Below are 72,089 nucleotides of genomic sequence, written 5' to 3' on the forward strand. Positions count from 1 at the left end.
GTCTTTGGCCCATTTATATAACAGATTCAAAGTGGCTTTTCCAAGATGACACAGCAAGGGAAAGATAAAACTGGAACGTGAACCTGGATTAACATTTGTCATTCCATCAGACAATGGTATCTATACCGTGCCTTACAATAGTCCATTTTCCTGGCATACCAATTTTGCATTTTCAAGTAGTAAAGGGACAACTTTATCTCCAAAGTGCCATAAAGGAAGACAGTAAAACCAGTTTTCAAAGAGGAGTTACTCACCTTGCTCTCTGAAACGTCATTGTTAAAACTCTGTATTGATGCAGGAAGAGAGAGAGAAAAAAGGGCTAAGGAAGCAGGGAGGATGGGAATAGCCAGAGGGGGAGAGAAGAAAAAAGACATGAAGAAGGGGTGGAAAAAGAGCGGAAGGAGAAAAAGAAAAGAGACCTATGAGATTCACCAATCTGAAAAGGTATGCCAGTGGAAGTCAGATATGTTTTGAAATGAAATTTTAAAATAATTTTGAAAAAGACCTCATTCTATTCTATAAGATGCATCCACTTTGCTTACCCACACATTCAATTTATCCCTCTTCCTTTTGTATTTAACCTTTAATTTGAGCTTCACTTGTGCATGAAGATAGCAGAAAATAAAAGTCTAGTTTTCTTCTCTCCCAGAACAATGTGAGAAAATTCATCTGGTTGGTAATTTGCAAAGGAAGAAGGTAAGCACTTAGCTCTGCTTAGTGGAGATGGATTCTTAAAATTAAGGTTGTCATTAGCTGGTGAATTAGCCAGCGATCATCATACTTTGACCTCACATACCCTATTTTCTTCATTTCAGTGCCTGAATTTTTCTTCTTGTTCTCTCCCACACAGGATGCAAGACTGTTCACCTCTCATAGGAGGTTACTCTTTTGAGAAAACAGCAAAATATGTCACCTATATCAGCAGTAAAGAGTCTGCCTGAAATGCAAGAGACACAGGAGACATGGGTTTGATCCCTGGGTCAGGAAGATCCCCTGGAGAAGGAAATGGCAACCCACTCCAGTATCTTGCTTGGGAAATCTCGTGGACAGAGGAGCCTGGTGGGCTACAGTCCATGGGGTCACAATGAGTCAGACAAAACTGAGCAACTGATCACCTATTATTATCTGCTAGTTTGAGGGTGTAACTACAAAAAAGAGATCTTGAAAAAAAATTAATTGGAATTGGAATCAATAGCAGATTTTTCCTTCACCCATACTCCCAGTTGTATGACATCTAATGGACACCATTGCTTCACTTAGTTCTCTCATCATAAACTATGGAAGGGAAAAAGCCTCATTAGTATTTAAGTACCTAAAATGTGCCAAGAATGTAAAATATACCCATAGTATTTAAACATTATGATAACCTTTGAGGATGAGGAAAACAAATAAAGCTCATAAAGGAAAAGTGTCATCGTGTTACGGTCATGGCTAGAATGCAAGTGGCAAAATTCTGCCTTAAATGTTCATACAACTGATTCAAATCCTGTAGTCTATAATACCCCACAAGTTATTGAGCTGACTAAAAGTTTGTTCAGGTTTTTCTATAAGAAAAACAAGCTTTTTGGCCAACCTAATAAGTTTCTTGTCTATTAACCAACAACAGAAATAGTTCTAGTGTGAGTGAGGTGAGTTGAGTGAAAGTTTCTTAGTCATGTCTGACTCTTTGTGACTCCATGGACTGTATCCTGCCAGGCTCCTCTGTCCATGGAATTCTCCGGGCCAGAATACTGGAGAGGGTAGCCATTCTCTTCTCTAGGAGATCTTGCCAACCCAGGCATCGAACCCAGGTCTCCTGCAATGCAGGCAGATTCTTTACCATTTGAGCCACTAGGGAAGCCCAAGAATACTGGAGTGGGTAGCCTAAACCTTCTCCAAGGGGTAGTTCTAACGAGCAGGTCAACTCTTACAAGTCTAAAACAAAACTCTAGATTCTCCTCTCCAACACTTGCCCCAGAATTTCCCATCTATTCAACTGGCACCAGCATAACCCAGCTGCTGCTGCTGCTGCTAAGTCGTTTCAGTCGTGTCTGACTCTGTGCGACCCATAGACGGCAGCCCACCAGGCTCCCCCGTCCCTGGGATTTTCCAGGCAAGAACATTGGAGTGGGTTGCCATTTCCTTCTCCTATGCATGAAAGTGAAAAGTGAAAGTGAAACATAACCCTACTTAATTTTAATTCTGGAAAACATATCTGCTTCTTTTCCCTTGTCATTTTCACCCCCTGTTTACTCCGTTAGCTGGTCCTCTGGATTCAAGCCTCATAACAGTGTCTACATCACCATTTCCTCTGTTCCTCCCTGCATGAAGTCACACTTTAACCTGACAAGTAACTTCCCACTGCTCTTTGGCAATGCCCCTTCAGCCTTTGACAATAATCACAGGGATCTTTTAAAAAGTTATAACAATCCACATCATCTCCCTCTTTGGAATTCTTCACTGGCCTCCAATTGTACCTTCAGTTAAATCCAAAACCCTTATAAACTCCCAGAGCTTTACATGGTACAGGTTGCTTTCCTTCCAATTACTTTGCCCATCACTTCCTCTCATTGCTTTAGACAAATTGACAAATTGGCTTTCTTTCTTTTTTTAAACACTACACTCAAAGGTTACTTTATCCTTTGTGCCAACTTTCTTCTCTTCTTGAGATAATTTTGCCTATTTTTTTTATTATTCCACAGAGTACTTATATATTATTATTACAAATACTTAGACTTGTGTTACAAATACCTTCCTCCGTTTTGATTTGCCCTGTCATCCTTTCATTCTTTATGAATTTATGTGTATCACCTTTTGCTTAGTGATTAGTTTGGTTTAAGAAATCTTTTTTTTTTTTTTTTTGCCCCAAAGTCATCAAGATATTCTTCATCTGTACTGTCTTATAAAGTAATTAATTTAACAGCACTTGAGCTTTCTGAATGTTGTGAGATAGAAATCCAAATTCACATTTTCCTGTATGGATACTGTGAACAAAGACAAACAAAGGAGCATTGTTCACCACTCAGTTCTACAAAGGTTAAGGCATAACCCAATGTAGTTGCCCACCAACTGTGCAACTTGAGAATTCAGGATTAAAATAAATAAACAAAAACAGGAAGAAGGGCTCTAGCTGGGAAATAACTGGCTTGCATGTGTGCTAAGTCTCTTCAGTCATGTCCCACTCATTGTGACCCTATTGTCTATACCCTGAAAGGCTCCTCTGTCCATGGGATTCCCCAAGAAAGCATGTTAGAGTGCTTTCTTGGGGATCTTACTGACCAGGAACCAAACCCGCATTTCTTATGTCTCCTGCATTGACAGAGGGGTTCTTTATCCCTACCACCACCTAGGAAGCCCTAAACAGGCCTTAAATGGATGCATATCTCAGGAAGAATATCAGAGAATCCAGATTCTTGCATATTCCCCATAGGAAAGCACTAATATCATTAGCTGATAATATCTATTTATGATTAGTAGTAATCCTTTACAAAGATACATGGAAAAGCAGAGACATTACTTTGCCAACAAAGGTCCATCTAGTCAGGGCTATGGTTTTTCCAGTGGTCTTGTATGGAAATGACAGTTGGACTATAAAGAAAGCTGAGCATTGAAGAACCGATGCTTTTGAACTGTGGTGTTGGAGAAGACTCTTGAGAGTCCCTTGGACTGCAAGGAGATCCAACCAGTCCATCCTAAAGGAAATCAGTCCTGAATCTTCATTGGAAGGACTGATGTTGAAGCTGAAACTCCAATACTTTGGTCACCTGATGAGAAGAGCTGACTCATTTGAAAAGACCCTGATGCTGGGAAAGATTGAGGGCCGGAGGAGAAGGGGACGATGGAGGATGAGATGGTTGGATGGCGTCACCGACTCAATGGACATGGGTTTGGGTGGACTCTGGGATTTGGTGATGGACTGGGAGCCCTAGCATGCTGCGGTTCATGTGGTCGCAAAGAGTTGGAGACGACCGAGTGACTGAACTGAACTGAACTGATGCTTCACTGCGTATATATACTAGCCCCAAAAAAAGACATACATATTCTGGCTTTTTATATTAAAAAACATATTTAGCCATTTCAATAAAATTTTTTAATTTCTTCTTTTAAAACTTGCAAAATATTTATTTTTTATTTTAATTTTTTGTTTATTCATTTTTTTATTTTTTATTTTTTTTACTTTATTTTTCTTTACAATACTGTATTGATTTTGCCATACATCAGCATGAATCCACCACAGGTGTACATGAGTTCCCAATCCTGAACCCTCCTCCCACTTCTCTCCCCATGCCATCTCTCTGGGTCATCCCAGTGCACCAGCCCCAAGCATCCTGTATACTGCATCGAACCTAGACTGGAGATTCATTTCTTACATGATGTTATACATGTTTCAATGCCATTCTCCCAAATCATCCCACCCTCTCCCTCTCCCACAGAGTCCAAAAGTCTGTTCTATATATCTGTGTCTCTTTTGCTGTCTTGTGTACAGGGTTATTGTTACCATCTTTCTAAACTCCATATATATGTGTTAGTATACTGTATTGGTGTTTTTTTTTCTGGCTTACTTCACTCTGTATAATCGGCTCCAGTTTCATCCACCTCATTAGAACTGATTCAAATGTATTCTTTTTAATGGCTGAGTAATACTCCATTGTGTATATGTACCACAGCTTTCTTATCCATTTCTTATTCTAGGCACTTTTTTTTCTTTCTATTATACACAGTTTCTTTTTTATTACATTTTTAGCTGGTTGTTTTATGTGTAGAGAAACACACTTGAAACCTGTATAGTGATTTTATAGCAGTCAGTTCAGTTCAGTCCAGTCGCTCATTCATGTCTGACTGTGATCCCATGGACTGCAGCATGCCAGGCTTCCCTGTCTATCACCAACTCCTAGAGCTTGTTCAAACTCATGTGCAAGTTTATGCCAGTGACTCCAATAAATTCCATATTTATGGTTATTTTTTCATAGATAACCTAGTATCTGAAAATAATGGCAGTTTTAATTTCTATTCCAGTGCCTCTGTCTTTTGCTTCTATTTCTGGACTTACTGCCTTACCTAGGATTTTGAATACAATATTGAATAGATATATTCTCAGCTTTAAAAATAAAATCTTGATTTTTTTCCCCACCTTAAAAATGAATTACATTTGCTATTAAATTTTACAGTTTTTAAAAGATATTACTTCTCAGGCATGAAAATTCCTTTTTACCCTTAATTGACTAAAATACTTTATGTTTTTTAGTTCATGAGTGGATGGTGTGTTGAATCTAACACTTTTTTTTTTTTAATTCAGTAAGGTATACTGATTGATGTTTTAGTGTGAGGTCAATCTTGCATTCCTGAAATAAACCAACTTTTTCATTAGTTTTTGTCTATTTTTGCATTTGCTTTTACTAATGAGATTAGCTTTTCTGGTTTCATGCTTAAACATATGTTAGCACCACGAAACTATTAAAAGAGTATTATTTCTCAGTTCTCTGAGCTTGTATAGTTTTAACTGATTTATTCTTTGGCTGTCTGATAAAACCACCCATAAATTGTCTAGATATTAATTCTTTTCTTTTTGGGCACACTGCATGTCATGAAGGAACTTAGTTCCCTGACCAGGGATCAGACTCGCACCCCTTCTTTGGGAGGTGGAGTCTTAACCACCAGACCACTGGGAAAGTCCCCAGATCTTTAGACATTATTGTCATGGAAAGTCAATGTCTATATTTTACTTCTCCAAATACTTATTAATTTTTCTCATCCTTCCTTCTAGCAACTCAGACCTTCTCTTTAGAATCATATTCTTTCTATTAAAGTACAACTGTTACTGTATTGTTGGTGAATTCCTGTTGGTGGTAAATTCTCAGTTATTCTTTGGTTAAAATATCTTTATTTCACTTATAATTAAGAAAGATCTTTGCTCAGGATAGAGCTGAAGTTGAATACTAAACTCTTTGAGCAGTCTGGGTGTTCATTGTCATGTCCTTTAACTGCTGGTCTATAGACATGATGCTAAGTCAATTATTACACTCCCACTTTCTGAAGGTGATATTTAAAGTCTTCTCATTTTAGATAGTTTTCTCTAGCCTTAATATAATGTTCCTGAGGATCAATTTATGTTCATTTACTTTGTTTGAGTTATTTAGGATCTGGGATCTAAAATTCATGTTTCAACAATCCTTGAGTGTCTTCAGCTTTTGTCTCATGAAAATTGTCTTGAATCTATTATCTCCTTCTGATGCTGATTAGAATATTCTAGATATTCATACTTTGTTCTCCCTTTTGTATCTTTCTTTGGCTTCTTGTGCTGAATTTGCAATTTTTCTTTTATTTTATTTGCATTTTATCATCCAGTTCATTAACTTGTTCTCTGGCTTTTATTAAATCTTTTGCTTAACATGTTTATTTTGCTTATAAATTTTAATTACTGTACTGCTAAGTTATCTCAGTTGTGTTTGACTCTTTGCAACCCCTCGGACTGCAGCCCAGCAGGCTCCTCTGTCCATGGGATTCTCCAGGCAACAATACTGGAGTGGGCTGCCATTTCCTACTGATTACTAAAAGTTCTATTTAAATGACTTGAAGGTCTACTTTGTCACGATTATAGTCTCTTGCTCCTGATTTATATTTTCAAACACTTCTTTCATTTCTTATTTAGTAAAACATATTTTAAAATTCTGCATTTCATAATTCTGAAAACTAAAATCTTTGTGCTTTTGCTTATCTTATTTTTTTATTCTCACTGTTTCTCATGCTGTTTTGTTATGAAGGAGTTTGCTTGTTTGGCTGGCTTTTTATGATATGTGCATATGTATATGAGAGAGAGACAGATAAGGAGGGAGACATGGAGATAGAGAGAATGATGGAGAGTGTGTTTTGGGGGTCTTTAGTCTCTTTGGAGACTCTGCACTGCTTCACTAAGATTTCAAATTAGTCTAAGTTAGCCATCTGGGGGACATCAATGATAGGTCCTTTTGAATGAAAAGAGAAGTTTGTTTTGTTTTTTTTTTTCATGACAGACAGTTAAATATCTAACCAAATTCCATATAAAGTAGGTTTATAACCATGAATTCTTAAAGAGAATTTTTCCCTCTTCCTGTTCAAGGTTAAGGGAAACATGCCTTCAGTGTGGGATTTAACATTCATCTTTCCACTGAGGGTTTAGTTCTTTGGGATCTCATCTTTATGAAGGTCTCCTATTAGAATTCCCAGGTTGGGGAGGTTTTAGGCTATATTTCCTTTCTCCTTGGCAAGCATCAGACTTCAAGTTCAAGGTCACCAGAGGACTTCAGACATGCTCATGGGGCAATTGACTTTGGCACTCCTACACCCTCTGATGGTTTGAGGTCTCTGGATAATTATTCAAACCATGAAACTCAGCACCATTTTCACCAAATTAGCTTCTTTTTAAAATACCTCTTAAAAAAATTACATGAAAAGTTTTGCATTACAGTTGTCTCCTGTTAATAAGAAAATGAGACAGGAAGAGGAGAGAGAGGGAAGAATAAAAAACACTCATTTACTATTGGTAGGAAAGTAAATTGGTTCAACTGCTATGAAGAACACTGTGGAAGTTTCTTCAAAAACTAAAAATTGAGTTACCATATGATCCAGCAATCACACTGCAAGGCATATATCCAGAGGAAACCCTAATTCAACAGGATGCACATACCCCAATATTCACAGTAACACTCCTTACAATAGCCCAGACATGGAAGCAGCCTAAATGTACATTGACAAATGAATGGATAAATAAGATGTGGTATATGTATACAATGAAATATTACTCAAAAAAGAAGAAGAAGAATGAAATAATGCCATTTGCAGCAACATGGGTGAACACAGATGTTATTATAGAGTGAAATAAGTCAGAGGAAGAAAAATATCATATGATATCGCTTATATGTGAAATTTAAAAAATGGTACAAATGAACTTATTTACAAACAAAAATAGATTCACAGACATAGAAAACAAAATTTGGGGGCTTCCCTGATAGCTCAGTTGGTAAAGAATCAGCCTACATGGAGGAGACCCCTGGTTCAGTTCCTGGTTGGGAAGATCTCCTGGAGAAGGGGAAGACTACCCACTCCAGTATCGTGGCCTGGAGAATTCCATGGACTGTATAGTCCGTGGGGTCACGACTGAGTGACTTTCACTTCACTTCACTCAAAGGGGAAAAGATGGGGAGAGGGATAAACCAGAAATTTGGATTAACAAATATACACTACTGTATATAAAATAGTTAAACAACAAAGTCCTACTGTATAGCTCAGAGACATATATTGTGATATTTTGTAATAACCCACAATGGAAAAGAATTTGAAAAAGAATACACAGACGCTTTAACCTCTGAGTCACCAGGGAAGCCCACACATATATATATGTATAAGTAAATCACTTTGCTATACACTTTAAAGATGGTAAATCAACTATACTTCAATTAAAAAATAATAAAAGATTTAAAAAGCTGATTTGGGACGGAGGAGCTTGACGGACTGCAGTCCATGGGGTTGCTAAGAGTTGGACACGACTGAGCGACATCACTTCCACTTTTTACTTTCATGCATTGGAGAAGGAAATGGCAACCCATTCCAGTGTTCTTGCCTGGAGAATCCCAGGGACGTGGGAGCCTGGTGGGCTGCCATCTATGGGGTTGCACAGAGTCGGACACGACTGAAGCAACTTAGCAGCAGCAGCAGGCACTTATATTCTGAATTTTTAAATTAAAATATTAATCTAAGCATTTCTGTCTTTAAACACAATTTTATGAGCATCTTGGTCAATGACTCAATAGTCTTTGACTTTAAGACAGGCATGTTGCATGTGGTCATTTAATTGCCCAATATTTGAGTTATTTCCATTTTTCTAATATTGTAAATATTTCATGGTCATATTTCTTTCCAGAAAACATGCATCTAATTATTAAGACTACATTGTTAATAATGTATTAAAATTACTGCTGTTTTTGCAGAAAACACACATGTCTAATTATTAAGACTACATTGTTAATAATGTATTAAAATTACTGCTATTTTGTAATTGTACCTACTGTTGACTTTGGCACTCCTACACCCTCTGATGGTTTGAGGTCTCTGGATAATTATTCAACCCATGAAACTCAGCACCATTTTCACCAAATTAGCTTCTTTTTAAAATACCTCTTAAAAAAATTACATGAAAATAAATTACATTGATAATAAATACATTGATTCAATGGAGAAATATTAAAAGTTGAGCCCCTATGAATGGGTGAATTGATCATCAAGTTGATAAAGATCATGATATACCCAAATGCATATGTATTGTTAATATGCACAAAATATTTGATCAATAGCATAATGGTATCATGTGAGGGAAGTGTGACTGTGCACATCTATGTGTGAGTATGTAAGAGTGTGAGTGTGTGTAGGTAGAAATATTTAGGGCTATATGGTGGTGAATGTAAGTGTGAGTGATTGCATGCATGAGTGTCTTTATGTGGGTCAAAATAAGAAAGTGTTCAAGCTAAGAATTTTCCATAGCTGGAGACACAGACTTAGATGGGAGGAGTATTTGTATAGCCAACTGTGAAAAATGCATATTATTTTCTCTCCTAGATGTGAGGAAATGAAAAATCACTTTTTTTAAAAAACTACAGCTTCTCTCTAAGCCTTCTTACCAGAAATTCGGATGTTGTACCACTGGTTTGGAACTTGGCTGTTGTTCAGCTGCTAAGTTGTGTCCAACTCTTTGTGACCCCATGGACTGCAGCTTACCAGGCTTCCCTGTCCTCCACTATCTCTGCAGTTTGCTCAAATTCATGTCTACTAAGTTGGTGATGTTATCTAACCAACTCATCCTCTGTTGCCCCCTTCTTCTCCTGCCCTCAACCCTTCCTAGTATCAGGGTCTTTTCCAATGAGTAGAGTCTTGCCTGGAGAATCCCAGGGATGGGGGAGCCTGATGGGCTGCCATCTATGGGGTCGCACAGAGTTGGACACAACTGAAGCAACTTAGCAGCAGCAGTAGAGTCTTCACATTGAGTGGCCAGAGTATTGGGGCTTCAGCTTTAGCATCAATCCTTCCAAAGAATATTCAGGGTTTATTTTGAAGAACTCTTCAGGTGACTTGGAGGATGATAGATTGGTGATAGGCTGAATTATTTCAAATATCTTTTTATATCCATCAAGATGTACTCAGAAAATAACAAGTGATAGATTCTGGATTGGAACTCAGTTTCCTGCCCTATGGAGCAGTATTAGAAACCACAATTACATCCAAACTTTAGAATTTATGCTTTTTCTATATAGTCAGTCTATTCATTGTTCATCAGACAGAAAATAGGTTTTGAACAGTGTCTTGCTACATGGACCAAAAATGGCAAAAAGAAGCCTGATGAATGTCCCAAGTCTTATGAAACAATAAAAAATACATATGAAAGGGGACTTAGGGGGCGGTCCTAAGATGGCGGAGGAATAGGAAGGGAAGACCACTTTCTCCCTCACAAATTCCTCAAAAGATCATTTCAGTGTGGAGCAAACTCCACAAAACCACCTCTGAATGCAGGCAGAGGACATCAGGCAATCAGAAAAGCAGATCATTGTCTTCAAAAACAGTGAACCTCTCTGGGTGCCCCTCAATGTGGAGAAACCTTTCATCTTTAGCCTAGATGCTATATCATTGGTGCTGTATAGATGGAGAAGTCTAGAGACCACCGTAAAAATAAAACCGAAAACCAGAAGCAGGAGGCTTAAGTCCAAAGCTTGAGAACATCAGAGAACTCCTGAATTCAGGGAACATTAAGCAATAGGAGCTCATCAAATGCCTCCAAACCTACACTGAAACAAAGCTCCACCCAAGGGCCAACAAGTTCCAGAGCAAGACATATCACACAAATTCTCCAGCAACACAGGAACACACCCCTGAGCTTCAATATACAGGCAGTTCAAAGTTACTCCAAAACTTTAGACGTCTCATAACCCATTACTGGTCACTCCACTGCACTCCAGAGAGAAGAAACCCAGCTCCACCCACCAGATCTCCAACACAAGCCTCCCTAACCAGGAAACCTTGACAAGCCACTGATACAACCCCACCCACAGTGAGGAAGCTCCACAATAAAGAGAACTCCACAAATTACCAGAATATAAAAAGGCCATTCCAAACGCAGCAATATAACCAAGATGAAGAGACAGAGGAATACCCAACAGGTAAAGGAGCAGGAGAAATGCCCACCAAACCAGACAAAAGAGGAAGAGATAGGGAATCTACCTGAGAAAGAATTCCGAATATTGATAGTGAAAATGATCCAAAATCTTGAAGTCAAAATGGAATCACAGATAAATACCCTAGAGACAAGGATTGAGAAGATGCAAGAAAGGTTCAACAAGGACCTAGAAGAAATAAAAAAGAGTCAATATACAATGAATAACGCAATAAATGAGATCAGAAACACTCTGGAGGCAACAAAGAATAACGGAGGCAGAAGATAGGATTAGTGAAATAGAAGATAGAATGGTAGAAATAAATGAATCAGAGAGGAAAAAAGAAAAACGAATTAAAAGAAATGAGGACAATCTCAGAGACCTCCAGGACAATATGAAACGCTCCAACATTCGAATTATAGGAGTCCCAGAAGAAGAAGACAAAAAGAAAGACCATGAGAAAATCCTTGAGGAGATAATAGTTGAAAACTTCCCTAAAATGGGGAAGGAAATAATCACCCAAGTCGAAGAAACACAGAGAGTCCCAAATAGGATAAACCCAAGGCGAAACACCCCAAGACACATATTAATCAAATTAACAAAGATCAAACACAAAGAACAACTATTAAAAGCAGCAAGGGAAAAACAACAAATAACACACAAGGTGATTCCCATAAGGATAACAGCTGATCTCTCAATAGAAACTCTTCAGGCCAGGAGGGAATGGCAAGACATACTTAAAGTGATGAAAGAAAATAACCTACAGCCCAGATTACTATACCCAGCAAGGATCTCATTCAAATACGAAGGAGAAATCAAAAGCTTTACAGACAAGCAAAAGCTGAGAGAATTCAGCACCACCAAACCAGCTCTCCAACAAATTCTAAAGGATATTCTCTAGACAGGAAACACAAAAACGGAGTATAAACCCGAACCCAAAATAATAAAACAAATGGCAACGGGATCATACTTATCAATAATTACCTTAAACGTAAATGGATTGAATGCCCCAACCAAAAGGCAAAGACTGGCCGATTGGATACAAAAACAAGAACCCTCTATATGCTGCTTACAAGAGACCCACCTCAAAACAAGGGACACATACAGACTGAAAGTGAAGGGTTGGAAAAAGATATTCCATGCAAATAGAGACCAAAAGAAAGCAGGAGTGGTAATACTCATATCCGATAAAATAGACTTTAAAACAAAGGCTGTGAAAAGAGACAAAGAAGGCCACTACATAATGATCAAAGGATCAATCCAAGAAGAAGATATAACAATTATAAATATATATGCACCCAATATAAGAGCACCGCAATATGTAGGACAAATGCTAACAAGTATGAAAGGGGAAATTAACAACAACACAATAATAGTGGGAGACTTTAATACCCCACTCACACATATGGACAGATCAACTAAACAGAAAATTAACAAAGAAACACAAACTTTAAATGATACATTAGACCAGTTAGACCTAATTGATATCTATAGGACATTTCACCCCAAAACAATGAATTTCACCTTTTTCTCAAGTGCTCATGGAACCTTCTCCAGGATAGATCACATCCTGGGCCATAAATATAACCTTGATAAATTCAAAAAAATCGAAATCATTCCAAGCATCTTTTCTGACCATAATGCACTAAGATTAGATCTCAATTACAGGAGGAAACCTATTAAAAATTCCAACATATGGAGGCTGAACAACACGCTTCTGAATAACCAACAAATCACAGAAGAAATCAAAAAAAGAAATCAAAATATGCATAGAAACTAATGAAAATGAAAACACAACAACCCAAAACCTGTGGGACACTATAAAAGCAGTGCTAAGAGGAAAGTTCATAGCAATACAGGCATACCTCAAGAAACAAGAAAAAAGTCAAATAAATAACCTAACTCTACACCTAAAGCAACTAGAAAAGGAAGAATTAGAGAACCCCAGAGTTAGCAGAAGGAAAGAAATCTTAAAAATTAGGGCAGAAATAAATGCAAAAGAAACAAAAGAGACCATAGCAAAAATCAACAAAGCCAAAAGCTGGTTCTTTGAAAGGATAAATAAAATTGACAGACCATTAGCCAGACTCATCAAGAAGCAAAGAGAGAAAAATCAAATCAATAAAATTAGAAATGAAAATGGAGAGATCACAACAGACAACACAGAAATACAAAGGATCATAAGCGACTACTATCAGCAATTATATGCCAATAAAATGGACAACCTGGAAGAAATGGACAAATTCTTAGAAAAATACAATTTTCCAAAACTAAACCAGGAAGAAATAGACAATCTTAACAGACCCATCACAAGCACGGAAATTGAAACTGTAATCAGAAATCTTCCAGCAAACAAAAGCCCAGGTCCAGACAGCTTCACAGCTGAATTCTACCAAAAATTTTGAGAAGAGTTAACACCTATCCTACTCAAACTCTTCCAGAAAATTGCAGAGGAAGGGAAACTTCCAAACTCATTCTATGAGGCCACCATCACCCTAATACCAAAACCTGACAAAGATACTACAAAAAAAGAAAACTACAGGCCAATATCACTGATGAACATAGATGCAAAAATCCTCAACAAAATCCTAGCAATCAGAATCCAACAACACATTAAAAAGATCGTACACCATGACCAAGTGGGCTTTATCCCAGGGATGCAAGGATTCTTCAACATCCGCAAATCAATCAATGTAATTTACCACATTAACAAATTGAAAAATAAAAACCATATGATTATCTCAATAGATGCAGAGAAGGCCTTTGACAAAATTCAACATCCATTTATGATAAAAATTCTCCAGAAAGCAGGAATAGAAGGAACATACCTCAATATAATAAAAGCTATATATGACAAACCCACAGCAAACATTATCCTCAATGGTGAAAAATTGAAAGCATTTCCCCTTAAGTCAGGAACAAGACAAGGGTGCCCACTTTCACCACTACTATTCAACATAGTTCTGGAAGTTTTAGCCACAGCAATCAGAGCAGAAAAAGAAATAAAAGGAATCCAAATTGGAAAAGAAGAAATAAAGCTCTCACTGTTTGCAGATGACATGATCCTCTACATAGAAAACACTAAAGACTCTACCAGAAAATTACTAGAGCTAATTAATGAGTATAGTAAAGTTGCAGGATATAAAATCAACACACAGAAATCCCTTGCATTCCTATACAGTAATAATGAGAAAGTAGAAGAAGAAATTAAGGAAACAATACCATTCACCATTGCAACAAAAAGAATAAAATACTTAGGAATATATCTACCTAAAGAAACTAAAGACCTATATACAGAAAACTATAAAACACTGATGAAAGAAATCAAAGAGGACACTAATAGATGGAGAAATATACCATGCTCATGGATCAGAAGAATCAATATAGTGAAAATGAGTATACTACCCAAAGCAATTTACAAATTCAATGCAATCCCTATCAAGATACCGGCGATATTTTTCACAGAACTAGAACAAATAATTTCAAGGTTTGTATGGAAATACAAAAAACCACGAATAGCCAAAGCAATCTTGAGAAAGAAGAATGGAACTGGAGGAATCAATTTGCCTGACTTCAGGCTCTACTACAAAGCCACAGTCATCAAGACAGTATGGTATTGGCACAAAGACAGACATATAGATCAATGGAACAAAATAGAAAGCCCAGAGATAAATCCACATACATATGGACACCTTATCTTTGACAAAGGAGGCAAGAATATACAATGGAGTAAAGACAATCTCTTTAACAAGTGGTGCTGGGAAAACTGGTCAACCACTTGTAAAAGAATGAAAGTAGATCACTTTCTAACACCGCACACAAAGATAAACTCAAAATGGATTAAAGATCTAAATGTAAGACCAGAAACTATAAAACTCTTAGAGGAGAACATAGGCAAAACACTCTCCGACATAAACCACAGAAGGATCCTCTATGATCCACCTCCCAGAATTCTGGAAATAAAAGCAAAAATAAACAAATGGGATCTAATTAAAATTAAAAGCTTCTGCACAACAAAGGAAAACATAAGCAAAGTGAAAAGACAGCCTTCCGAATGGGAGAAAATAATAGCAAATGAAGCAACTGACAAACAACTAATCTCAAAAATATACAAGCAACTCCTGCAGCTCAAATCCAGAAAAATAAACGACCCAATCAAAAAATGGGCCAAAGAACTAAATAGACATTTCTCCAAAGAAGACATACGGATGGCTAACAAACACATGAAAAGATGCTCAACATCACTCATTATTAGAGAAATGCAAATCAAAACCACAATGAGGTACCACTTCACACCAGTCAGAATGTCTGCGATCCAAAAATCTGCAAGCAATAAATGCTGGAGAGGGTGTGGAGAGAAGGGAATCCTCCTACACTGTTGGTGGGAATGCAAACTAGTACAGCCACTATGGAGAACAGTGTGGAGATTCCTCAAAAAATTGCAAATAGAAATGCCTTATGACCCAGCAATCCCACTGTTGGGCATACACACAGAGGAAACCAGAATTGAAAGAGACACATGTACCCCAATATTCATTGCAGCACTGTTTATAATAGCCAGGACATGGAAACAACCTAGATGTCCATCAGTAGATGAATGTATAAGAAAGCTGTGGTACATATACACAATGGAGTATTACTCAGCCATTAAAAAGAATACATTTGGATCAGTTCTGATGAGATGGATGAAACTGGAGCTGATTATACAGAGTGAAGTGAGCCAGAAAGAAAAACACCAATACAGTATACTAACACATATATATGGAATTTAGGAAGATGGCAATGATGACCCTGTATGCAGGACAGCAAAAAAGACACAGATGTGTATAGCGGACTTTTGGACTCAGAGGGAGAGGGAGAGGGTGTGATGATTTGGGAGAATGGCATTGAAACATGTATAATATCATGTAAGAATCGAAATGCCAGTCTATGTCTGATGCAGGATATGACACGCTTGGGGCTGACGCGTGGGGATGACCCAGAGAGATGTTGTGGGGAGGGGGGTGGGAGGGGGGTTCATGTTTGGGAACACTTGTACACCTGTGGTGGATTCATGTCAATCTATGCCAAAACCAATACAGAATTGTAAAGTAAAAATTAAAAATAAATAAATAAATAAATTTAAAAAAAAAAAAGAAAGGGGACTTAATTTTCCATTCTCTTAAACACAAGGCCTCTATCCTCCACCCCAGAGAAAAAAATAATTTCCATTTAAAAGGTGTTTTGATACTGATTAGTTGAGACTAAAGTCTCATGTAACTCAACTGCTTGAAAATAAAGTCATAGCTAATGGCTCTTCCTGCATTCAGCCAAAGAACTGGTGAGCAGTGACTAAAGAAACATCTGTCTTTTCATATGTATGAACAGTTCTTATTATAAGTCCTATAGGATTCATGAGATTCATTATGAAAGAAAATCTATATGATCATTTTAAAGACCATCTGCTTGGGGCTTAAGATCATCACCTAGCTGGGCTTCCTGGAACACTGTGTCCAAAAGGAAATAACAAACACACTGTGAAAATTCATACAGTGCTGCTTTTCCCCCCATGGTTAATAATGTAGATACCTTCTTTTCCCTCAGTTGAAGTGTGGTTCAGAAAAAGCTGAAGTTTTCCCACTTCATTTGGATGATTTTCATCTCTTTGAAGTAATGCTACCTTGTAGCTATGAACAATTTTTAGAGATCTAAAGCTCTGGCCATCAACAGTGGGAAATTTATTTTTATCAGCTCTTCCCCCCTTCCATTTGATATATTATTGGACTCTTGAAAATATCAGTTGAACACCACGCAAAGGAATATTTGTCAAGTTGTCAGCACCTTGTGATTAATACGAATGTAGATCAGTTATATATATAAAAAAAATAAAAGTCTAGGAAATCCAGTTGATGTTATTTGAGTTTTGAAACCACAGGGACATCAAAGTCCTTCTTGATGTAGCTGCAAAATGTTACCAAAGCAATTACATTTTACACTCTCTTCTAAGAACATCATCTCATGGAAAACTTTGCAACTTTACAAGGTACAAAGATGCCACTGAAGAAACTGATTGAAAACTCAGAAAGCATTTTTCTAATAGAGTTGAAGTGAATTCTTTATCTATATTAAAAAAACATCACATGAAGTAAACTAGGGAAAATCTATTTTTCTCTACATTCTAGTTAAGATGTTTCCAATTGATCTGCCAGTGCTACATATTTGCCATTCTCCTGCCAAATGCCTACAGGCATTGCAACACCATTTTTTTTTTTTCCCAGGTGAGAGCTGAGACACGGAAATTTCCTCCTGCTCACATGCACACACACAAATCACTCTCATCCGGTGCCCTCTATTTTTCCTTTCTGTTTTCTTCTCTGAGCCAACACTCCCATTCCTCCAAGATATAAACAAAGCTAGGGTAATAAGGGTATATTATTACTGCAATAAAAAAAAACAAAAAAAATTTTTTTGAAAAGATCCAAATAGTCAAAGCCGTGGTTTTTCCGGTAGCCATGTGTGGATGTGAGAGTTGGACCACACTACACATAGCGATAGAACTGTGGGCTCAGTCTGTCATCAATTGGCCAGAAGATTGGGACTTGGTCAGTGACTGCCAGTTTCTCTCATCTGGGCCCCTATTTCCAACTCAGGACCAACCAGAGGAAGGCAAATACATATGCTCCCAAAACCAATCACATAGATCTTCTGCCAGGAAAGCTACAAATCAGTTTCCCTAATCTCCAATCAGGGTGCCTCTGAAGCTTTGTCTTTTTCCTCTATAAAGCTTTTCTACTCTTCTGACTGCCTTTGAATCTCTGTCAAACCCAAGTGATGGTGGCGGATGTGCTTGCAAAGGCTAAATTAATAACCACTGCCAGTTCTCATCTGGGGTATCTTTATTAATTTCTCCACCAGGTATTGCCTCCAACAGATCCTCATCAACAAACAAATGAAAAACCAACAACTACATTTTAGTCTCTCATCTCACCTTCACTTCCTTCCTGTCCATTAATTTCTGCAAAAGAACTGACATTGATGCCAAAATATATTTAATTATATTATATCCTTTCCTTTTAATACTGAACAAGAATTAGTCATAAGTGCTCTAAATACAGTGTGTGTGTCTGTTAGTCACTCAGTTGTGTCCAACTCTTTGAGACCCCATGGACTATAGCCTGCCAGACTCCTCTGTCCATGGAATTCTCTGGGCAAGAATACTGGAGTCGGTTGCCATTCCTTTCTCCAGGGGATCTTCTTGACCCAGGGATAGAAATTGAATCTCCCACATTGCAGGCAGATTCTTTGTTGTCCAGGCCATAAATACAGCATATCAACAGGCAAAGTCACACAGATTTAAGAAAAACAAAAACATTTAAGTAAATATGTAAGTAGAGATAAGTGAATATGGCTACAGGCACACAGACACACACCCACATACATACGATGAAGTGGACCTATTCAAAAATAAGAACCTATGGAAAATATGGACTTATGGAAAATAAGAAATGATAGGTTCATTTTTGCTTTGTTATTAGATTGAATTTAGATTTTAAAAGCAATATGTGGATTGCTTTTAAAATTCTTGTCACAATACTCTTTGTGAATTTGTTTTTTAAAAAGGAGAAATTTTTACCTAAAAAGATCCAACTACTCCCCCAGTTTTGTTCTCTGATACAAACCTTTGTATCCTTTTCTCTTTTAATGGTCAACAATCATTACCCTCTGTAAACCACTACAATGCTTATCCTACAAGAGTATTTTTAATATCATCATCCCGATTTGTATGAAGTGTGCTGATTTTTTAAATTTAACACTTGTCTGTTTGTCATAGTGTAGCTGATGCTGCCTCTTCTGCTGACAAAGATAGTGCAAAACAGAGCAACAGAATAAAGCTGAGCTGAGGGTCCATTGTTCTGATGGAAACAAATTACATTGAGATGGAGCTTATAAATGACTAGTAAACTAGCCAATCTGCCTACAAAATAGAATATATTTTATACATGCAATTAAACCTTGTGTGTGTGTGCGTGTCTCACTGGGTAAGACAGGATTTAAGATGTGATGATTTCAGACAAGACTTTCAGCTGTGGTGTCTATTCCAGTAAAACTCTAGACACTAAGCTGGACTGCATATTATTTTTATCTGGCCTTGTAGAACACATCATTAATCCTCAATTGCACTGCTATATTGGTAAGAGAGAAGAAACATCAGATCAGAGGGGAAAAAGAATCTAAGAATGTTAGGAGCTAGGAAGAAAAAAAAAAGCTAATTTGTCTGTTACAGTTCATTTCACATGTAGAGGGAGTTAAGATGGGAAAAGTATATCTCAGAAGGTAATTACATTTTGTCTGCAATCAATAGAACACACTGGGGAGAGAAAAACTACTTGTATTACACTTAGAATTAGGGGCTTCACAATGTAGCTTGAATTATCCTCAGTCACAGCAGCCAGAGCAAGGCTGACAAAGTCTTATCTTATTCCAAAGTTTTCAACTCAATCTCTGTCTTCTCTTCAAACCTCTACACCCTGAGAGTAGAAAGCATCAGGTCATGACTACAATTTCGGTCTTTTTCAAACACTGTGATCAGTCATGAAGTATGGAATCATACATGAAGTCAGGAATCATTTTGTTACTATTAATATTTAATTAGCTCATGGTAGCAATCAACTCATTTGAAATTTATAAATCAGTGAGGTTGTTGTCAATAATGCCATCTGCTTGCATGATGAAATGCTTCTTGAGTGAGCAAGGCTATGGTAGAATTAGTGTTGGTGGATTCTACTGCCATTGTCTGAGTTGAGGTTCTCATCTGGTTGTTTACCATTGATGCTTGGTTATAATTGATGTTTTTGAGTTGTGATACTGGAGAAGACTCTTGAGAGTCCTTTGGACAGCAAGGAGATCAAGCTGGCCAACTCTAAAGGAAATAAACCCTAAATGCTCATTGGAAAGACTGATGCTGAAGTTCCAATACTTTCGGCACCTGCTGTGAAGAGCTGACTCATTGGAAAAGATGTTGATGCTGAAGGGATTGAGGGCAGGAGAAGTGGGTGACAGAGGATGATATGGTTAGATAGCATCACTGACTCAGTAAATATAAATCTGAGCAAACTCCTAGGAGATAGTAAAAATCAGAGGAGCCTGGCATGCTGCAGTACATGGTGTCACAAACAGTTGGACACAACAAGTAACTGAACAATAACAACAACAACAACAATTAACTGGTCCCCTTGCATCCTTTCAAGATCTCTTGTAACTCCAACATGTCTTTTCACAGCGGTTGACTCCTCTCTATGTGCGTCATCCTTGACACATATTCATCTATTCATGTCCCTTGATGTCTAACATGTTTGCATAGACTGTTTAGAGCGTTTCCCCTCATTCACACTTGAAAACTACTGATTACATTTTAACAAAGTTGGCTGTAAGACTGTATGCAGCTCCGCATGTTTTGTAATAACCTTAAAACTTTGCCACAACAGGATAAATCTAAACCCTTTCTTCTAGAATCTGGGTGGGCTTTGGACTAATATATAACTAACAAATGGAGAGGGAAGTGCCAACACACTCCAATATTCTTGCCTGGGAAATTCCATAGACAGAGGAGCCTGACGTGCTACAGTCCATGTGATCGCAAAGAGTCAGACATGTTCAGTTCAGACCCAGATAATCATGATGATGTGATCACTAATCTAGAGCCAGACATCTTGGAATGTGAAGTCAAGTGGGCCTTAGAGAGCATCACGGACTCGATGGACATGAGTCTGAGAGAACTCCGGGAGATGGTGATGGACAGGGAGGCCTGGCATGCTGAGATTCATGGGGTCTCAAAGAGTCAGACACGACTGAGCTACTGAACTGAATTGAACTGAAGTCTCTCAGTCATGTCTGACTCTTTGCGACCCCATGAACCACAGCACGCCAGGCCTCCCTGTCCATCATCAACTCCCAGAGTCCATCCAAACCCTTGTCCATCGAGTTGGTGATGCCATCCAACCAACTCATCCTATGTCGTCCCCTTCTTCTGCTGCTCTAAATCTTTCCCAGCATCAGGGTCTTTTCAAATGAGTCAGCTCTTCGCATCAGGTGACCAAAGTATTGGAGTTTCAGCTTCAACATCAGTCCTTCCAATGAACGCCCAGGACTGATCTCCTTTAGGATGGACTGGCTGGATCTCTTTGCAGTCCAAGGGACTCGCAAGAGTTTTCTCCAACACCACAGTTCAATAGCATCAATTCTTCGGTGCTCAGCTTTCTTTATAGTACAAGTTTCACATCCATACATGACCACTGGAAAAACCATAGCCTTGACAAGATGGACTTTTGTTGGCAAAGTAATGTCTCTGCTTTTTAATATGCTCTCTAGGTTGGTCATAACTTTCCTTCCAAGGAGTAAGCGTCTTTTAATTTCATGGCTGCAGTCACCATCTGCAGTGATTTTGGAGCCCATAAAAATAAATTCACCCACGGTTTCCACTATTTCCCCATCTATTTCCCCTGAAGTGATGGGACCGGATGCCATGATCTTAGTTTTCTGAATGTTGAGCTTTAAGCCAACTTTTCCACTCTCCTCTTTCACTTTCATCAAGAGGCTCTTTAGCTCTTCTTCACTTTCTGCCATAAGGGTGGTGTCATCTGCATATCTGAGGTGATTGATATTTCTCCTGGCAATCTTGATTCTATCTTGTGCTTCCTCCAGCCCAGCGTTTCTTATGATGTACTCTGCATATAAGTTAAATATGCAGGGTGACAATATACAGCCTTGATGTACACCTTTTCCTATTTGGAACTAGTCTGTTGTTCCATCTCCAGTTCTAACTGTTGCTTCCTGACCTGGATACAGATTTCTCAAGAGGCAGGTCAGGTGGTCTGGTATTCCCATCTCTTTCAGAATTTTCCACAGTTTATTGTGATCCACACAGTCAAAAGCTTTGGCATAGTTAATAAAGCAGAAATAATTTTTTTTTTCTGGAACTCTCTTGCTTTTTCCATGATCCATTGGATGTTGGCAATTTGATCTCTGGTTCCTCTGCCTTTTCTAAAACCAAGCTTGAGTGTCTGGAAGTTCACAGTTCACATATTGCTGAAGCTTGGCTTGGAGAATTTTAAGCATTACTTTACTAGAGTGTGAGATGAATGCAATTGTGCAGTAGTTTGCACATTCTTTGGTATTGCCTTTCTTTGGGATTGGAATGAAACCTGACCTTTTCCAGTCCTGTGGCCACTGCTGAGTTTTCCATGTTTGCTGGCATATTGATTGCAGCACTTTCACAGAGTCATCTTTCAGGTTTTAAATAGCTAACCTGGAATTCCATCACCTCCACTAGCTTTGTTCATACTGATGCTTCCTAAGGCTCACTTGACTTTGCATTCTAGGATGTCTGGCTCTAGGTGAGTGATCACACCATCATGATTATCTGGATCATGAAGGTCTTTTTTGTACAGTTCTTCTCTATATTCTTGCCACATCTTGTTTATATCTTCTGCCTCTGTTAGGTCCATACCATTTCTTTCTTTTTTTGAGCCCATCTTTGCATGAAATATTCCCCTGGTATCTCTAATTTTCTTGAAGAAATCACTAGTCTTTCCCATTTTGTTTTCCTCTATTTCTTTGCATTGATCACTAAGAAACCCTTTCTTTATCTCTCCTTGCTCTTCTCACGGGAACTCGGCATTCAAATGGGTATATCATTTTTTTTTTCTCCTTTGCTTTTTACTTCTCTTCTTTTCACAGATATTTGTAAAGCCTCCTCAGACAACCATTTTGCTTTATTGCATTTCTTTTTCTTGGGAATGGTCTTGATTCCTTTCTCCTCTACAATGTCATGAACCTCTGTCCATAGTTCATCAGGCAATCTGTCTGTCAGATCTAGTCCCTTAAATCTATTTCTCACTTTCACTGTATAATCATAAGGGATTTGATTTAGGTCATACCTGAATTGTCTAGTGGTTTCCTCCACTTTTTTCAATTTCAGTCTGAATTTGACAATAAGAAGTTCATGATTTGAGCCACAGTCAGCTCCTGGTCTTGTTTTTACTGACTGTATAGAGCTTCTCCATCTTTGGCTGCAAAGAATATAATCAATCCTATTTCGATGTTGACCATCTGGTGATGTTCATGTGTAGAGTTTTCTCTTGTGTTGTTGGAACAGGGTGTTTGCTATGATCGGTGCATTCTCTTGGCAAAACTCTATTAGCGTTTACCCTGCTTCATTCTGTACTCCAAGGCCAAATTTGCCTGTTAGTCCAGGTGTTTCTTGACTTCCTACATTTGCATTCCATTCCCCTATAATGAAAAGGACATTTTTGGGGGTGTTAGTTCTAGAAGGTCTTGTAGTCTTCATAGAATTGTTCAAATTCAGCTTCTTCAGCATTACTGGTCAGGGCATAGACTTGAATTACCGTGATATTGAATGGTTTGCCTTGGAAATGAACAGAGATTATTCTGTCATTTTTTAGATTGGATCCAAGTACTGCATTTCGGACTCTTTCATTGACCATGATGGCTACTCCTTTTCTTCTAAGGGATTCCTGCCCACAGTAGTAGATATAATAGTCATCTGAGTTAAATTCACCCATTCCAGTCCATTTTAGTTCTCTGATTCCTAAAATGTCAACATTCACTCTTGCCATCTCCTGTTTGCCTTGATTCATGGACCTGACATTCTAGGTTCCTATGCAATATTGCTCTTTACAGCATCGGACCTTGCTTCTATCACCAGTCCCATTCACAACTGAATGTTGTTTTTGCTTTGGCTCCATCCTTTCATTCTTTCTGGAGTTATTTCTCCACTGATCTCCAGTAGCATACTGGGCACCTACCAACTTGGGGAGTTCATCTTTCATTGTCCTATCTTTTTGCCTTTCCATACTGTTCATGGGGTTCTCAAGACAAGAATACTAAGTGGTTTGCCATTCCCTTCTCCAGTGGACCACATTCTGTCAGACCTCTCCACCATGACCTGTTTGTCTTGGGTGGCCCCATACGGCATGGCTTAGTTTCATTTAGTTAGACAAGGTTGTGGTCCATATGATCAGATTGACTAATTGTCTGTGACTGTAGTTTAAGTCTGTCTGCCCCCTGATCCCCTCTCTCTGTGCCTACCATCTTACGTGGGTTTCTCTTACTTTGGACGTGGGGTCTCTCTTCACGGCTGCTCCAGCAAAGCGCAGCTGCTGCTCCTTACCTCTCCTTAGTAGGAAATGACTTAGCCACTAAACCACCACCACCATGACTAACAGAATAGGCAGAAGAGATACCCTGAAACTTCTGAGTCCAGGTTATAAAAAACAATGCAAGTTCTATCCAGTAAGCTGAGACATTTGCCTTCATGGCCTTGAGCTGCCTTTGTAAGAAATTTGACTACTCTGAGGCTGCCATGCTGTGAGGAAGCTAAGGCTACACAGATAGGCTTTGTGTAGGTATTCCAGCAGTTAGCCCACATCAACTGCCAGCTACATGAAGAAAGATCCCTCCAGACAATTCTAAGACCAAGGCATGACATTATACCAACATTCAAAGCTTCCCAGATGGGGCTCCAGACCTTGAGGGACTGAGACAAATCTTTCGACCATGAGACAACCAATTTCCTAACCCACAGAATCTATAAACAGAAGAAAATATTTGTTCTACTCTACCAAGTTTTGCGATGATTTTTTATGCAACAATTTAATCTAGAGTCCTATTCTTAGCATTCTCTTCCTTTGCATGCTTAGAAAGATGGTCATTTATTTTTCTTCCAATCCACCTATGTTGTTTCTTTATGAATGTCAATGTCCTGCACTCTGCTATGAGCTCCATGAGGTCAAAGATCATGTCCTATTCACATCTGCTGTCCTAACAACTGGCACATGGTAAATAAGTGCTTATCTGTGAAGGAATAAATCAATGAATGAATAACATAACAAGTGACATATCTATAAGGTACTGAGAACATGGTACATGGGCATCTAAGAAGGGATAAAATACAAAAAGCTGGGAAAATGTCAATAGCATCAAAAATATCAATAGCAAATATTAGAAATAAATCTGAAGTTCTGGGATTTGAAAACCAGGGACTAGAACTATGGATCAGGAAAACATCAGGACTTAGACTCAGGAAAGTAGTGAACAGATATGGAAGGCAAGTGGGATTTTAACTTGGGGGGAAGCAGAGCAGAACTTGAGGTGCAAGATAAGAGTTTTATATGCAAAGAGAGATTTTGAGAACAGAGTCAATATGGGGTACCAGTCAGGCTGCTTCATGATTAAGCCAGGAATTTCTTATCTTTAAGCCCCATTCATCCTGGAAATTGGGCTGAAGTTAAACCTACACATGGTGGTCCATTGGTTCCACTGGGCTGAGAGAATAAACCTTAAAAGGTGGGAAACAAGGATGGTCAGCTTATGTGTCCATCTTTATCACAATGATTAATGGATTTCCTGTCTCCAAAGGAATTTTGCCTATTTTTCTTTTCTACTTTATTCACTGGTCCAGGGCCCGGGGAAATCACAAAGTCTCTTTTATAGCTATACTTTTTTCATTTATTTTTTTCAGGAAAACCAGGGGTTATGTCCATCCAGGCAATGGTTACAACAGTAATAATGTATAAAGGGTGGGGATGGCTACTCCACTTACTACACCTGAGCTTCCTGTGTCTTGACAGGGATAGAGTCTAAAGTTCAAAAGTGAAGACAAGATGAAAGGAAACATCTGTGGTTCCATCAACATAAGGGATCAATATCCATTGATCACAAAGAGTTACCATGTATTTGCTTCCCTGGCATTAATTATTAAAATTAATTAAGAAATCTTCCAAGAGACCATTTAGTTTTCTACCATATTTGGCTTCTAATGACTGTTCAGTGCAGATGGTATGTCCATCACTGACATAGTGCTCTGCCTCTTGATTAAAATTCTATTCCCAAGGTTAGAGAATCAACTCAGATTCCTCTCAAATCAATGCACTTCTCTTACATGCTCTACTGCTTCTTCTCACCAAGCATATACTCCAGTTACTTTCCTTTGGAATGTTTTCCATCCTCCTATCTTGTTGTTAATACTCATCTTCCACACTGACACCTGGCTAAATATTTGTCATCATTCTAGATTTATGGGATACGTCTTCCAGGAAATCTTTTCAAACTGAGTTAGGAAGCATCTTCAGTTCAATTCAGTTCAGTTCAGTTCAGTCGCTCAGTCGTGTCTGACTCTTTGTGACTCCATGAATTGCAGCACTCCAGGCCTTCCTGTCCATCACCAACTCACAGAGATCATTCAAACTCACGTCCATCCAGCTGGTAATGCCATCCAGCCATCTCATCCTCTGTCATCCCCTTCTCCTCCTGCCCCCAATCCCTCCCAGCATCAGAGTTCTTTCCAATGAGTCAACTCTTCCCATGAGGTGGCCAAAGTATTGGAGTTTCAGCTTCAGCATCAGTCCTTCCAATGAACACCCAGGACTGATCTCCTTTAGAATGGACTGGTTGGATCTCCTTGCAGTCCAAGGGACTCTTAAGAGTCTTCTCCAACACCACAGTTCAAAAGCATCAATTCTTTGGCACTCAGCTTTCTTCACAGTCCAACTCTCACATCCATACACTACCACAGGAAAAACCATAGCCTTGACTAGACGGACCTTTTTGGCAAAGTAATGTCTTCTGCTTTTGAATATGTTATCTAGGTTGGTCATAACTTTCCTTCCAAGGAGTAAGCATCTTTTAATTTCATGGTTGCAATCACCGTCTGCAGTGATTTTGGAGCACCACCCCCCCGAAAAAAATCTGACACTGTTTCCACTGTTTCCCCATCTATTTCCCATGAAGTGATGGGACCAGATGCAATGATCTTCATTTTCTGAATGTTGAGCTTTAAATATCTTTATCTAAGACTGTTAGTGCCCTTGGCAATTCATTAAGGTAAAGTGATAATTTCCCTGTTCTGGCAACTTCCCAGGAGCTACTCAGGGAAGTGGAGCTGAATATTCTTAGGTGTTGTGTATCTATGATATATCAGATGTACTAGGATCATGTTAATATTCACTCAGCTGAGAAAATCCTACCACCTTCCCATTCTTTTCAAGTACGGTGTCTTGTTTAACACTTCATAACCACTCTGTAAGATGCCGTGGAGCAAGCTGAGAGGATTTATGTGATAAATTAAAACCTGTAATTCCTCCTGAAACCACGTGATCTTCCAGAAACAAAAAGGAGCAGGAGCCTAATGGAGTCATGATTTTGGTTTATATGGAAAAACATGGTTATAGTCAGCTTTTCCCTTTTCAGTCCTTTTTGTTTCTTTGGCAACCACTGACTGACACTTTCAACCAACACAAAAACTTCTATGATGCTCTTCACCTAATGTACCAGTTGGTAACGTATTGCTTGCCCACCCAGTAAATTTAAATTATCTAATTAATTAAATAAATGTTAAACCAAGGTGCCCCCTGGTTGGTATATGTAGAAATTAACTCTCTTTCCATGATACTCAAGTGTCAAGTTTTTTAAAAGAGCTGAAAAATGGACTTCCATAGTGATGCAGCTGTTAGCATTAGCATTTTGACTGGGTCATTGCCACAGTCTCATCTTGTTATACTCAATAGCAAGTATCACTTATTAAGGGTTGATTCTGTGCTATACACAGAATTGAGCATCATGCAAACATTTCATCACTTGGTTCTCAGTGGGGAGAATATAATTTATGCCCATTTTTAAGAGGAGAAAACCAATTCTTAGAGCAGTTCAATAAAACACTGAGAATGGGTCTGTGAGTGTTAAAGTTAGGGTTTTCATAAAAATCTTTCAATTGCTAGCAGCTACATTCAAAACTAGTAAGTTCCTCGAATTTAATTCAAACTTAAATATTTTAATATAATTCTCTAAATATTTTTAAATTATGCTTTTATTGTTTCCTAAACACTGTTACATTCATTGTTCCAGTGGATTTTCATCTCAGTTCCTGAACTGGGCAGTTCAAGAAAGGGCTAAGATAGAAGAGGGTCATTCAGTGACTCAGAGACAGAGCCAGCATTGGAAGCTGGGTTTCCTGACTCATCCTGTGGCTCATTCACTTAAGAGGATCATTGTAACCTAAAAGCTTTATCACCCTGGTGGTCTTTTCAAATGAATGCTTCTTCATCCTCCAACAAATTCCTTCTCTATCTTCTCTCTCTTATTTTATTGAGAAAGAATATCTCCTTTTAATGCCCATTTTCCACTGCATTAAGGATGAGACGTAGCTTTACTGTGAAAAGAAAAATAAAATAGTTACTTTTGTACAGCAAGGATGCCATCAACAAAATAAAAAGGCAAACCAATGAACTGGAAAATATTTTTAAGTCATATATCTGATAAGGGCTAAGTATCCAAAATATGCAAATAATACAAACAACTCAATATCAAAAAGAAAAAAAAAAGTTGATTTTTAAAAATGGGTAGAAAACCTGATAGATTTTTTTTTTTTTTCAAAGACGTAATCATGGAGTGGGTAGCCTTTCCCTTCTTCAGGGTATTTTTTCAACCCAGGGATCGAATCCAGGTCTCCTGCATTACAGGCAAATTCTTTACCAACTGAGATATCAGGGAATCCCTAAGCATGGCCAATGGATACATGTAAAGATGCTCACCAACACCAGTCATCATAGAAAGATGCAAATTAAAACCACCTGGAGACATCGCTCCATACCTGTTAGAATGGCTGTCATCAAAAAAGACAAAAAAAAAAAAAACAAAAAAAAAACAAAAAACAGGATTTGGTAAGGATATGGAGAAAAGAAAATCCTTGTACAGTGTTGGTGGGAATTTGAATTGGTACAACTGTGGAAATAGTATGAAGGTTCCTCAAAAAATTGAAAATAGAACTACATTTTCTGAAGAAAATGAAAACAATAACTTGAAAAGATGTCTATACCCCCATGTGCATTGCAGCCTTATTTGCAATAGTTAACATATGAGAATGATCTAAGTGCCCATCAATGGATGAATGGGTAAAGAAATTGTGGTATTTATACATAATGGAATATTATTCAGCCTTAAAAAATAATCAAATCTTGCCATTTGTGACAACATAGATGAACTGCAAGGTTACTGTGCTAATTGAAATAATTCAAGCAGAGAAAGACAAACACTGTACAATCTCACTTATATGTGAGCTATGGAATAATAATAATAATAATAATAATAATAATAAAACAGACTCACTGATACAGAGAACAGATTCAGAGTTGCCAGAGGTGGTGGAAGAAGGGCACTGGAATGGTAATTGTGTGGGATAAACAGGCAAATGGGGTCAAAAGTTACAAACTTTCCATTATAAAGCAAAAAGTCATGGAATGGAATGTACAAGATGGTGACAGTAGTTAATAATACAGTATTGTGCATTTGATAGTTGCTAAGGAATGAAGCAGGGCAAAGGCTAATAGAGTTTTGCCAAGTGGACACACTGGTCATAGCAAACACTCTCTTCCAACAACAAAAGAGAAGACTCCACACATGGACATCACCAGATGGTCAACATCGAAATCAGATTGATTATATTCTTTGCAGCCAAAGATGGAGAAGCTCTATACAGTCAGCAAAAACAAGACTGGGAGCTGACTGTGGCTCAGATCATGAACTCCTTATTGCCAAATTCAGACTCAAATTGAAGAAAGTAGGGAAACCACTAGACCATTCAGGTATGACTTAAATCAAATTCTTCATGATTATACAGTGGAAGTGAGAAATAGATTTAAGGGCCTAGATCTGATAGATAGAGTGCTTGATGAACTATGGAATGAGGTTCATGACATTGTACAGGAGATAGGGATCAAGACCATCCCCATGGAAAAGAAATGCAAAAAAGCAAAATGGCTGTCTGGGGAGGCCTTACAAATAGCTGTGAAAAGAAGAGAAGTGAAAAGCAAAGGAGAAAAGAAAGATATAAGCATCTGAATGTAGAGTTCCAAAGAATAGCAAGGAGAGATAAGAAAGCCTTCCTCAGTGATCAATGCAAAGAAATAAAGGAAAACAACAGAATGGGAAAGACTAGAGATCTCTTCAAGAAAATTAGAGATACCAAGGGAACATTTCATGCAAAGATGGGCTCACTAAAGGACAGAAATGGTCTGGACCTAACAGAAGCAGAAGATATTAAGAAAAGGTGGCAAGAATACACAGAAGAATTGTACAAAATAGATCTTCACGACCAAGATAATCGTGATGGTGTGATCACTCATCTAGAGCCAGACATCCTGGAATTTGAAGTCAAGTGGGCCTTAGAAAGCATCACTACGAACAAAGCTAGTGGAGGCGATGGAATTCCAGTTGAGCTGTTTCAAATCCTGAAAGATGACCCTGTGAAAGTGCTGCACTCAATATCCCAGCAAATATGGAAAACTCAGCAGTGGCCACAGGACTGGAAAAGGTCAGTTTTCATTCCAATGCCAAAGAAAGGCAATACCAAAGAATGCTCAAACTACCACACAATTGCACTCATCTCACATGCTAGTAAAGTAATGCTCAAAATTCTCCAAGTCAGGCTTCAGCAACAGACTCTTTCCAAATAGGAAAAGGAATATGTCAAGGTTGTATATTGTCACCCTGCGTATTTAACCTATATGCAGAGTAAAGTGAAAGTGAAGTTGCTCAGTCATGTCTGACTCTTTGTGACCCCATGGATTGTGGCCTACCAAGTTTCTCCATCCATGGGATTTCCCAGGCAAGAGTACTGGACGCTGGGCTGGCTGAAGCACAAGCTGGAATCAAGATTGCAGGGAGAAATATCAATAACCTCATATATGCAGATGACACCACCCTTATGGCAGAAAGTGAAGAGGAGCTAAAAAGCCTCCTGATGAAAGTGAAAGAGGAGAGTGAAAAAGTTGGCTTAAAGCTCAACATTCAGAAAACGAAGATCATGGCATCCAGTCCCATCACTTCATGGGAAATAGATGGGGAAACAGTAGAAACAGTGTCAGACTTTATTTTTTGGGGGGCTCCAAAATCACTGCAGATGGTGATTGCAGCCATGAAATTAAAATATGCTTACTCCTTGGAAGAAAAGTTATGACCAACCTAGATAGCATATTCAAAAGCAGAGACATTCCTTTGCCAGCAAAGTTCCGTCTAGTCAAAGCTATTTTTTCCAGTGGTCATGTATGGATGTGAGATTTGGACTGTGAAGAAAGGTAAGTGCTGAAAAATTGATGCTTTTGAACTGTGGTGTTGGAGAAGACTCTTGAGAGTCCCTTGGACTGCAAGGAGAGCCAACCAGTCCATTCTAAAGGAGATCAGTCCTGGGTGTTCGTTGGAAGGACTGATGCTGAAGCTGAAACTCCTACACTTTGGCCACGTCATGCAAAGTGTTGACTCATTTGAAAAGATGCTGATGCTGGGAGGGATTGGGGGCAGGAGGAGAAGGGGATGACAGAGGATGAGATGGCTGGATGGCATCACTGACTCTATGGATGTCAGTTTGAATGAACTCTGAGAGTTGGTGATGTACAGGGAGGACTGGCATGCTGCAATTCATGGGGTCGCAAAGAGTCAGACACGACTGACTGACTGAACTGAACTAAATTAAACAGAGTAGATCTTAGAAATTTCTTACCACAAAAAAAAAAATAATAATTGCAACGATATTAAAGGACTTCCTTGGTACCTCAGATGGTAAAGCATTTGCCTACAATGTGGGACACTCAGGTTCAATTCTTGGGTCGGGGAGATCTCCTGGAGAAGTAGATGGCAACCCACTCCAGTATTCTTGCCTGGAAAATCCTGTGGATGGAGGAGACTGGTAGGCTACAGTCCATGGGTTCGCAAAGAATCGGACATGAATGAGCAATTTCACTTTCACTTTCAAAATGATGAGTGTTAACTAGACTTTTTGTGATAATTGATCATTTCTCAAGTGTGTCCACATATCTAATCATTTGTTGTACACTTGAAACTAATATGATGTTATATGTCAATCACACCTCGATTAAAAAAATAAAGAAAGGAAATAACAGTTGCCCTGGAATGCAAACTGTAGGCTAAACAACTTTAGACTGTTATAATGGCTGCCTTTGTATACACTCACAAGTTAATATAGTTCTCAGGAGTTGATGAGACCTAAACAGACCTGCTTCTCGATGTTGTGAGCACAATCAGTGCCCCTTGAATTATCCACTAAATGGAAATATTGATCCCTTAAATCATAATCAAGATACAAAATGAAGATGTATATGTATATTTTATATGTTTAAAAGTTGTATATGAAACATCTGGAACTTCCTTTAATAATCATAAAGTGCAGAACAGGAGTAAAGAATATTAATTATATACTAGCTTTTCAAAAAATGTTGATATATCTATATTTTAATGTATATTGGGTTATATATATGTGGTGCATATATATTTTTAGCAGTGAAAATGTTAAAATCAGATATGTGTGCATTCATGCTCAGCCATGTCTGACTCTTTGAGACCCCATGGATTCATCAGGATCCTCTATCCACAAATTTACCAGGCAAGAATACTGGAGGGGGTTGCCATTTCCTTCTCCAGGGAATCTTCCTGACCCAGAGATCGAACGTGCATCTCCTGCATTAGAGACAGATCCTTTACCATTGAGCTACTAGGGAAGCCAGAAATCAGATAATCCTTCCATTAAAAAAAAAAAAAAAAAGTAGGTAGAATCATTATTCATGAATCGGAAAAAAGCATCACCTTTAAGGGCTCTGGTTATATTGAACGTTCAGAGAACAAAACCTTGGAGATGGTGTCAAGAGAAACAAATTAACATGTATTTAGCAAAACTAAGTGCCGGGGTATCTTGTTTAAAGTTAATCTCCTCTAAGTCTCATTACCATTCTATGAGCTAGTACTGCCAGTTTCCCAATTATGGATAAGAAAATTAAAGCTCAGAGATGTTTAACACCCATTATGGTCACACAGCTAGCAAACAATTTCAGATTCATTTGACACCACTGGTCTATCCTCTCTGTGTGATAGTCATTTGTGTGTGTGTGTTTTTTTTTTTTTTTAACTGGGAATATGAGTTAAACTACACTCACACCTTCCTTCTCTTTATACAAAATCAGTTTTGTTTCAGAAAAAACCACACAATATTCTGAACATAATGGTACGTGTTTATTTCTTACTCTTGAGCAAAAACCCTATCACTTCTGAAGAATGGTGGATGTATGGATGTTCTGATCCTGTCAAACCTACTTCCCCATCTTAATGGAAAGTTCCCAAGGAATTTATATGGGATTTCTGGGACACATCAAACACAACTTGTAAACCATTGATATGATCCAAGAGTTCTACTTGATTTGTTTTTAAGGAGCCAGGATTAGAGACCCAGAAATCCTGTCTCTTGTCCCAGGTCAGCCAGTCTGATCCACACCCCGAGGCTACTGAACTTCATCTGTTACACTTAAACCAGATTTATCTAGAATGGAGATCAGCGCCCAGCATGCAGTGGGGCCTCAATAGACAGCTAGTAAATGAAAGCTTGGTTTCATTGAGTTAGACAAGGCTGTGGTCCTAGTGTGATTAGATTGACTAGTTTTCTGTGAGTATGATTTCAGTGTGTCTGCCCTCTGATGCCCTCTTGCAACACCTACCATCTTACTTGGGTTTCTCTTACCTTGGGCGTGGGGTATCTCTTCACGGCTGCTCCAGCAAAGCACAGCCGCTGCTCCTTACCTTGGACGAGGGGTGTCTCCTTACTGCCTCCATTCCTGACCTTCAACGTGGGATAGCTCCTCTAGGCCCTCCTGTGCCTGCGCAGCCACTGCTCCCCGGGTGAAGCCAAGCTTCAGCAATACGTGAACCGTGAACTTCCTGATGTTCAAGCTGGTTTTAGAAAAGGCAGAGGAACCAGAGATCAAATTGCCAACATCTGCTGGATCATGGAAAAAGCAAGAGAGTTCCAGAAAAACATCTATTTCTGCTTTATTGACTATGCCAAAGCCTTTGACTGTGTGGATCACAAGAAACTGTGGGGAATTCTGAAAGAGAAGGGAATACCAGACCACCTGACCTCCTCTTGAGAAATCTGTATGCAGGTCAGGAAGCAACAGTAAGAACTGGACATGGAACAACAGACTGATTCCAAATAGGAAAAGATGTACATCAAGGCTGTATATTGTCACCCTGCTTATTTAACTTCTAGGCAGAGTACATCATGAGAAACGCTGGACTGGAGGAAACACAAGCTGGAATCAAGATTACCGGGAGAAATATCAATAACCTCAGATATGCAGATGACACCACCCTTATGGCAGAAAGTGAAGAGGAGCTAAAAAGCCTCTTGATGAAAGTGAAAGAGGAGAGCAAAAATGTTGGCTTAAAGCTCAACATTTGGAAAATGAAGATCATGGCATCTGGTCCTATCACTTCATGGGAAATAGACAGGGAAACAGTGGAAACAGTGTCAGACTTTATTTTGGGGGCTCCAAAATCACTGCAGATGGTGACTGCAGCCATGAAATTAAAAGACGCTTACTCCTTGGAAGAAAAGTTATGACCAACCTAGATAGCATATTCAAAAGCAGAGACATTACTTTGCCGACTAAGGTCCGTCTAGTCAAGGCTATGGTTTTTCCAGTGGTCATGTATGGATGTGAGAGTTGGACTGTGAAGAAAGCTGAGGGCCGAAGAATTGATGCTTTTGAACTGTGGTGTTGGAGAAGACTCTTGAGAGTCCCTTGGACTGCAAGGAGATCCAACCAGTCCATTCTGAAGGAGATCAACCCTGGGATTTCTTTGGAAGGAATGATGCTGAAGCTGAAACTCCAGTACTTTGGCCACCTCATGAGAAGAGTTGACTCATTGGAAAAGACTCTGATGCTGGGAGGGATTGGGGGCAGGAGGAGAAAGGGACGACCGAGGATGAGATGGCTGGATGGCATCACAGACTCGATGGACGTGAGTCTGAGTGAACTCCGGGAGCTGGTGATGGACAGAGAGGCCTGGCGTGCTGCGATTCATGGGGTCGCAGAGTCGGACACGACTGAGCGACTGAACTGAACTGAAATAAAAGCTATAGGAAAGTGCCTCCTATCTAAGGGCAGGTCTCCCACATAACAGGTAGATTCTTTACTAGCTGAGGCACAAGGGAAGCCCAAGAATACTGGAGTGGGTAGCCTACCCTTTCTTCAGAGGGTCTTCCATACCCAGGAATTGAACCTGGGTCTCCTGCATTGCAGGTGGAAACGGCAGTCAACAAATACCAATTTATTACTCACCACTATAGATGGTCACATTAACATTATTTTTTTAAGGAGGGTCTTAGACTGGAGGGATTTAAGATGCTTGTTTTTTTGTTGTTTAGTTGTTCTGACTCTTTCCAACCCCATAAGCTGTAGCCCACCAGCCTTCTCTGTCTGTGGGATTTCTCAGGCAAAAATACCACAGTTGGTTGCCATTTCCTTCTCCAGGGAACCTTACTGACCCAGGGATCAAACCCACACCTCCTGCACTGGCAGGTTGACTCTGCTACTGGAGAGTTACCTTGGAAGAACTTACCGTGGAAGTTCTTTATGATCACAGTGTTGTTAAATAGCTGAACTGAGATTCAAGCAGAATAGATGTAAATGTGGTGTACTTTTGAAAGGCAACTCCGTACTCTCTGCAGGTATTGGGAGGCCAAAGGAAAGTGAAGTCGCTCAGTTGTGTCCGACTCTTTGTGACCCCATGGACTGTAGCCTACCAGGCTCCTCTGTCCATGGGATTTTCCAGGCAAGAGTACTGGAGTGGATTGCCATTTCCTTCTCTAGCAGATCTTCCTGACCCAGGATGGAACCCAGGTCTCCCACATTGTAGACAGATGCTTTACCGCTGAGCCACCAGGGAAGTCCTTGGGAGTCCAAACCATGTGGAAAAATCGATATGGAAGCCTTTTCACAGATGTGTAATTGACTATGTAAATATAAAACATGACAATTGTTTCAATATTGCTTACTAGTTTCAAAAGGATTTCATTCTACCTAGTCAAATTGATGATCCAGCCAATTGTGCCAGGCCACCCTAAGTGGTAGGGATTTATCTCTAAACATGAAACTTGCAGAGAGCATGGTTGGGATGGTGTTTGGAGGCGGCCTTGGCACTTGCTACTTCAGCAACTTCCACCAGAAGCATCACTCTGTCCTGGGAAGACAGCTCTGCTTTTAGACAGTGGTACAACCTTATGCAAATTACAGGTATTCCATAAGAGTCAATTCCCTCATTCTTAAACCAAGAGCAATGACATGCCTTTCAGAGGCTCATGGTGTGATCAGTAAGGAGGATAAGTGCTAAGCTGGGAGTCTGATTGCTTGGGGGTGCAGCTCAGTTCTCCCACTCATGAATAACAGTATTAAATAATTGTGCCAGTAAAAATAGTATTAGAATGTCCATTCTGTACATTTGTGTCTCCATTCCTTCCCCACAAACAGGTTCACCAATATAATTTTTCTAGATAGTGGGGGAGGGGAGAGGGAAACTACTGGAGAAAGCATCAATATATGTACACTATTGGGTGTAAGATGGATAGCTGGTGAGAAGTTGATGTGTAGCACAAGGAGCTCAGTCTGGTGCTCTGTGATGGCATAGAGGGATGAGATGTGGGGAGTGGAGCGAGTCTAAGGAGAGAGGGGATGTCTGTGTCATTATGGCTGGTCTGCATTGTTGTATGACAGAAACCAATGCAACATAGTAAGAGCAAATAAAAATATTTAAATAAAAATTAGAAAAAAAGAGGACATGGAGAACACCAACAATGTGTCAGCACAGCACAACTCTTGCTGTAACTGCTCAAGAACTGTCTGCTGTGGATGTTTTAAAATTATCTCCTGTGTCAGTGACACCTAGCACAGGGATTGGCACTGCCTAGAGCAGCGGTGGTGTGCCAAGTTGGCATTTTGCAGCTCACAGGATGCTGTCATGAGCTTCCATTGATTTCACTTTTACAGTCATCCTATCAGACTGGAGCTGGGCATCTTATTCTATCGGGGCTGGTCCTGCTGCTGCTGCCAGATGTCAAGGGACCCCCAGGTCACACAGATGCCTGTTGCCACACTTAGGCTCCCAAGGGAGCGTGACAAGGACAGCTCAGCTGCACGCTTGAGCTGAACCTGAGCCTTACTTTGTCTGTGAGGCCTGCAGCTTTCTCATCCTGGGGTGCAGTGCAGACTCTGCAAGGATCCCTTTGCACCTTCTGCTTAGAGTTTTATATTCATTCAAAAGTCATTCCCTTGGACACTGAGCTGCAGAGAGACTCACTAATTTCTTTGTTGTTACTACGTTGCTACTATTGCTTTTAATCTCATGGTCAAGTGAGATTTATAAATACTGCAAATCATAATGATCTTTAAGCTTCTAAAAAATCTTGCAGAAATCTTGCAGTATTTCCCAAACTTATTTAACTCATAATGTTCAGTTCTTGTCATGAAACACACCATATATAACCTTAAAAGTGCACAAAGTAATGTAAGGTTGTATATAATGTAGGTACATACAGAGATATTTATATGTGATTGGAAAATAAAAAATTGAGATAGCTGACCCTACCTTAAGATCTTTGATTATCTTGGTGGAGGAATTAATAGGAGTAGGACAGGATAAAGATTAGTTTCAACTGCATATATATTCTTTTTTTTTTTTAATGGTTGTTTTATGACATTGGATCGTGCCATCTCAAGCATGTCCTGTGTAAGAGTTTTCTCTGTTTTTCAAAATCATCCCTCAATTTTAACAAGTGCTCTGTCAAAATCCTCTTTTTGCCATGTCTGGTATGTCTGTGGGTGTTGATTTGAAGGGCTCGCAGGTTAGCACGGGGATCCCTCAATGAGAAAAATTGCCTTCATTTTACCATTATATTATCTCTTCGCAGGTTCTTCTGAGAAAGGTCCAGTAGAATCCATTCTTGTCAGGTGAAAGCCAAGGCCACATCCTCCCATGACTGATCTATTCAACAGCTTTCAGTAGTCCAATCACCATCTCCTCCTTCTATGTGACCCCTGCCAGGAGACAGGTAGGATGCTGAAAAAACAGGACCAGAGCTTCCATAACATGGAACAGCTTCAGGGCAGAAGATTCAGGATGAAGGGCTTGGATTTACTGTCTTCCAGACTCTTCTTTCTTGGGAAGTCTTAGAGAATACTGGATTATTCTCCCTTATCCCATAGAACCCTTTTTCAGAAATGCTGCCATGGCAACAAAAGACAGGCTTCTGCATCCAGCTAATGAAAAGCCAACTCAGCCTGGAAGAAAAGTGGAAAGTGTTAGTTGCTCAGTAGCGTCCGACTCTTTGCAACCCTGTGGATTGTAGCCCTCCCAGCTCCTCTGTCCAAAGGATTTTCCAGGCCAGAATACTGGCGTGGGTTGCCATTTCCTTCTCTAGAGTATCTTCCCAACCCAGGGATTGAACCTGGATCTCCTGCATTGCAGGCAGATTGTTTACCATCTGAGCCACCAGGGAAGCCTGGAGACACTCTGATATTAGGGAACTAAGGACCAAGCATAAATAGCAAAATAAAAGTAGATCTCTTTACTCCTTCCACCAGTATTACATCCCCACTATAGAAACCCATTTCAGTGTTTGGGGGCTTTCTGATTACTATTTGATGTATGCCAGTTAATGATCTTAATCAATTTCTTAAAAAAAAAAAAAAAAGGAAGCAAGAGGCAGATTAGGACTTAGGACTCAATGCAAAAAGATCAAAGTTCCAAATCTCCCAACCTGTGTCCTCAAAAAGGATGAGTGTGAAGACAGTGAAAGGAAGTGAGAGACAGTGACCCACATTACATGAGCATCCACTTGCTATCAAGATCTGTATTAGACAGAGAGTTTGATTTTCCTCCTGAATGGCTCCCCTGTAGGATGCTACAGACAAGACTTCTTCCAAAAAAGGCAGACTTTGGATTTTCTTCATCTGTTCATTAATTTATTTGTCAAAAATTATACTATGGTGTCATATTGATGAATGCTTTCTGAGATTAATCATTTGAAAACAGAGAAAGGAGTAGGATGGGGAGGTCTGCCTAGGTGAATCAAGATCAAGTTCCCAAACAAAAGACTGAAAATAAGTCTGAAAAATGATACAACAATATAAATTGCTCATAAATTAAAAGCAGGTACTATGAATGAAATATTTGCATCTCCTCAAATTTACATATTAAAGCCTTAATCTTTAATGTAATGGCATTTGGAAGTGGGGACTTTGGGAGGTAATTAGGTCATGGAGGTAGGGCCCTCATGAAGGGTTGTGTGTGTGTGTGTGAGTGTGTGTGTGTGTGTGTGTGTGTGCTCAGTCACTTACTTGTGTCTGACTCTTTGAGACCCCATGGACTGTAGCCTGCCAGACTTCTCTGTTCTATCCATGGAATTCTCCAGGCAAGAATACTGGAGCAAGTTGCCATTTCTCCTCCAGGGGATCTTTTCAACCCAGGGATTGAACCCGTGTCCCCTGTGACTCCTGCTTTGACAGATGGATTCTTTACCACTGAGCCCCCTGAGAACTGCCATGAGGGATTAGAGCTCTAACAAGAAGAGATACGAGAGAGGTGATACTTCTCTCTGACATCTGAGGCTACAGAAAGAAGGTAGCTCCCTGGAAATGGGAATAGTGTCAACAGACACTAGACTGGCCAGCACCTTGACCTTGAACTTCCTAGATTTAAGAACTGTGAGAATAAGTCTATTGTTTAAACCACCAGTCTGTGGCACTTTGCTTTTAAAACGGCCAAACTGATGAAGAGCAAGAATCACACATACATATTTGTTGAATTCCTAGCCCTGTAAATGCAGGTTATGGGGTTAGGAAAAGTTTAACAAAAATGAATTGAATTCAAAATGAATTCATCATCAGAATATTTCCCAACTTGAATGGTATTGATATCCTACAACGATTTTGCATTACTTCATCTAAACTAACTGTGCATCTGTTGCTCCATTTGTGGTTATCAAAAACACTGGGGGCTAAGCTGATACTATTAGTAGCTTTGAATCCATGGGGAAGGGGGTGAAATACTGCCTAAGGTCCCGCCATCCAAGTGGCATGGTCAGAATGAAGTCAAAACACTCATCTTCTTTTCTTTACACCATGTCCTTCTTTAATCTAAGCAGGTTATGTGGAATCAAGCCTCAGTCACCAGCAGGACAGTGTACTCATATTAGGTGTGTGTGAAAATAAACACATAATCGATTAAGTTGCTTAATTGAGACAACATTTTGTCTCTTTGAAATGCTACCTTTCCTCCTCTATGGAGACATATCAATGGCAACCTGCTAACTTTCTCATCAGAGCATGACTCCACTGTTTATTTTCATCCCAAAGTGGTACAAGAGTGATTTTTCTACATCTTTTTATATTTTTTTCCATGGTGGGAAAATCCTCCTGTGAAATGCCCTGGAAAATAGGATTTGGAACTTTGATTAGCAGCAGGTTGATTTTATTTTGTGGTGGTGTAAATTAATCTCTCTGTGTTCAGAAAGTCTTGTCCCCATAGGATCTTATCTTTTGTGTACTTCAAAGAGCAGCTCCTATGTCTGGGAAGCTGTGAAGATTCAGTCTTAACACTGAAAAAGTAATAGCTTTGGTTACACGCAACCAAAGGCAGGTTTGGAGGTCAAATTGGCTTTTTTCATTGTTTCCTTTAGAATCAAAGAGAGTCAAAGTACTAAGCACTTATTAGCATTTCACACTGTGTCCTGGCTATGTATCTTCAATCATACCTATGTCTTTTATGTCCCTGCCCTGACCCTCTTTTCATTTGGCTTACTTGTATTCATTCATTAAGTCATTGATTAATTTTCACTTCCTCAGAAAAAATATCTTTATTCTTCCATTTCCTTCTCACCACTCAACACTTAACCAGAATCAGATGCCAAACCCTCCCCTCACCCGCTAATGTTTTGAAGCTTCTATATATACATCCTTTGAACAGCTATCAGGACAACTGTTAGTTGTGCACTTAACACTCTCCCAATAAATTATGCACTCTTACTCCTTGAGAATAAAAATGAAAGCATTGCAATCTGTATCCTTGCCAATAGTTGACAAAACATTTAATATTTTGTAAACCCTCAATACATAGTTACTGAATAGATAATGAATGAATGAGGGAATAAGTGAAGAAATGATTGCCCTTAATATCCAGAAAACTCCAGTTCAGTTAAGTTCAGTCACTCAGTCGTGTTTGACTCTGCGACCCCACGGACTGCAGCACACCAGTCTTCTCTGTCCATCACCAATTCCTGGAGCCTGCTCAAACTCATGTCCATCTAATCAGTGATGTCATCCAACCATCTCATCCTCTGTCCTTCCCTTCTCCTCCTGCCCTCAATCTTTCCCAGCATCAGGGTCTTTTCAAATGAGTCAGCTCTTCGCATCAGGTGACCAAAGTATTGGAGTTTCAGCTTCAGCATCAGTCTTTCCAATGAATATTCAGGATTGGTTTCCTTTAGGATTGAATGGTTTGACCTCCTTGCAGTCCAATGGACTCTCAAGAGTCTTCTCCAATACCACAGTTCAAAAGCATCAATTCTTCGGCACTTAGCTTTCTTTATCATCCAACTCTCACATCCACACAGGACTCCTGGAAAACCATAGCTTTAATTAGACAAATCTTTGTCAGAAAAGTAATGTCTCTGCTTTTTATTTATTTTTATTTATATACATATTTTTATTTATTTATTTATTTTTACTTTACAATATTGTATTGGTTTTGCCATACATCGACAAGAATCTGCCACAGGTGTGTAGCTGTTCCCCATCCTGAACCCCATTCCCACCTCCCTCCCCATACCATCCCTCTGGGTCATCCCAGTGCACCAGCCCCGAGCATCTAGTATCTTGTATCGAACCTGGACTGGCGATTTGTTTCACATATGATATACATGTTTCAATGCCATTCTCCCAAATCATCCAACCCTCGCCCTCTCCCACAGAGTCCAAAAGACTATTCTATACATCTGTGTCTCTTTTGCTGTCTTGCATACAGGGTTATCGTTACCATCTTTCTAAATTCCATATATATGGGTTAGTATACTGTATTGGTGTTTTTCTTTATGGCTTACTTCACTCTGTATAATAATATGTTGTTTAGGTTGGTCACAACTTTTCTTTCAAGGTCCAAGCATCTTTTAATTTCATGACTGCAGAAAGCTCAACTCATAACAATGGCTATACACACAATAGCCAAAGGATAAAAGGAACGATATGCCCATTTGAAGTCCAAAGAATACCAAGGAGAGATAAGAAAGCCTTCCTCAGTGATCAGTGCAAAGAAATAGAGGGAAAAAATAGAATGGGAACACCTAAAGATTTCTTCAAGAAAATTAGAGATAGCAAGGGAAATTTTCATGCAAAGATGGGCACAATAAAGAACAGAAATGATATGGACCTAACAGAAGCATAAGATATTAAGAAGAGGTGATAAGAATACAGAGAAGAACTGTAAAAAAAGATCTTCAGGACCCCAATAATCACAATGTTGTGATCACCAACCTAGAGCCAGACATCCTGGAACATGAAGTCAAGTGGGCCTTAGGAACCATCACTACAAACAAAGCTAGTGGAGGACACAGAATTCCAGTTGAGCTATTTCAAATCCTAAAAGATGATGCTGTGAAAGTGCTGCACTCAATATGCCAGCAAATTTGGAAACCTCAGCAGTGACCACTGGACTGGAAAAGGTCAGTTTTCATTCTAATCCCAAAGAAAGGCAATGCCAAAGACTGCTCAAACTACTGAAAGGTTGTTGTTGAATCACCACGCTGGGATTCTTGGCCCCCGGAGGAGAAGAATTCAATCTGGGGCCAGAGATGAGGCTTGATCACTCAGAGCTTTTGTGTAATAAAAGTATAAAGGAGATAGAGAAAGCTTCTGACATAGACATCAGAAGTGGGCAGAAAGAGTACCCACTTGTTAGTATTAGCAATGAAGTTATATACTCTCCAATGAATCCAAAGAATGTCTGGAGGTTGTAAAGACCTCACCAGACCTACTCCCATAATTTACATTTTAAGATAACAGAATTAGCCAGAAGGTTTAATCCAGAGACTGTCCTCAGGCAGAATACATTGTTGTTATATAATCCTAAGGAATGTAGAGAAGGAAAAAAAGTTTGTCCTTTCTTCCTCCTTGAGAATTCCAGACCCCTCTCTCCTTGGGGACCCCTAGACTTCTTATCAACCTGCCTAGGAAATGACTCTCTCACTACCACACAATTTCTCTCATCTCACACGCTAGCAAAGTAATGCTCAAAATTCTCCAAGCCAGGCTTCAGCAATACGTGAACCATGAACTTCCAGGGAGAGGAAACAGATCAAATTGTCAACATCCATTGGATCATTGAAAAGCAAGAGAGTTCCAGGGAAACATCTACTTCTGCTTTATTGACATGCCAAGGCCTTTGACTATGTGGATCACAACAAACTGCGGAAAATTCTTAAAGAGTTGGGAATATCAGACCACCTGACCTGCCTTCTGAGAAATCTGTATGCAGGTCAGGAAGGAACAGTTAGAACAGGACATGAAACAACAGACTGGTTCCAAATAGGGAAAGGGCTATATCGAGGCTGCATATTGTCACACTGCTTATTTAACTTATATTCAGAATACACCATGAGAAATGCTGGGCTGGATGAAGCATAAGCTGGAATCAAGATTGCCAGGAGAAATATCAATAACTTCAGATATGCAGATGACACCACCCTTATGGCAGAAATAGAAGAACTAAAGATCCTCTTGATGAAATGAAAGAGGAGAGTGAAAAAGTTGGCTTAAAGCTCAATATTCAGAAAACTAAGATTATGGCCTCCGATCCCATCATTACATGGTAAATAGATGAGGGATCAGTGGAAACAGTGACAGACTTTATATTTTTGACTTTATTTTCAGACTTTATTTTCCCAAATCACTGCAGATCGTGACTGCAGCCATGAAATTAAAAGACACTTGCTCCTTGGAAGAAAAGTTATGACCCACCTAGACAGCATATTAAAAAGCAGAGACAGTCAAGGCTATGGTTTTTCCAGTAGTCATGTATGGATGTGAGAGTTGGACTATAAAGAAAGCTGAACACCAAAGAATTGATGATTTTGAATTGTGGTGTTGGAGACTTTTGAGAGTCCCTTGACAGCAAGGAGATCCAACCAGTCCATCCTAAAGGAGATCAGTCCTGGGTATTCATTGGAAGGACTGATGCTGAAGCTGAAACTCCAATACTTTGGCTCCACCTGATGCAAAAAACTGACTCATTTGAAAAGACCCTGATGCTTGGAAAGATTGAAGGCATGAACAGAAAAGGACGAAACAGGTTGGATGGCATCACCAACTCGGAGGACATGAGTTTAGTAAGCTCTGGGAGTTGGTGATGGACATGGAATCTGGCATGCTAGAGTCCACGAGTTCACAAAAAGTCAGACATAACTGATTGAACTGAACTGAATTGATACAATAAATTGCTAAGCTAAAATTATCAATAATATCCAAGGTTTTATGACTTCAAATCTGATTCTACCTAAAAGCTGCAGATTAAAGTTGAAAAAATATAATTGTAATTGTTGATTCCTGTGTTATAACTGAAGCCTGCTACTGTAGCTTGGGAGATAATCTAAGTTTTTTACATGGTACAAGATTTGATAACTAAGGAAACTTTGGAAGAGGTGTCTCAGAAATAGCACTTCTATTGAAATTAAGAAGTGATCTGAAAATTCTAGCTCCTAAGAAGTCAAATAAAACAAAACAGCAAGACTCAAAGAACAGTGACCTAATGTTAAAAATAACAGAAAAGAATTATGGATGGTAAGGACTTCCCTGGTGGCTCAGAGAGTAAAGAATCTGCCTACAATGCAGGAGACTCAGGTTCAGTCCCTGGATCCGAGAGATCCCCTGGAATAGGAAATGGCAACCCACTCCAGTATTCTTGCCTGGCAAATTACATGAATAGAGGAGCCTGTTGGTCTACAGTCCATGGGGTTGCAAAGAGTTGGACACAATTGAGTGACTAATATTAATTACCACCTTTTTATGGATGGTAAAGTCAAAGGACTTCTAAAAATGGATCTAGTGATCTCAAAAGAGCATAGGTTTTTGAGAAGTGAGATGTGTTTGATTGGGTTGTGCCACTTGACAGGAACAGTATCTGACCCACAGGACCACAGGCTCCCCTCCAAAGTCCTATGGCCCACATACCTTCCACATCTTGCCTCCATCTCTGCTGCTTTGCAATATTTTCTCATTCTAGCCCCAAGCAATTGGATGTTTAAATAAGGACAAGCTCTTTTACTACTGATTCTTAACAGCTTATTACAAAGAATGAAATCACAATTTAAAAAGCAGAAATGAAATTAGCCTGTATGATAATGGCAAAATGTGTTGGTTTTATCACTGTCCTAATGCAGGCTTAAGAACATAAATGGCTGTTTTTTTAGTATTAAAAAAAAAGTCACAGTCCTAATTTGTCTTGTTTAGCAGAAACCTGAGTGTAGTTGAACAATATGGAATGGGATATTTAGAACACTTAATGTTGAATGCCAGTTCTGCCAATGAATTTGAGCATGTGCCTTAGTTTCTTTGATTCTTAGCGTATAAAGTATAGGATTCCCAGTATCTGTTTCCCAGGGTAATGAACAATACGGAATGAGGCTATGTGTGATGAAAATTTCCCAAAATGATTCTTCATAGGAGGACCACGGAGCTGTTGTCAGTCTCTTTATCTCAACATCATATTTACTAGCTGTGTGACTTTGGGTAAGTTATATGATCAATCTGATTCTCATTGATTCTCACCTATGAAACAAACACATTGGTACTGCTTTATAGGGTTTTGGTGAACAGTAAAGAATATATGCAAAATTCTTAGCATGTCTAACATTAAAAGTGTTCTTAATGTATCATTTCTTTTTCTTCTTTGACTGGTACTTTCTTCAGCCATGCAATGGGGGTTGAAAATGCCTGTTACAAAAGGTAATTTTAAGAATTAGAATATTGATTATGCTCTAAAGCTTTACAAATTTTCATGACACAGCACCTCGTTATCTCCATCTTATGCTCTCCATCTTATGCTTTTCCTAAAGAAGGAACAAATAGAAACACTCACACCCAATGACCTTACAGCTAGTGTTTTATCCAGACTGCTTGACAGAGCATTGCTTGAAAGAGAAATGGGCACCATGGACTTAAACAATCTCAGTGAAAAACCATGCCTCTTATTCATGCTCACTGGGGCATTCTGCTACCTGCATTCAGAGGCAGACACATTCTCAGAAATAGACTAGAGAAGCTCTGAAAAGCTGACAACTTCTCCCAGGCTTCTGAGATCCTTCTTAAAAATCCTGACGACTGTACTGTAAATGGAATTGGAGATGAGTAATAAATGCAGGGGCAGTGGCTGCAGGCTCAGTGGATCACAGAATAATAGACAGTTTTACTTTATGTCTTCTACTTACATCTAAACGTATTTAGTTTTCTGAGGTGCAACTATTAAGAGTTAGAGGAAAGGATATTCGCTTAGAGCCTGAAGACCTGGATTCTAAGTCTACCTTTACCAACTGTAATCATTTCATGATGACAACCCACATGATATTTCTATATCCCCACTACTTTCCTTAATATGTAAGATGAGGGAAATGGCTATCCTCAAAGGTGAACACTGGGCTTCCCAGATGGTTCAATGATGAAGAATCCACCTGCCAATGCAGGAGCCACAGGAGATTCGGGTTTGATCCCTGGGTTGGGAAGATCCCCTGGAGGAGGAAACAGCAACCATTCCAGTATTTTTGCTTGGAGAATCCCACAGAGTAGCCTGGTGGGCTACAATCCATGGGGTCACAAAGGATCTGACATGACTGAGCAATGAAGCATGCACACAAAGGTAAATGCTGTATGTGCTATCGTTTTGCAAATTCTACCAAGCCACACATTTTATTATAATTTTTAGACGTACATGTTGCCTTTATCTCTGTGAGATACTGCAAGAAACATAATCTAATCCATGTTTCCAAGGGACAAATACGTTGAACTGGAGAAAATGAAGGCTATGTGATCTGAGGGATGAAGAAACACAATCTAACTCCATTTAATCCCATCTCAAAAGCACAACTAGAATTTCTAGTCTCCGAAACAAGAGAGGTGACTGTCTTCTTTTGTGTGGTCACATTACCTTGATAGTCAAAGGGTCTTTGATACAATAAAACATCCACAAACTTGGTTTTCCAAAATGCTTTGCAGGGCCATCTTCTAGAACACTAAGCTTCAATTCGAAGGAGGAGTTCTTTGAACATGCTTGTGCTTTTACACAAGCCTATGATTGTTCATGTGGCTCATTCTCTCAGGTCAGAATGACCTGCCCGGCCACACATTGATTAGCTCTGACCATCTACCCCGGCTTTTTCTCTAGAGCTGGAGCTCAATTGTCCTGTATTAAATAAAGCGAGGGCTTTATTTAATAAATTTAATAAATAAATTTAATTATTTTTATTTAATAAAAAAAAAGCCACTCTTGTGGCTCAGTGATAAATAATCCACCTTCAATGGAGAAGATGCAGGTTCGATCCCTGGTTTGGGAAGACCCCCTGGTGAAGGAAATGGCAAACAACTCCATTATTCTTGCCTGGAAAATCCCATGGACAGAGGAGGCTGGCAGGCTACAGTCCATGGGGTCTTAGAGGAGTTGGACATGACTGAGCAACTAACCAACAACTAAAGGAAACTTTACACATTGTGATGGGTTTGTTCTCAAATTTTTCTTTGCTAATAGGAGATCAATCGTATAGATCAGTGATGCATCTTTTAATCTTGATGTTTTACTGTCCTGTGAAGCCTCTGTCCCATATTAGTCACCTCAATAAATCTTTCAGAGAAAGAAAACAGACAGACAGACAATAAAGTAGATCAGTCAAGGAGTGTGGATGGTTCCAGAGGAAGCCAGTCAAAATAGAAAGCAATGCTATACCACAATGCTAAGGAGAAGCCAAGTGTCCTTTGCCTGGATGAGAATGTAAGTCCAACAGGTGGAAGAAGAGGGGATACATTTGTCCAGTCTGGCACAGAGGACAGACCTATGACTGATGAAGAGAAAGTTAACCAGCACGATTGACTCCTCTCGGGGTGGTGAGTTTCTCACTGGGCATCAAGATCAAACATGGGTTGGATGACCACAAGGTGGAGATTTTGCATACGGAGACAATTACTATATGTGAATAGCAGGGGATAGCTTCTCCTTCAGAGAGTTCTTTCTATTCCTAATATCCCATTTTTTTCTGCAGTTGTACATTCTATGAATCTGAGATAACTGATTTCAGAGCGGGGGTGGTGTTCAGACAGAGGAAGAGCATACAATGGGGGGGGAGTGTGGGAGAGATATACTGGGAGATTGGGGTTGACATGTAACACTATTACATATACGTATATAATTAATAAGGATCTACTGTATAACATGGGGAACTCTACTCAATTCTCTGTAATAATCTATACGGGAAAATAATTAAAATGGACCAGAATGAGTGTGTTTAATTCAGATGATCTTTATATCTACTACTGTGGGCAAAAATCCCTTAGAAGAAATTGAGTAGCCCTCATAGTCAACAAAAAGAGTCCACAATACAGTATTTGGACACAATCTCAAAAATGACAGAATGATCTTAGTTCATTTCCAAGGCAAATCTTCAACATCACAGTAATTCAAGACTATACCCCAACTGCTAACACCAAAGAAGCTGAAGTTGAAGTTGTAGGTCTATGGAGACTTACAAAATCTTTTAGAACTAACATCAAAAATATATATATATATATATCCTTTTCATCATGGGGGATTGGAATGCAAAAGTGGGAAGTCAAGAGATACCTGGAATAATAAACAAGTTTGGTCTTGGAGTACAGAATTAAGCAGGGCAAAGGTTAACACAGTTTTGCCCAGAGAACACATTGGTCATAACACGCACCGTCTTCCAGTAACACAAGAGATAAATCTACACATGGACATCTCCAGATGCTCAATATCGAGATCAGAGCCATTATATTCTTTGCAGGTGAAGATGGAGACACTTTATACAGTCATAAAAAACAAGACGTGGAGCTAACTGTGGCTCAGATCACCAGCTCCTTACTGCAATATTCAGGCTTAAATTGAATACAGTAGGAAAAACCACTAGACCATTCAAGTATGACTTAAATCAAATCCCTTATGATTATGTAGTGGAGGTGATAAATAGATGTAAAAGATTGGATCTGGTAGACAGAATGCGTGAAGAACTATGGCCAGAGGTTCATAACATTGTACAGGAGGCGGTGATGAAAACTATCCCTAAGAGAACTAAATGCAAAAAGGCAAAGTGGTTGTCTGTGGAGGCCTTACAAATAGCTGAGAGTGAAGAGTGGATATTCACTTTACTGTACAGCAGGAACTAGTGCAACATTGTATATCAATCATACTCCAATAAAAATGAAAAAAGTGAAACAGCACCTTATGTGGGATGCTGTGATTCTGCTCTGTTTCTTGATTTATTAATTACATGTATGACAAGGATCTACCATCAGGCTTTGGGTACTACTGAAATTAAAGGGGAGTTGACGGAACTCAAAGTTTTGCTCAGCTCTTTCCTCAAAGGTCCCTTCTCGAGAGAGTCCTCCCCAAGCACGTGTTCTAAAGTGGCACTTTCTTCACCACTTTCTGATCATTTACCTCATTTGAATTTTTGTCCTATCATACAATCCCAGTCTGAAGCCTTACCATATATCTATTTACTTGTTTAACAGCAGTCTCTCCCAGTATAATGTTAGCTCCAGCAAAGCACCTATTTTATTCCTTCTGTTCACTTCTAAATTTCCAGTTCCTAAATGTGTATCTTGCACATGGATGGCTTTATTTTCTTGGGCTCCAAAATCACTGCAGATGGTGACTGCAGCCATGAAATTAAAGATACTTGCTCCTTGGAAGAAAAGTTATGACCCACCTAGACAGCATATTAAAAAGCAGAGACATTACGTTGCCGACTAAGGTCCATCTAGTCAAGACTATGGTTTTTCCAGTAGTCATGTATGGATGTGAGAGATACACTATAAAGAAATTTGAGCTCCAAAGAATTGATGATTTTGATCTGTGGTGTTGGAAAATACTATTGAGAGTCCCTTGGACTACAAGGAGATCAAACCAGTCAATCCTAAAAGAAATCAGCCCTGAATATTCACTGGGAGGACTGATGCTGAAGCTGAAACTCCAATACTTTGGCCACCTGGTGTGAACAACTGACTCATTCTAAAAGACCCTGATGCTGGGAAAGATTGAAAGCACAAGAAGAAGGGGACGACAGAGGATGAGACGGTTGGATGGCATCACTGACTCGAAGGACGTTAGTTTGAGCAAAGTCCAGGAGCTGGATGGACAGGGAAGCCTGGTGTGCCGCAATCCATGGGATCTCAAAGAGTCAGACATGACTGAGTGAACTGAACTGAACTGAACTGAACATGGAAGACATTCAGTAAATATTTGTTCAGTTCAGTACAGTTCAGTCACTCAGTCGAGTCCGACTCTTTGCGACCCCATGAATCGCAGCATGACAGGCCTCCCTGTCCATCACCAACTTCCGGAGTTCACTCAGATTCGCGTCCATCGTGTCAATGATGCCATCCAGCCATCTCATCCTCTATTGTCCTCTTCTCCTCCTGCCCCCAATCCCTCCCAGCATCAGAGTCTTTTCCAATGAGTCAACTCTTCCCATGAGGTGGCCAAAGTACTGGAGTTTCAGCTTCAGCATCATTCCTTCCAAAGAAATCCCAGGGCTGATCTCCTTCAGAATGGACTGCTTGGATCTCCTTGCAGTCCAAGGCACTCTCAAGAGTCTTCTCCAACACCACATTTCAAAAGCATCAATTCTTTGGCACTCAGCTTTCTTCACAGTCCAACTCTCACATCCATACATGACCACGGGAAAAACCATAGCCTTGACTAGATGAACCTTAGTTGGCAAAGTAATGTCTCTGCTTTTGAATATGCTATCTAGGTTTGTCATAACTTTTCTTCCAAGGAATAAGCGTCTTTTAATTTATGGCTGCAGTCACCATCTGCAGTGATTTTGGAGGCCCCCCCCAAAATAAAGTCTGACACTGTTTCCACTGTTTCCCCATCTATTTCCCATGAAGTGATGGGACCGGATGCCATGATCTTCATTTTCTGAATGTTGAGCTTTAAGCCAACTTTTTCCCTCTCGTCTTTCACTTTCATCAAGAGGCTTTTGAGTTCCTCTTCACTTTCTGCCATAAGGGTGGTGCCATCTGCATATCTGAGGTTATTGATATTTCTCCTGGCAATCTTGATTCCAGCTTGTGTTTCTTCCAGTCCAGCGTTTCTCATGATGTACTCTGCATATAAGCTAAGTAAGCAAGGTGACAATATACAGCCTTGACGTACTCCTTTTCCTATTTGGAACCAGTCTGTTGTTCCATGTGCAGTTCTAACTGCTGCTTCCTGACCTGCATACAGATTTCTCAAGAGGTAGGTCAGGTGGTCTGGTATTCCCATCTCTTTCAGAATTTTCCACAGTTTATTGTGATACACACAGTCAAAGGCTTTGGCATAGTCAATAAAGCAGAAATAGATGTTTTTCTGGAACTCTCTTGCTTTTTCCATGATCCAGCGGATGTTGGCAATTTGATCTCTGGTTCCTCTGCCTTTTCTAAAACTAGTTTGAACATCTGAAAGTTCACAGTTCATGTACTGTTGAAGCCTGGCTTGGAGTATTTTGAGCATTACATTACTAGCATGTGAGATGAGATGTTTGCATTCTCCCCCCAAAAATATTTATGTTGACTCCCTAATTTCCTGTATGACTGCATTTGGAGTTAGGTCCTTCAAGGAAATAATAAAGGTTAAATGAGGTCATAAGAAGTTTTGATCCCTTAGTATGTGTCTTCATAAGATGAGACACTGGGGAGCTCTCTTCTCTTAGACAGCAGGTAGGAGGAAGGCGAGGTAAAGACGAGTGAGATCACGACCATTATCAAGCCAAGAAGAGAACCTTCACCAATGACTGACCCTGGGAGACCAATATCTGTAACTTCTAGTCCCTAAAACTGTGAAATAATACATTTCTGCTGTTTAAGCCACCCAGTGTGTGGCATTTTGTTACAGGAACTCAAACAGAATGATATATTATGAAATCACCGGTCCATCTAACAGTCTGAATCCATCTTCTATTCTTCTGATCCTATCTCCTAAAACACGCTGCTCACTCTGCCAAAGTGAGTGCCCTCTCAATACTCAAAAAGCCTAATACATTCCACCTTTTGCACTTTTGCTCACATATGAAGTAGATCCTACATGTACCTATTTTGCTGAATAAAAGTAAATCGAATCAAGATGAAAAAAAGAGTTGGACTATAAAGACAGTTGAGCACGAAAGAATTAATGCTTTTGAACTGTGGTGTTGGTAAAGACTCTTGAGAGTGCAAGGAGATCAAACCAGTCCATCCTAAAGGGAGTCAGTCCTGAATATTCATTGGAAGGACTGATGCTGAAGCTGAAGCTCCAATACTTTGGCCACCTGATGCGAAGAACTGACTCATTGGAAAAGACCCTGATACTGGGAAAGACTGAAGGCAGGAGAAGGGGACAACAGAGGATGAGATGGTTGGATGGCATCACTGACTTGATGGACATGAGTTTGAGCAAGCTCCGGGAGCTTGGCGTGCTGCAGTCTATGTGGTTGCAAAAAGTCAGACACACCTAAGCAACTGAACTGAACTGAAATTTAATGGAGATGAAACAAGGAGTAATTTTGATTGTATAATTTAGAAAAGATTTGACCAAGACAGTTTAGCAAATGGATTTTAGTGGTCACCAAATGTGCCCATCAAGTTAACGACTTCACACAGGGCTACAATGTTGCATGATTACTAGTATGCTTGAGGGGAGTGTGTGTTGATGGGATGTGGCCTCACATGGTACAATGAAAGCCCATTGTATGGTGCCCAAGACCAAGCTGCATGTGAATCTCTGCTCTTCCCCTTAACAGATACTGATGATGAACATATCATTGATTCTCCTTATGCCCTGGCTTTCTTATTTATTCAGTGAGAATAAAAACTTCTATTTGCTTTCGAGCTCATTTCATTTGATAAGCAAATGAGAAATGAATGAGATTATGAGTGGGACAGGTTTCGCAAACCAGAAACTCTTGCAGTTATAGGAGTTAGGTACTCTGCCAACCAGCACCGTGCCTGACACATGCTGGATATTTCATACTTGTCTGTGAATAAATGTTCTTTGAGATGTGTATTCTGTTTTGCTCCAATCCCTCCCACTGAGCCCTTCCTTGGCCAACACGCTGGCAGCAGCAAAAGGACAAGTACTTGCTCAGTTCTGCTTCTGGTTTCATGCAGTGAATATGGAAAAAAGGACTTTAACAATTTCCAGGAAAACACTAAATGACATCATGATTCATTGCTCTATTTTATCACCTCTAATAGAGCATATTGAGTTCCTTAGTGGCTTAGCTGGTAAAGAATCTGCCTGCAATGCAGGAGACCCGGGTTTGATCCCTGGGTTGGGAAGATCCCCTGGAGAAGGGAACCACTACCCACCCCAGTATTCTTGCCTGAAGAATTCCATGGACAGAGGATCCTGGCAAACTACAGTCTGTCCATGAAAGTGAAAGTTGCTCAATTGTGCCTGACTCTTTGCAATCCCATGGACTATACAGTCTATGGAATTATCCATGCCAGAATACTAGAATGTGTAGCCATTCCTTTCTCCAGGGGATCTTCCCAACCCAGGAATCAAACCGGGGTCTCCCTGCATTACAGGTGGATTCTTTACCAGCTGTGTTACCAGACAGTCCATGGGATCGCAAAGAGTTGGACACAACTTGGGGAATAATGCTAATATTGCTTATTATTTAAGACGAAAGTCTTAGGCAATTCAGTCATTAACTGTGGATACCAGTAAGGGTGTTTCTGCTTTTTAAGAGATTTCCACTAGTATGTGCTGTGATGAAGTTCTGAATTTCTCCCACAGAGCATTTAAAAATTGTAATTAAAAAATCTATGCTTTTATTCTGTTCATTATTTGTATTGACTCAATCTTATAAGTCAGGTTTGTACATGTACCTTAATGTAAGCTCTATGAGGGCAAGTTCTGAGTCTGACTTGTTCACTCACCAGAAAATGATGAAAGGAACTCATTAAGTGTACACTAAATTCAAGTTTTTAGCAGCCTTCTATGCCATAACTGCAATGAGTTAATTACAGTTATATGATTTCTTCAGCAAAATGAGTCCAGTAGGACCAGACCTTGCTTAAACTTCATAAGCAGTTAATTGCTAAATGTTCTTGAAACTAATAACTATCAACAAAAGTGACTATATTATGCCACTTTACAGTTTTCCAATTTACTTCAGTTAATTCCCTTAGAAAGTCCAGAGCCGTAAGCGGAATGATTATGTATTAGTTTACTCTAGCTACCATAACAAAATAACATAGATTTTTCAGCTTAAACAAAAAACATTTTTTTCACAGTTATGGAGGCTGAAAGTCTGAGATCAGGGGACCAGCATGGGTGAGCTCTGGTGAGAACACTTTCCCTGGCTTATCGACAGCTTCCTTCTAGCTGTGTCTTCACATGGCCAATAGGAAGAGAACAAGCTCTCTGATGTTATTCTTATAAGAGTGTTAACCCCATCATAAAGACCTCAACTTTCATGATCTCCTCTAAATCTTAATTACTTCTTGAGGTTCAGTTTCCAAATAACATCATACTGGGACTTCAGAGGTTAGGGCTTCAACGTATGAATTTTGGAAGGATACCAACATTCAGTCCATGACACCTCATCTACACCGCTGAAGATACTCAGAATGAGAGTCAGACTGCCTTGTCCACATGGAGTTGATCAAGTGCAGGCATTGGGGCAAAGCTAGAGCCCAGCTAAGTTCTTCCAATACTGAATTCTACAATCTTGCCAAGCAGCAAGCTTTCCATAGTCCTTCCTTTGAAGATGCCTTTGTTGTTTTTCTCAGTCACTAAGTCATGTCCAACTCTTTGTAACCCCGTGGACTGCAGCACACAAGGCTCCTCTGTCCTTCACTGTCTCCCAGAGTTTGCTCAAATTCGTGCCATTGAATCAGTAATGCTATCTAACCATCTCATCCTCTGCTGCCCACTTCCCCCTTTGCCTTCAACTTTTCCCAGCATCAGGGTCTTTTCCAATGAGTTGGCTCTTCACATCAGATGGCCAAAGTATCAGAGCTTCAACTTCAGCATCAGAAGATTCTTTTATTCAATATCATTTTTCATCATTTTGTCACTTTTACTCAATGCTATTTTTCACCATTTCCTCCTGGTTTTCGTCCAGTTAACTTAGATGAGTCATCCACAACTGAAGGTGAATTTCCTCCATGAGGGATGCTCCGCAATGTCTGGAGAAGTTTGGGTTTTCACAATTCTGGGTAAGTGCTACTGTTTTCTAGTGGGTGATGGTCAAGGCTGCTGCTCAACATCCTACAGTACCCAGGTCAGCCCCCAATGTCATAGTGCCAAGACTGATAACCCCTGAACCAGATGCAGAAGGGCTCACTGCCCATCTTGATTTTAGGAGCTGGGCTTTCCTCTCTGGCAAGTGGATATTACAGGATTTCTGATCACCTCCCATGATCTGGATTCCTAGTCACTGTTCCTTCCTCAGAGAAATCACAGATCCAAGTTGGGATTTCAAGTGTGTTATTGTACATGAAAAAGAAAAGGAAGGGGGAGAAGGGGTAAGAAGAGAGTGAGAAAGAAAGTGGATTTGTGAGTCATGAGATTTAATGTAATTCTTGTTCCACCAGTTACTATGAGCTGTGTCACCATGGGGCAATCATTGTATCTTCTTAAATCTAAATTTTCCCACTCATAAAATGAGAATAATTGCATATGCATCATAGGATGGAGCATTCACATAAAATAACATGGATATGAATATGGTGATGTTAAAATAATAATAACAGTAGTTATCAACAATAGCATTAATCAATGATAATGCATGAATAATTACATTTACAATATTTATAGTTTATAAGTTGTATATCTAAATTTATATAAATATATAGTTATAATAATAATATAATGTATTATTTACTATTATGCATTTGATATCATTATTCTATAACTATAAAATAAAACTAACAGTTAATAACAGCAGTAATAGCTAATATTAACTGAGTACTTATTTATAGAAAATGCCCAATACATAGTGGATTTTGTAAATAGTACAGTCAGAAAGTGTCAAGACTCAGAAATAGTCAGGAAGTAAAATGTGTGAAGAGTCAAGACAGGGAGGTCAAGGGGAGTTGCTGAGGCACACAGGGCACCCAGACTATTATTATGTGGCACTGGCTGCCTGGGCAGGGACTAGAGGAAGGTGACCTGCTTGGATAAAGGGAACATGGAGGACCGGAAACTTTCAAAAGGACTTGATTGAATGTCCTAGTGGATTAAACAGCTCCTCCCCCAAAGGTCCACAGCAGTGAGAAAGTACAATGCTCTGTACTGTATCAATGCGACATCAGTCACTCTCCACAAAGCCTTCTGTATGACCAGCTCTTCACAGAACATCCAAGGTTACCCCTACAGCTTGCTGTAGTCCCACCACTTCTCTTTCATCTTCAGAGGATGCTCTCTGAGTTGGGCTCTCAGGTCTCTGGTTAATTAACCATCTAAGGGATGACACTCCTAATAGGTAGCACATTTCCTTTTATCCACGAGGCCATTGTTCCCTCCTCACCAGGTACAGCTGACCTAGAAATAGACCATATTGTACTGCTGCTGGGACCATTTATTAAGCAACCTATTTTCTGCTCCAGGTCAGCCAACAATGGATGAGCTGGCACAGAAACAGGGGTGATACCTGTGTTGAGAAGGGAGTTAAGTCAGCAGTGAAGCCATAATGACTAAAAGGGGAGGCAGCTGTGTGAAACTGGTGGAATTCAAGGGCAGAGGTGCTCACGTACTGAGCAGAGGATGGGTTGTAACACCGTTGTCCTGTTTTCTGAATCTGGAGGAGGCTGTCTGTCTTGATTCTCCTCCCATAGGCCAGCTTGCTCTCGGCTGCCCAGCTCATAGTTAGCACTCAGTATTGATGGCTCTTGTAAAAGTGTAAACCTTGGTGGCACTGAAAGGCAAACTGTAACGTCTTGGAATCCTCCTAGAACCACCTCACTAATCCCCGACCCTCTTTGGATCCCTGTCCCACGGTGTTGACTCTGGGCTCCATCTTTCCATGATGCCCCTACTCCTAAGGATCACTACCACCACCACCCACCCCACCACCAACTTTCTATCTCCTCTTATCACTTTTGGCATGGAAAATCTCTACCCCCATCTCTCACCCACTATTTACCACCTTTATCCTTCCCATATTAGTCTACCCTTGGGGACAATTCCCTGCTGAGCAAGATTTAAGACAGATAATCAATAGGCAATCAATAAGTATACAGACTATGACTTTAATAATGACAAAGCTCTTAAGTGTTTTTCCTAGTGTGTAGAAGCCAATCACATTTTCTCATATGTGACGAAAAAATCTTAAAAGGTGCTTCTAGTCATTTAATAGATGCAAAATCCTACTATAGGTGCAAACCACTAAGCAGTCGCCTGGCCCAAGTCCAAACACTTGGATGAACTGGAGAAGAGGTAGAGGAGGAACTGGTATTTCATCAAGTACTTCATGCTTCTCTAGGAATTGTTCTTAGACTGTGTGATCTTAAACTATCTTAGATCAGGGATGAGAGGACAAATGGTCAAGGGGGTACTGTGAAGCCAGTTATCATTATGGAAAACTGGAAATTGGATGTGTTTCAAGGAATCTGGAGCCAGTGTGGAGCAGGCACCTTGGAATTATCCAAACATGGGTTAAGGAGCGGGAGCATTTTTGCCTGGGTTAAAAGGAGCTGCCTGGTGGGCATTCCTTCCTTGGTCCATCTGCTTGCCCTTTGGACAGCAAGAAAAACTCTGTGGTGTAAAAAAGTTCTTTGAAGGAAATGCAGGTCATAGTCCCTGGGTTGGTGAGTTACTGAGATAGTCAAGGTCAGGGAACACAGGCTGGCCACAGGCAGCAGCAGTTACAAGTCCTTAATATACATTATTGGGAGGAAAGAATCAACTGTCAACTTTTGTTGAATCCCTGGTATAAAGCAGACCTTTGTTAGGTGTTTCATCTACTGGCTCACATATCTTAGTCTTCACAAAAATTCTTGGAAGGCATTGTCAGTAGCTCCGGTTTCATTTTCAGAGTCTGGGAGCCTTTAAGGTTCTATGGCATAGTCACACAGTGAGGTCAGGGCCAACCAGGAGTTGATTTGGAGAGACCCCCAAAACCCCTGTCCTTTCTATGGTCCCTGGTACATCTGCAAGAATTCAAACACTGGTCTCTTTCCCACCCTTACAGAAATCACTTCTGAGCCCATGGGTTGAAAAGAGCCTGGGGAAATGTGTACCAAAAGGGGAGGTGCATGACCAAGTCTACGGCTCGGAGGAGACTTCAATTTCCAGACAGACTCATCTCTCTGCTAATGGCCCAGAAAGGGGAGACAATGGCCTCTTCATGAAATCTGTGAATGGCACAAAATTGGAAGATGCTGTAGAGACTCGTTGGACTTCCTAGGTGGTGCTGGTGGGAAAGAACCCACCTGCCAATGCAAGAGATGTAAGAGACTGAGGTCTGATTCATGGGTCCAAAGATCCCCTGGAGAAGCACATGGCACTCCACTCCAGTGTTCTTGCCTGGAGAGTCCCCATGGACGGAAGAGCCTGGTGGCCTACAGTCCATAGGGTCATAAAGAGTCAGACATGACTAAAGTGACGTAACATGCATAGAAATTTGTTAGGACTGAAATACCAGCCTGTGTGGACAACTTCGTGGTAGAGAAAAACAGAGAAACAGCCCGTTTTAACTTACTAAAGGCTCAACAACAGAAAAAAGAGGTTTGGTTTTGTTTGAAAGGTGAGTTTGGCCAGGACAAGGAGCTGAAATACAACTGTTATTTCAGCTCTAGAGCAAATGAAGCACAGTGCCCAGAGAAGAAGAGGCTGAAAGAGTGAAGCAGAAATTCATCAGACAGGAACTCCAGAGCTGCACAGTGTCAAAAAATGCCAGAGCTATTTCCAGCAGTCAGATAATTGTGGTGACATTTGATCAGCGAGGGTGGAAGAGGAAGATCCTTCCTACCAGGAGACTGGGGATACCGCACCCCAATGCAGGGACTTTTCCCTCCCCCCAGTCTCAAAGGGACTATGAGAGCTAGCAGAGGGCCAAGATCCTAGGAAGAAAGTGAGTGCAGACAGAGCACATTCAATGTATGGGAAGAAATTTCATATATTTTTCATGGAACTTTCACATAGATCATAGGCATCCTTGAAAGAATGGCAATATCAGAACTTCACCCTCTTTCACTTTTGTCAACCCAGGTAGAGAAAGGATAGAGAAAAACACAGGAGACAGGAGAGAGAGACTTCCATAATTCATTAATGTGCCCAAACCATACAACATAGTGCAAACTCCCTCTCCAGCTTCTCCTAAGCTCTACTGTCTTCCAGGCTCTACTTCTTGTCTTCATAAAGTGAGAGAGTTGGGGCACTTTGTTACCCACCCCCCCTTTATTGAGATGTGAAACACATTATCAAAAGTAACAAAGCACTGCACAGAACTTTTTCCCCTAGCCTTACTGAGAGTTCCATGGCAAATAAAAATTCTATACATTTAAGGTCTACAACTTGATGCTTTGATATATGAATATACTGCAAAATAATTACCACAATTAAGGCTAATAGCATATCTATCACCTCATATAGCACTCTCCATCAACTTTTTGGAGAGAACACTTAACGCCTACCCTCTCAGCGAATGTTAAGTGTTCAATACAATATTATTAACTATATTCATTCTGTTGTACATCATTTGACCCTGTATTCATCTGGTGTAACTGAAATTTGGAACCCTTTGGCCAATATCTTCTGAATCCTCCATTACCAAGTCCCTTATAATCACTGTTCTATTCTCTGCTTTTATGGGTTTGACCCTCTACTGCTGCTGCTAAGTCGCTTCAGTCGTGTCTGACTCTGTGCGACCCCATAGACAGCAGCCCACCAGGCTCCCCTGTCCCTGGGATTCTCCAGGCAAGAACACTGGAGTGGGTTGCCATTTCCTTCTCCAATGCATGAAAGTGAAAATTGAAAATGAAGTCATTCAGTCGTGTCCGACTCTTCGCGACCCCATGGACTGCAGCCTACCAGGCTCCTCCGTCCAAGGAATTTTCCAGGCAAAAGTACTGGAGTGGGGTGCCATTGCCTTCTCCGTTCACCCTCTACATTCTACATATAAGTGAGATCATGCAGTATTTGTTTTTCTGAGTCTGGCTTATTTCACTAGTATAAAAGGAACTTAAACAACACAATAGCCCCCACCCCAAACTCAAATAACTTGATTTTAAATCTACAAAGAATCTGAATAGACATTTCTTTAAAGAATACAAATAGCTAACTAGTATATGGAAAGGTGCTCTCCATCACCAGTCATCAAAGACTGCAGATAAAAACTACAATGAGATATCATCCCACACAATACTTTACTACATTTTTACCAGATGAGGTCAAAGCTATTCTAAGTAAAAATGAAAATGGGAGCTAGGAGTCCAAACTGCTCTGTCAAATTCTTACCCTTAACATCAGACCTTCCAAGGAAGTCTTTGTTCTCCAGGAAAGAGCTGGAAACACTCTTCTAGTTGATCTCAATATGTCCCATCAATTCTAAAATATCATAGTTTAGTCTTCCCCACCATTAAATATTTCAGAAAGATATTTTTTCAATTGAATAATCAAAATTATTATGGAAAAGAATTCTTTTGAGGAGCTGGGATCCATGACACTCACTTCTGGTTACTAATCATTAGTCTCTGGAGGAACTGGACTCTTAGTTCATGCTCATAATCACCCAGGGTTTAAAAATCTCTCTTATCACTCACTGCAGTGTTAACATCTGAATGAATTTTAAGTGCTGGAAAAATAAAAGCTAATTAAGAGATGGAGTTACTAGATTAAGTCTGGTTTTCTTTCAATTGAATTGGAGAATCTGAACAATTGTTTAAAAAGAACTTGGATAGAAGAAGGAAAAAAGAAAGGATGGAGAAAAGGAAAGAAAGAAGGAAATGTGGAGGGAATGAGGAAGGGAGGAAAGAAAATTCTTTAAGCAAATCTAGACTCTATTTCAGTAGAGAAACCTATTTGTTTTGAGCAACATTCAGAGTTTTAACACTGAAATTTCTGCATCTGGGAATCCCTTCAATTTGGAGTGAAACATGGTGGTTCACCCTGATTTTAGGATTCAATTCACTTTGCAAACTCCATAACATTCCCAGTCAGGCTGACATCAGGAGTAGGCAAAAACTATTTTTAAGCACCATGCTAAGAAACTCCTGGGAATGTCATAGGGAAATGATTGCAGTTTGGCCTCTGACAGTTTAGAATCTCTCCTCAAGGGGTAGTTGGTGAAAGCACACCAGGCTTCCAGCTGAAGACTTGCCAAGGTCACATGTTACAAGCTACAGGTAGGTGATGAGGGCCAAGATTCCTTTTTTTCTCCTATTTCACTAGAATGTAAGTTGCATGCTGCCATTCATGGGGTTGCAAATAGTCAGACAACAACTGAGCGACTGAACTGAACTGAAATGAAGCTGCTTTTATCTATTAATGACATGAGAGCTAGGCTGCCTGCAAGATTTACATTTCACCTAACACCAATTCATCCATTTATCTATTGCTATTCATCCAATAGCAAATTCTCATTCAGTCTTCAGTTCAGTTTAGTTCAGTCACTCAGTCGTGTCTGACTCTATGCCACCCCATGGACTGCAGCACGCCAGGCCTCCCTGTCTATCACCGACTCCCGGACTTTTCTCAAGCTCATGTCCATTGAGTCAGTGATGCCATCCAACCATCTCATCCTCTGTCGTCCCCTGCTCCTTTAGCCTTCAATCTTTCCCAGCATCAGGGTCTTTTCAAATGAGTCAGTTCTCATCAGGTAGCCAAACTATTGGAGTTTCAACTTCAGCATCAGCCCTTCTATGAACATTCAGGACTGATCTTTAGGATGGACTGATTGTATCTCCTTGCAGTCGAAGGGAGTCTCAAGAGTCTTCTCCAACACCACAGTTCAAAAGCATGAATTCTTCGGCGCTCAGTCTTCACTCTTCAGACTTGACTAAAATGTTACTGGTTATCTCTAGGCTCCTCCTAATACATAATAAAAATATTTACTTCATTGAAAAAAAAGATGAAATTGGATTTTTATTAATTTAACACATAATCACATATATTGGTAATTTTATTCTTATAATCTTGTAATTTAATTCTTTTAATCTTCAAAAGTAAATTTTGTACATTTAATTGCTGGGCATTCTACAAAAAACTTTATATTTTAATTGAATTTTATATTTTACATAATTTTTTAGAGATTAATTTTTAATTGGAAGATCACTGCTTTACAATGGTGTGTTGGTTTCTGCCTTACAATAACATGAACCAGCCATGAGTATGCAGATATCCCCTCCCTCTGAGCTTCCATCCTCCTCTCCTCATCCCATCCTTCCAGGTCATCACAGAGCACCAGGCTGAACTCGCTGTGTGTACAGCAGCTTCCTGCTAGCTGTCTGTTTTACACATAGGAGTGTACATATGTTAGTGCCACTCTCTCAATTCATTCCACCCTCTCCTTCCCCTGCTGTGTCCATAAGTCCATTCTTTACAACTGTGCCTCTATTCCTGCCCGGCAAGTAGGGTCATCAGTGCCATTTTTTCCTAGATTTCATATATGTGTGTTATATATTTCTGACTTACTTCACTCTGTATAACAGGCTCTAGGTTCATCTACCTCACTTCAGCTGACTCAAATCCATTCCTTTTTATAGCCAAGTAATATTCTATTGCACACAGTGTCTTCATCCCTTCATCTGTCAGTGGACATCTAGATTGTGTCCATGTCTGGGCTATCATAAATAGTGATGCAATAAGCATTGGGGTACATGTGTTTTTTTGAATTATGGGTATATACCCAGTAGTGGGATTGCTGGGTCATATGGTAGTTTCATTCCTAGTTTGCTAAGGAAATCTCCATACTCATGTCCATCATGAGTTGGAGAACTCATGTGATCCATAGTGGCTGTATCGGTTTACATCCCCACCAACAGTGCAAGAGAGTTTCCTTTTCTCCACACCCTCTCCAGAATTTACTGTTGCAGATTTTGGGATCATGGCCATTCTGATTGGTGTGAGGTGATACTTCACTGTAGTTTTGATCATCATAAATTAATTTTTAAAATTTTACTGAAATTTTAAGTTAATTTCAAAATTATATTTTTGCAAGAATGTTATCTGGAACGACTCTTCATTGAATAAAATGTACACTATATAAGACAATAAAAATACTACATTTTTAGCAGAAATTACAGAAAAAGTAATAATGATCTGTTATAACAAACAATTGAAAAAATTAAGGAAAATCCTCAAACTGAACTTTACGATAAGTACACTTGAGTGAGGTCAGGGGCCACTGAGACCTGACCTAGCCTTTCCTTGTGGCTATCTTTGCCGTTGGTGGTCACTGCACTCATCCAGCTACTGTTCTAATGATAAAGGACACCTGGATGTCTAAATGGAGTCACCTATCAGGAGGGAAGGACTCATTAAGCAAAGTGCTTCCCGGTATCTCCAAACAATGTCTAAAATTCCATTATTAGAAAGTCACTACTTTGGCTACTTTGAACCACTGTCCTGACTTGTTTAGTACATCATGAGCTGAAACTCCAATACTTTGGCTACCTGATGGGAAGAGCTGATTCATCTGAAAAGACCCTGATGCTGGGAAAGATTGAGGGCAGGAGGAGAAGGGGACGACAGAGGATGATATGGTTGGATGGCATCACCGACTTGATGGGCATGAGTTTGGGTGAACTCTGGGAGTTGGTGATGGACAGGTAGACCTGGCATGCTGCGGTTCATGGGGTCGCAAAGAGTCGGACATGACTGAGCAACTGAACTGAACTGCACTGTGCTCTAGTATGCTGAGATTTCAATAGATATCAGTCATCTAGTAATTTACTAGATTACATAATCTTTGTCCTGAGCTCAGAACAAGTCGAAAATGCACTCATAGGCAGAGAGAAATAAGCATGCTGTGGAATTGCCCCACATTTGGGGTATACCCCACACTTGGGGTACATGCAGAGATGCAGTGTGTCTGTGTGATCCTCTTATGTTCCCGGTTCTCAGACACAATTTGCCTGAACTCTTGTGGAGGTATGGTACAATAAAAGGGACATTGACCACCTGGGTCAATGAGCAGTCAAGAGGATATCATGGGAAGTGAACAAACTCTGGACAACTCACTTTCATAATCACACATTACAGCCAAAATATCAGCTCATCCCTGACACCTCCACTTTTTAAGAATGTTTTATTTTTTTTAATATAGATTTATTTATTTTAATTGGAGGCTAATTACTTTACAATATGGTATTGGTTTTGCCCCTCAACTCCGTTTCCCAAAATAATATATAAGGTCTCAGTTCTGCTTTGTTCAGAGAGATTGTGTTTTTCAAGAATAGGTCTCTTGCTTAGCAAGCGGGACTATCATGTTTCTGAATGAGAGGTGGGTGGTCCCCTCCTTCGTATTCCTGGAAAATACTCTAGAACTAATGAAACAGAAGCAATAGTCAATAAATAAATAAACAAACTCTTGAGCTGAAGAGCAATGAATCTGCAGCTTAGAAAATTTATATAGTACCAGGAAGTAAATACTAGAAAAGGAAATGGCAACCCACTCCAGAATTCTTGCCTGGAAAGATTCGTGGACGAGAATCTTGGTGGGCTGCAGTCCATAGGGTTGCAAGAGTCAGACATGACTGAGCTACTAAACCAACAAAAACAAAACAAACAAACAGCAGAAAGTAAATATCGAAATATCCAATTCTGGAGAAAGTCTTGAACTTCAAGAGAAAACATCCAGAAAAAGAGGGAAAATAAATGTTACCAACACAAGCCAATGAAAAAGAGAAATCCAAACCATTTTATGAAAGTGAAAGTGAAAGTGAAAGTTAAGTCGCTCAGTCGTGTCCGACTCTTTGCGACCCTATGGACTGTAGCCTACCAGGCTCCTCCCTCCATGGGATTCTCCAGGCAAGAGTACTGTTATACTTCTCTATAAAAGAGATGTGAAAACATTGGGAAAATGTTTGAGTTCAAAGAATAGTGAATATTACCTGACTTTACTTCTTAGATGAAGTTTCATTTTTATGTGTGAAATTTAGAGAACATGGATGTTTAAAATAAATGACAGCTTAGAAATTACTTCACACTTCTTAGGAAACACTGCCTACTCATGCGTGCGTGCTACGTCACTTCAGTGGTGTCTGACTCTTTGCAACCCTAAGGACTGTAGCCCGCCAGGTTCCTCTGTCCATGGAATTCTACAAGCAAGAATACTGGAGGGGGTTACCATTCCCTTCTTCAGGGGATCTTCCTGACCCAGGGGTCAGACCCATGTCTCTTAAGTTTCCTGTCTTGGCAGGCATGTTCTTTACCAAGTAGCACCACTAAGGAAGACACTACTTACTCAGTTTCAGTTCATTCGTTCAGTTGTGTCAGACTCTTTGTGACCCCATGGACTGTAGCACGCCAGGCTTCCATGTCCATCACCAACTCCCAGAGCTTGTTCAAACTCATCTCCATCGAGTTGGTGATGCCATCCTACCATCTCATCCTCTGTCATCCCCTTTTCCTCCTATCTTCAGTCTTTCCCAGAATCAGGATCTTTTCAAATGCGTCAGGTTTTTTTGCATCAGGTGGCCAAAGTATTATAGTTTCATCTTCAGCATCAGTCCCTCCAAATTAATATTCAGGACTGATTTCCTTTAGTATTGACTGGTTGGGTCTCCTTGCAGTCCAAGGGACTCTCAAGAGGCTTCTCCAACATCACAGTTCAAAAGCATCAATTCTTTGGGGCTCAGCTTCCTTTATAGTCCAACTCTCACATCCATACATGACTACTAGAAAAAAACCATAGCTTTGACTAGATGGACATTTGTTAACAAAGTAATGCTTTTTAATACCCTATCTAGGTTGGCCATAGCTTTTCTTCACAGGAGCAAACATCTTTTAATTTCATGGTTGCAGTAATACCTAATAATGTTAGAGAAGAATAAAGACCTTAAGAATGCAAACAAAACTGTGTACTAGGGTGCAGAATAAATATCATAATCACTTAATTAGAACTGCTGCAGCTGCTGCATTCACTGCCCCCAGGGGAACCAGTCACCAAAGTTACAGTGTGTAGCCAAATGGTACCTCAAGAAGTAAAGCAATGTTGTGCTTTTACCTGTCATGGTGCTTACATGATCGTTATAGAGACAGTTAGACAAAGTGCAAGCATCATTGCCTCTACAAAGATGAAACACGCACGATAATGTGATAATGATCAGTGAAAGGATACGGTGGCACAGTGGCAAAGAATCCGCCTGCCAGTGCCAGAGACGCAAGCGATGCAGTTTCAATCTCTGGGTCGGGAAGATGCCCTGGAGAAAGCAATGGCAACCCACTCCAGTATTCTTGCTTGGGAAATCCCATGGACACAGAAGCCTGGTGGGCTACAGTCCATGGGGTCACAAAGAGTTGGACATGACTGATCCACTGAGAGCACACCCACACAGTCTAAACTCCAAGACAAGATTTCATTCACAAATGCAACAGAAAGAAGGAAGAAAGTTAGGAAAACAAAACTGCCTCATTTGGCAAGTAGGGAATCAATCATATTTCTTTGGGTAAATGGCTTCTTTTTTTAATTAAAAATATATAACCATTTGAAAACACTAGAAATTAGAGGGAATTATACAAAATAAGAAATCTGAAAAATAATAAGTTAATCAGACAACAGTGATCAATATTATGATCGGGACTTAAAATCGTTTAAGGCCTTTCTATTGCACTCTGGGTAAGATCTAAGTGTCTGAAGAGACCCTTGAAGATTCATTAAGATCAGGCATCAATCTGCCCCAACAGCTGCCTTTGTAAGCTCATTTTACACAGACTCTGGTAACCCGAGTAGCTTGAGTTTTCCCGCTGCACGCTACTTCTCTTTTCTGCACTTCATCTGTGCTTTTCCTTTTCTCTGCTATTCTTTTCTCCCTCCTTCCTCCACCCCTTTCCTTTCTTCTGCTAGCCTTTCAGGTTCATCTCTGAAGTGACCTGCTCAAAGATTTCCTAGGACCCTCAGACTGGGTTGGTTGCCTCTTGTCTTGAAAATATGTCTGTTACTGCACTTAGCACATCTGCTGGTAATGATCTCTTGATGATTTATGAGGTTCTTGAAGAAAAAAAAATCTGTGTTGTCTTTTCTGGTGACCCCGGTGCTTATCACATTTCTGGATGGCAAGTAATTTGCTGCCCAAGAAAACAAACTCTCAAGAGAAGCTCCTTGCCTCTGGCCAGCCAGCTAACCTGTCGTAGCTAGTATTATTACCACCATTTTTCTAGGAAGCTTCATCTGAAACCTAGTGAAAAAACTGTGCACCTTTCACCTAATTTCAAATATCTATATGGCACTCAGTTTGGTCAGAGTGCACTTACTTTGTGCCAGAAATTGCCGTGAGCAAATGGAATCTAAGTCAGGCTGCTGAGAATTCATTTTGTCCTTGATTCAAGTAGAAGCTGAAGTTTTGTTTTTGTTTTTTTTTTTCCCAAAACAAAAGTACAATTGTAGTGCTTTTAGTTTCCATATATTCCTGTGTCCCATCTGTTATGAAAATTTTCAAGTCCTTCATCTATCAATCCTTCAGGATTTTATGAATCTAGAATAAATAAATAGATGAAGTTTTCTCTGGAACTGTCATGTTTAAGATAACTAATCACATTCCCCTGATATCTCAGTTGGTAAAGGAATCACCCGCAATGCAGGACACCATGGTTCGATTCCTGGGTTAGGAAGATCTGCTGGAGAAGGGATAGGCTACCCACTCCAGTATTCTTGGGCTTCTCTGGTGACTCAGCTGGTGAAGAATCCGCCTGTAATGCAGGAGACCTGGGTTTGATCCCTGGGTTGGGAAGATTCCCTGGAGAAGGGAAAGGCTACCCACTCCAGTATTCTGGCCTACAGAATTCCATGAACTATACAGGCACATGCAGCCATGAAATAACAAGACGCTTGCTCCTTGGAAGAAAAGCTATGATCAACCTTCAGTTCAGTTCAGTTCAGTTGCTCAGTCGTGTCAGCCTTTTTGCAACCCCATGAACTGCAGCATGCCAAGCCTCCCTGTCCATTACTAAATCCCGGAGCCTACCCAAACTCATGTCCATTGAGTCAGTGATGCCATCCAACCATCGCATCCTCTGTCAAACCCTTCTCCTGCCCTCAATCTTCCCCAGCGCTAGGGTCTTTTCAAATGAGTCAGTTCTTCGCATTAGATGGCCAAAGTATTGGAGTTTCAGCTTCAACATCAGTCATTTCAATGAACACCCAGGACCAATCTCCTTTCAGAGATCAGATGGACTGGCTGGATTTCCTTGCAGTCCAAGGGACTCTCAAGAGTCTTCTCCAACACCACAGTTCAAAAGCATAAATTCTTTGGTGCTCAGCTTTCTTTATGGTCCAACTCTCACATCCATACATGACCACTGGAAAAACCATAGCCTTGACTAGACACAACTTTGTTGGCAAAGTAACGTCTCTGTTTTTTAATATGCTGTCTATGTTGGTCATAACTTTCCTTCCAAGGAGAAAGCATCTTTTAATTTCATGGCTGCAATCAACATAGAATATGATAAAGCAAATACACATATGACCACCTTTCAAGTCCTCTTTCCTGCATCCTCATTTAAATAAACAATGATACTTACTGTTTCTTTTCTTTTTTATCAAATTTTCTAAGAACTGATGAAAATGCATTATTTTATGACTTATTTCATTCCATTGCAGGTTTCATGGACACTGTTGAGTAGGTCTATGCTGTATTTGGTTTATCACTGTGCAGAATTCTATCTCATGAATATAGTGTGTTTATTTATTCATTCATCTGTTTGGGGACAGTTGAGTTGTTTCTGGCTTGTGCTACAGATAATGAAGTCACTCTGAAGTTCTCATATGTGTGCTCTGAGGCACAAGTATCCTTGATTCTCTGTGATATGTAATGCAGTTGCAAGGTCAGAACGTGGCATAACTTCAACTCCACTAGATAAGGAAGGCCAAGTGTTTTCTGAAGAGTTTGTCCCAATATATACACTTCTTTCAGTGAATGAAACTTTCTTCATGGTAACTTTTTTTAGTCATTTTAACAGGCATATAAAGATATTTCTTTCTGGTTTCAGTTTGCATTTTCTTCAGTAATAATGAGATTGAAAACTGTTTTGTATTTTTTGAGCATTTAAATATCTTCTTACATTAAATGCCCATTCACATTTTAAATCAATATTTCTATTATGCTTTCTTTTATTTATTTTTCTTTAAATCTTTATTGAATTTGTTACTATATTATTTCTTTAATATGTTTTCATTTTATTTTTTCTTTTTTTGGATTCAAGGCCTATAGGACCTTAGCTCCTTGACCAGGGATCGACCCCACATCCCCTGCATTGGAAGACAAAGTCTTAACCACTGGACCACCAGGGAAATCCCTCTCTCTCATTGGCTTGTCAGAAATCTTTATTATGGCTTCTGGAATCAAGCTTTTTGGCAGTGTGTATGTTGCAATAATTTTCTCCCTTTTTGTGGCTTACTTTTTTTTTTAAACTCATTAGTGATATCACTTAATAATATAAATTCTTACTTTTAATGTAGTTTTATTCCAACTATTTTTTATTTTATATAATTTAAAATAAATTATTCTCTGAATATATCCTCCTGTATTATCTTCTAAAAGCATATTAGAAAAAAAAAATGAATGTCCCATTTCTTTAAATATTCAAGTACACTGCTATATAACTGTTTATATTGTCTTATTTTAATTTTAATATCCATGAATTATGTTTGATGTCTCTTTTTTATTCTTGATATTAGTAGTTTCTATTTTCTCTCTCTCTCTCTCTTTTTTTTTTTTTTTTTTTGATGAGTTCTACTGGCACCCCACTCCAGCACTCTTGCCTGGAAAATCCCTTGGACAGAGGAGCCTGGTAGGCTGCAGTCCATGGGGTCGCTAAGAGTCAGACACGACTGAGCGACTTCACTTTCACTTTTCACTTTCATGCATTGGAGAAGGAAATGGCAACCCACTCCAGTGTTCTTGCCTGGAGAATCCCAGGGACGGGGGAGCCTGGTGGGCTGCCGTCTGTGGGGTCGCACAGAGTCAGACACGACTGAAGCGACTTAGCAGCAGCAGCAGCACTCAAGATTTAACAATTATTTATTTCTTTTCAAAGGCAAATTTTAAAGAAAGGCTTGATTTTATTAAATAAATAATATTTTAAGCTTGAATTTATAAATGGTTAGAGTATCACGTGGGCTTGCAGGTGGCACTAGTGGTAAAGAACCCACTTGCCAATGTAGGAGACGTAAAAGATGCGGGTTTGTTCCCTGGATTGGGAAGATTCCCTGAAGAAGGAAATGGCAACCCATTCTAGTATCCTTGGCTGGAGAGTCCCATGGATAAAGGAGCCTCACAGGCTACAGTACCTAGATTTGCATAGTCGGACACAACTGAAGCAACTTAGCATGCGTGGATGCATAAAGTATCACATGATTTAAAAATACAGAGGAGCTTGAGAAACTTCTAAAATCATTCATATGAATTGGAGTTGAAAGGCAAAGATATTGCTCTTATTCTTAATAAAATTATTTATGTTGCTTTATATTTATAAATTACACATATATATCAATTCAAAAAAATTAAAATTCAATTAAGGATAGATCATAAGAGTATCATCCTTATGGAATGCTGTGAGAATTAAATAAGATAAAACATGTACAGTGCTTAGCATAATATAGACATTTAATAAATGACAGCTATTTTAAATGTGATTTTTTTTCTACAGGCATCATTATAAAAGCATTAATGCAACTCTAAATATAACGAGAAAAATTTTGCTTTCCAAATACATTACATAGTGTTCATTTGTCTTTGCTCTCTTCAATTTTTGTTGCTACACACATTTAATTTTACATAGCAGGAATAATAATGAACACATATGTTTGTATTTTTAAACATCATATTAACTAAACCTTTTGTGTTTCAATAGATATTTTAATCAGTGCTTTACACCTCATTTGGCCAGTTTGATACAATGTACTTATATCTGTCTTATTGTTGGTGCTTATTTTTTATCTGGGTATTATATTTGGCTATTATAAATAATGCTAAAATAAACATATCTAACATAAACACAAACATTTCATAAACATCTCTAACATAAAATAAAGATCTCAACAGTCTTTTTGTTGGTGCTTATTTTTTATCTGGGTATTATAAATAATGCTAAAATAAACATCTCTAAATTTTATGGTTCTTTTGGCTTTGGATAATTTTCTTCATTTAAATTCTCAAAACAGACTGTTACTTCAAGGCACATGACTGCATATATTTTCCTTAATAATGTACTTTCATATTTCTTTTCAAAACAACTTGACAACTTGCATCATCGGCAATATCTGACTATATTGATTTCAGCAAAGCTTCGATAGCACTGACTGTCATCAACACTTTAACTTTGAGCTAAATTTAGAAATTAGACAATCAATAATATGCTATTTTCATCCAGAAAATGGACTGATATTGCTCAGTGAACAGTGTCATCGTCATTTCAGATCTGTCTTTCTCTTGGAATTTATTTTCTGAAAAATAAACAGTTCAACAAGTCACTCCCCAATTGAGCAGCATCTTGGATAAAGCTTGAGCTCCTTCTCTAGGTATCCAAGGCTTTTCAACATGTGATCTCACCAATCCCTTCCCTTCCAACTCACCTTTTATTTTTTTTCCTGCATCTTGCCCCATATGCTGCATGATACTAATAATTCACAGAACAAAG

Source organism: Oryx dammah, unplaced genomic scaffold (assembly GCF_014754425.2).
Source record: "Oryx dammah isolate SB20612 unplaced genomic scaffold, SCBI_Odam_1.1 HiC_scaffold_3, whole genome shotgun sequence".
Classification (NCBI taxonomy): Eukaryota; Metazoa; Chordata; class Mammalia; order Artiodactyla; family Bovidae; genus Oryx; species Oryx dammah.